Source organism: Punica granatum, chromosome 2, assembly GCF_007655135.1.
Source record: "Punica granatum isolate Tunisia-2019 chromosome 2, ASM765513v2, whole genome shotgun sequence".
Lineage (NCBI taxonomy): Eukaryota > Viridiplantae > Streptophyta > Magnoliopsida > Myrtales > Lythraceae > Punica > Punica granatum.
Window position 1 is genome coordinate 15,796,449 of NC_045128.1, and position 72,089 is coordinate 15,868,537.

General features: G+C 39.5%; 3 protein-coding genes and 1 long non-coding RNA gene across 4 annotated transcripts; all 4 read left to right on the top strand.

Moving 5' to 3' along the window:
* Positions 1–22,337: 22,337 nt before the first annotated feature.
* On the top strand, positions 22,338–24,782 carry LOC116194893. Its single transcript, XR_004154551.1, has 3 exons — positions 22,338–22,708; positions 23,439–23,781; positions 24,028–24,782. It is a non-coding gene; the product is annotated as an uncharacterized LOC116194893 (long non-coding RNA).
* A 3,455-nt stretch (positions 24,783–28,237) lies between these two features.
* Positions 28,238–29,114, top strand: LOC116194146 (ethylene-responsive transcription factor ERF017-like). Its single transcript, XM_031522881.1, has one exon. It carries the CDS (start codon positions 28,332–28,334, stop codon positions 29,022–29,024), a length of 693 nt encoding a protein of 230 aa, XP_031378741.1. The 5' UTR covers positions 28,238–28,331; the 3' UTR covers positions 29,025–29,114.
* Positions 29,115–43,491: 14,377 nt separating this feature from the next.
* LOC116198121 (20 kDa chaperonin, chloroplastic-like) lies at positions 43,492–45,322 on the top strand. Its single transcript, XM_031528465.1, has 5 exons — positions 43,492–43,849; positions 43,941–44,120; positions 44,203–44,358; positions 44,479–44,556; positions 44,916–45,322. Exons 1-5 carry the CDS (start codon positions 43,673–43,675, stop codon positions 45,087–45,089), a joined length of 765 nt encoding a protein of 254 aa, XP_031384325.1. The 5' UTR covers positions 43,492–43,672; the 3' UTR covers positions 45,090–45,322.
* A 12,706-nt stretch (positions 45,323–58,028) lies between these two features.
* On the top strand, positions 58,029–59,288 carry LOC116193722. The gene has a single exon (XM_031522467.1). It carries the CDS (start codon positions 58,029–58,031, stop codon positions 59,286–59,288), a length of 1,260 nt encoding a protein of 419 aa, XP_031378327.1.
* Positions 59,289–72,089: the final 12,801 nt, after the last annotated feature.

Here is a 72,089-nt window from a genome sequence, read left to right on the forward strand (position 1 = left end):
TAAAAAAAAATGAGGGGAAGAGATTTCGCACTCACAAACTAAAATTTGAAAAGAATATTATATATATATATATATATAGTAATTTGTATCTCTACTACCTCTATACAAAATTTCTTTTAATTTTTCTAGATAAAGAATTGGGGGTAAAAGTATTTTTTGGAAATAGTCCGACTATAATGATCGAATTATTTGACATAACGCGTCGACCGGATTACTTGGTGCTTTATTCAAGTCAAATTTGAAAACTCTAAAAAGGCATAACCTTTCGACCTAACAATTGGATCATTTGGCAAACACATCGACCAAATAACGTGGAACCTTATTGGAATAGCATTTGAAAACGCCAAAAAGGCGTAATGCGTCGACCTTAGGATGGGATCTTTTGGTATAATGGGTGATTGGATTACATGGTACCTTATTCGAATCAGATTTAAAAAAGCTAAAAGGGGGGAGAAACTTTTAAAAAAATTAGAAAACAAAAAAAAGGTTTTGATCGGATCATTTGGTATCACATGTCGACGGGGTTACGTGGTATTTTATTCTGGTTTGATTTAAAAACACTAAAAATACGTAACATTTTGACCTAACGATCAAATCATTTGGCGTAACACATCAACCGAATTACGTGAAACTTTATTGAAATCAGATATGAAATCACTAAAAAGCATAACGCTCCAATCATAGAATCAAATTGTTTGGTATAACACATTGATCGAATTACGTGATACAATTTTTGGATCAAATTTGAAAATGCAAAAGGAAAGAGGAAAATTTAAAAAATTAAAAATTACAAAATCTTTTTTTTAAAAAAAGGGAATGGTGGGGGCAATGAGTGGGACCCACTCAATTGCCCCACAAAAAGATGGACTTACGCTTTATTTGGTTTCACAAATCCACTTTAACTTTAATTTTAATTCTACTACTTCACTTAACTCCACTTATCTTCAATTCAACAACATAATCATTACTTTCTTTTAACTATTTATTATTTTTTCTAAAATTCAACAATACAATCATTACAGTTCAATTAAAATCAAAACTAAACTCTATTTAACTCTAAAACTAAACACACTATTATAATCATATCCTTATATAATCTAATATTATGGTTATGAAGAGCATTTTTATATTCTTGCAACTTTTTTTGTTTTATGTTATTTAATAACCTATTCTATTATAGTATATATTTTATCTAATCTTTATTAATAAAAAGAAAAATAAATTAGTTTCGTCTATATCTATTTTATTTTGGTAAGCAATTTAAACAAAAAATAAAGAATTTATTTACTATTCTTAAAAAAGAGAAAAATTAATTGCTCAAGTTACTTATGTTTTTGTATTCGAGCCACATCATAGCCTTTTTCATTAATATAAAAAAAAGCAAAAAATCGAAAAAATACATTGGCGTTTTTACAAATCCTTTTCCCCCCTAGATTTTATGCTTTGTGAAAATATTTGTCTCATGTTGATTAACTCTTTTAGATTGTAGCAACAAATTTTTAGGTGTATTTTTTCTTTTTCTAGGATGTACTCGTAAATAATAAAACAATCCATGCAGATTTAGAAGTTATTCCGAAGGGGTGAAATTCAAGGAAAAGAGAAGGCTATGGTGATGGATGAAGGAGGTTATGGATGGGCCAGAAAAGGCTATGAAAGGTGATGATGTGTGCTGGTGATGGATGAAAAATAGGGAAAGATGGAGATGAGGAGGGCGTGAAGGAGATGGAAGGTGATTGAGCAATGTGGTGGTTATGGAGGTGGCAGAGGATGATGGTAATGGATCCGTGAACAACAGTTGTAGGTTAGGGGGTGGCCGAGAGAGAAGGTGTATGGATGGTGCTAGTGATAAGCTCACGAACTAGAACTTGATAAGGAAGAAGGATGGATGGTAGAGCCAACAAAACTCACTCGATAAGATAACTCGCCACGAGTAAGAAAAGTCGGGTTGATTCGCCACGCTCAAGGATGAACGATAAGAATCGGGGTTTTCGCCACTAAACAAGGGACTTATTTAGATAAGAAAAATAGAGGAAACGCTCTAGGCAATTTCATTCAAATATTCATCAAAATCTGTGTTCTTCTCTTACAATAAGGTGCATATTTATATAGAGGGAAGACACCCCCCTTGACTCTAAAATAGAAAACTAATATCTGATATCCTCTAGATTACTTTTCTAAAATAGAGTAATGTAATAATCTGAAATATGAAACTTAAGATTGCTGACTCAAGCTAATATAGGAAATAATATCCAATTAAGGGAAACTATATTATAGAAATATTATTTTCTCGTAACAGCTGAAGTCTTTTAAAATATGGATCATCACTTCGGGCTAGATTCCTTGTCTCCTATTTCCAAGCACTTAAGTAAGGCAAAGGGCCAGGGGAGAGTTGCAACAAGCTTTTTGGCCATGGAACGAGTGATAGGACCCGAACTAGATCCGACCTCGTCCTGAACTGCATTCTTGGGCACATCATCCTCTCCCGGTTCGGAAGGATTTGCCCTCAAATCCATATCTTCTTCATCTTCAAAATACTGAGATAGGTCCCTCACATTGAAGGTTGCTGAAACATTATAATCATCGGGCAACTCAATCTTGTAAGCATTGTCGTTAACCTTCTCCTTGACAAGAAATGGACCCTCAGCCCGCGGCATCAGCTTACTCTTTTTCTTACTTGGAAACCTCTCCTTACGAAGGTGAATCCAAACAGGATCACCTGGATTGAAATGAATTGGCTTCCTTTCTTTGTTCGCGCCCTGAGCATATGCTACGTTCTTCTTCTCAATCTGTTTCTTCACTTGCTCATGCAAAGCTTTGACATGCTCGGCCCGTTTCTTGCCATCGAAACACAATCTTGAACTGGTTGGTAAGGGTGCCAAATCAAGGGGTGTAATAGGATTGAAGCCATAAACCACTTCGAAAGGAGTCTTCCTAGTAGTGCTATGGATGCTCCGATTATAAAAGAATTCAACCAGTGCAAGGCAAGTATCCCAACTCTTCAAGTTTTTATTCACAGCAGCTTGAATCAAAGAGGAGAGAATACGATTTACCACTTCTGTTTGACCATCAGTTTGCGGATGACATGCCGTACTGAATAGCAATTTAGTTCCTAGCTTCGCCCATAAGGTCTTCCAAAAGTAACTTAGGAACTTAGAGTCCCGATCAAACACAATGCTCATAGGAATACCAGGCATCCTCACCACTTCTTTGAAGAACAAATCAGCAACATGGGTAGTATCATCGGACTTGTGACATGGAATGAAATGAGCCATCTTAGAGAAGCGATCAACTACTACCAGAATCGAGTCTTTGCCCCTTTGAGTCCTTGGTAAGCCAAGTACGAAAATTCATACTCAGATCAATCCATGGCTGGTCCGGTACTGGCATATGCATATATAGGCCATGGGGAGCCTCCTTGCTTTTTGCCTTCTTGCAAGTAATACACAGTTCAATAATCCGGTGCACATCCCGAATCATTTTTGGCCAGTAGAAATGCTCCTTGACCATCTCAAGAGTCTTCTTCTCTCCGAAATGGCCGGCTAAACCCCCAACATGAGCCTCTTACACTAATAACTCACGAACGGATCCACTCGGAATACAAAGCTTGCCAAGCTTATACAAGTATCCATCATGCAGATAATACCCATCAACAGCGCCCTTATCACAAGCCAAACGAATTGGAGAAAAATAGGGATCTTCCACATACTGACTCTTAATCAGTTCAAACCCCAGCAGTTTAGCATTCATGATTGAAATCAATGCATACCTTCGAGATAGGGCATCAGCCACGACATTAATATTCTCTTGTTTGTACTTGATGACATAAGGAAATATCTCCAAGTATTCCACCCATTTGGCATGCCTTCGATTCAGCTTATTTTGTCCCTTCAAATACTTTAGGGACTCGTGATCGATGTGAATGACAAACTCCTTGGGGAGTAAGTAGTGTTCCCACGTCTCAAGAGCCCGGATTAGAGCATAAAACTCCTTATCGTACGTCGAGTAGTTCAGACTCGCACCACTTAGCTTCTCACTGAAATAAGCTATTAGGCGTTTGTCTTGCATAAGAACAGCTCCAATTCCAACTCCCGAAGCATCACAGTCGATCTCGAACGTCTTAGAGAAGTCGGGTAGGGCTAAGATAGGAGCTGCACATAACTCGTCCTTGATGCTCTCAAAACTTCTTTGGGTTGATTCACCCCACTTGAACTCGGTACCCTTCTTCGTACATTCAATTAATGGTGCAAGTATAGTACTGAAATTCTTCACGAATCTCCTATAAAAGGATGCCAAGCCATGGAAACTCCTCACCTCAAATGCAGTAGTGGGAGTGGGCCACTCCCGAATGGCCTTGACCTTTTCCTCATCAACCTCGACCCCTTGTTGAGAGATAACAAAGCCTAGAAAGACGACTTTTTCCTAGCAGAATCGACACTTCTTTATATTCCCATATAATTTCTCTCGTCTCAGAGTTTCGAAGACTCTCCCAAGATGCTCGGCATGCTCCTCAAGGGTCCTGCTGTAGACCAAAATGCCATCGAAGTAGACAACAACAAAATGGCCAATGAATTCCCGCAAGACATGGTTCATCAGTCTCATAAAGGTGCTCGGAGCATTGGACAATCTGAATGGCATGACCATCCACTCATATAGGCCATGCTTGGTCTTGAAGGCTGTCTTCCACTCATCTCCCTCTTTCATGCGGATTTGATGATATCCACTTTTCAGATCGATCTTTGAAAACACTTTCGAACCATTCAACTCATCAAGCATATCATCTAATCCAGGAATGGGGTAACGATATTTTACTGTAATCTTGGTAATGGCCCGACTATCGACGCACATTCTCATCGATCCATCCTTCTTGGGCACCAAAAGTGCTGGTACAGAACATAGGCTCATGGACTCTCGTACGTAACCCTTCTCAAGCAATTCATTCACTTGCCGTTGTAGCTCCTTGGCCTCATTCGGATTGTATCGATATGCCGGTCGATTAGGCAAAGCAGAACCAGGAACGAGATCAATTTGATGCTCAATCCCCCGAATCGGAGGCAACCCTTCAGGCAACTCCGTAGGAAATACGTCAACGAACTCCTTTAAGAGAGCCATGAACCGAGGCGGAAGAGAAATCTATGCTTCAAGCGTTGCTTCCTTCATGAAAAGAATGAGAACTAAGTTGAAGTTCAATAGAGTCCTTTCAAGCTCTCCCAATGTCATCACCAAGCTTTCTTTCTTCAAGCCATTCACACTCGCACTATGGTCCTTCTGCACTTGTTGTGGACTAAGTGGTGCTAGGACAATACTCTTCCCTTCTTTGGTGAATGAATAAGTATTCTTGTATCCATCGTGCAAAGCCCTCATATCGTATTGCCACGGTCTTCCCAATAGAAGATGACTTGCACTCATCGGAACCACGTCACATACTACTTCATCTTTATACATCTTCCCAATTGAGAATGAAATACGAACTTGCTGAGTAACTCGTGCCTCGCCTTGATCATTCAGCCATCTCAACTTATAGAGGCATGGATGATTTGTAGTAGCTAGATTCAGCTTCTCCACCAAGGTTGTAGAAGCAATATTGGTGCAACTCCCACTGTCAATGATAACTCCGCACACCTTATTTTGGATGGTGCACCGAGTTCAGAAAAGATTCTTCTGCTGTTCTTCTTCCAACTTTGCTTCGGAACTCAAGACTCGACGAATCATGAGCATCTCACCCTCATCAGCAAACTCTACATTCTCTCCCTGCGCACCTCCAGAAACCTCCTCATCCACCCCTTCATTTTCACTCTCGATCTCTTGAGTGCTCTGGATGGTCTTCACTCGCCGATTCGGACATTGGGAAGCTATGTGTCCTAATCCAAGACATTTGAAGCACTTGATGTCTCGGCTCCGAACATGACATTGCGGATCAGTGTGCTTCTCCTTTCCCTTTTTCGCCTCGGCTTGAGGCCTTTGAGAGCCTCCTACAACCTTCTGCTGCACATTTCAATTCGAAGAGGATCCTGAACTAGCAGCCACTGGTTTTGGGTAAAGCACCCGTGATGCATTGAGTTTGCTACGTTTTTGTTGCTTTCCCACTTTACTGGCCAGCATAATCACATCTTCCAAAAAGACATAGGGCTGCAACTCCACGACATCCGCAATTTCCTTGTTCAAGCCACCAATAAATCGAGCAATGGTCTTCTCCCGTGGCTCACTCAGTTCGCATCTCATCGACAACATTTCGAACTCCATGACATAATCTTCAACGGACATACCTCCCTGACGAATACTCTGTAGTTTGAGGAACAAGTCTTGCTTGTAGTACTCGAGCACGAATCTTCTATGCATGATGCGCTTCATCTCCCGCCAACTACGAATCCCATCTTCCCTATCTCTTCTTCGCTGCGCCTTTAAGTTTTCCCACCATAGATTCGCATAATCGGTGAACTCGAGGGCAGCAAGTTGGCACTTTTGGGCTTCAGAGTACTCATAACATTCGAACACCTTATCGACGCGCTGGACCCACTCAAGGTACTCTTCGGGGGAACTCGTGCCTTTGAATTGCGGAATCTTTAACTTGAGATTGTTACCGACTCCCCTTTGCTGCCTTCGTGGAACCGGCTGCTCTTTTTCTTCAGGAAGTTCATCCTCCAGGTCAGCTTCATCTTCCACTCGAACATTCCGTCTAGGAACTCGATGTGCACGTTGCGGAGGAACAGGCGCCACAACCATTCGATCAAGAGCTTGGATCACCAGATCGAGTCGTGCAGAGAGCTCCTCTTGCCCCCGCTGAAGCTCAAGGAACTGGGCTTGCTCGAGTGTGAGTCCCCTCGGAACCTGATGGACATTTTCCTCATCCATTATGTTTCCTATAATAATTCCTCACTAAACACTCGTGTATACACTCCTTCACGTGTTTCACTAGGCCAACAAGAACAGAACCTTAAGCTCTGATACCAAATGATAAGCTCACGAACTAGAACCTGATAAGGAAGAAGGGTGGATGGTATAACCAACAAAACTCACTCGATAAGATAACTCGCCACGAGTAAGAAAAGACGGGTTGATTCGCCACGCTCAAGAATGAACGATAAGAATCGGAGTTTTCGCCATTAAATAAGGGACTTGTTTAGATAAGAAAAATAGAGAAAACACTCTAGGCAATTTCATTCAAATATTCATCAAAATCTGTGTTCTTCTCTTACAATAAGGTGCATATTTATATAGAGGGAAGACACCCCCCTTGACTCTAAAATAGGAAACTGATATCTGATATCCTCTAGATTACTTTCCTAAAATAGAGTAATGTAATAATCTGAAATATGAAACTTAAGAGTCTCAAGCTAATATAGGAAATAATATCTAATTAAGGGAAACTATATCATAGAAATATTATCTTCTAGTAACAGCTGAAGTCTTTTAAAATATGGGCCATCACTTCGGGCTGGACTCCTTGTCTCCTATTTCCAAGCACTTAAGTAAGGTAAAGGGCCTGGGGAGAGTTGCAACAAACTTCTTGGCCATGAAACGAGTGATAGGACCCGAACTAGATCTGGCCTCGTCCTGGACTGCATTCTTGGGCACATCAGCTAGAGTCGAGAGTGAGAGTGAGAGAGAGAGAGGGGGATGGACAGGTAGAGACAAAGGAGGTGGCAGGTTGAAACAAAGGTGGATGGAGGAGGAAGAGGAAGAGAGAAAGAGAGATTTGGGATCAATTTGAATATATAAAAACATAGGGGCATTTTTAAATAGCGAGTGGGTCAAGGGAACATGTGTCATCGTTTTATTGGTTGGCATGGCGCCGTCACTCACTAAACGGTGACAATTCAGCATTTCCATCAAATATTGATGGAAGGGGTCACGGCGGGATAAATGAGGTAGTGAAATGAAAGTTTAGGGTGCGTGACAATTTTTTTTTTCTTTGGGATAGATTTGATAGAAATGAAATAGTTCAAGGTGCCTCATGTTATTTTTCCTATAATATAATATTACGGTGAAGAAGAGCAAGAAAAGTTTTCATATTCTTGCAACTCTTTTATGTTATTTAATAACCTATTTTACTATAGTACATATTTTATCTAATCTTTATTGATAAAAAGAAAAAAAAATAGTTACGCATGTATCTGTTTTATTTTAGCGAGCAATTTAAACTAAAAAAAAAATTATTGATTATTTATAAAAAAGAGAAAAACTAATAGCTCAAGTTACCTATGTTTATGTATTCGAGCCGCCTCATTGCCTTTTTCATTTATATACAAAAAAACAAAAATTGAAGAATACGTTGGTTTTTTGACTCGTTCTTTCTTTTCCCCTCAATTTTATGCCTCGTGAAAATATTTGTCCGATGTTGATCAATTCTTTCATATCGTAGCAACAAATTTTAGGGGCATTTTTTCTTTTACGAGGACGTACTCGTAAATACTAAAATAATCAATGCAGATTTAGAAATTTATTCCAATGGGGCGAAATTTTAAGAAAAAAGTAAAAGAAAAGTGAATCCGTAAAGTGAAGGGGGAGGATTGGCTATGATAATTATATTATAATAAACTCAACAAAATATATTATAAATTTTTCAGTTTTTCACTAATTCAAGGGAGGTGAGTACCCTACGCCCCTCTTTAAGAGTGGGTGTGTTTGTTTTGGCAACAATATTCAACTCAACTCAACTCAACTCGATTTATCTTCAATTCAACATCACAATCATTACTTTTTTTATTTTTTAAATATTTTTAACCATTCAATTCAATTTTTAATATTAAATTCTCTCAACTATTCATTACTTTTTCACAATTTAACAATACAATCATTACTTAATCATTATTTTCTCTCAATTATTTATTATTTTCACACTTTTTCTCATAATTCAACAATACAATCATTACAAACCAATTAAAATCAAAACTCAACTCAACTCAACTCAACTCAACTCAACTCAACTCTCAATTCAAACGGTGCACAGGTCATAGTTATAGGGTTGCATGGACAACGTGGGAACAAATATACCAGTGGGTTAGTAGTTTAGGGAATTATGTTTTCTTAGTACTTCCTACTATACTGTCTTATACAATTCGAGTCGAGTAGATCTCCTCATGAGGTAAAATTATCTCAGTATGAATTTTACCTATTCACAAAATTTGAACTCAAAATTTTACTTAACAGATAACATGCGTTGAATTATTTGAACTTACTTATATTGATTTTTTTTCTTCAACCAATATTTTCAACCTCCCCTCATTATTCACTCTCAAAAGTTTCCATATCCATATAATCAACAATGTGACTTCACTTTTTCAAAATCTATATCTATCTATCTATCATCTATAAATAAAACTAAATCTCTTGTTTGAAGTTGACACATGTCAAGCTATCAACTTTTGCCTTTTTTATTTTGTTTTTATATAAATGTTTAGGGTTTTTACCCCATATATCCCATGGTTTAACATTTTTCTAAAATCTATCATATGTTTTAAAAAGTATCAAATCAATCCCATGATTTACATTTTTCTTCAAATTTATTCCGCCGTTATATCTCCGTCAATGTTTAATGGTTTTGCCACTGTGACCATTTTATCCGGGATAGATTTGAGAAAAAAATTAGAACTATATTTGAGAAAAAATTTAAACTATAGGATAGATTTAAGAAAAAATTAGAATCATGGGATAGATTTGGAGTCTACTAACGTTTCACTAACGAAAGATATAACATCATGATAGATTTGAAGAAAAATGTAAACCATGGGATATATTTGACACTTTTTAAAGTATAGGATATATTTTAAAAAACGGTTAAACCATAAGATATATGGTGTAATTTCCCCATAAATGTTTTATAATTGTAAGCCATATATATATTTAATGATTTTTTAAGTATATATGTACATATTTTTTAATATATATACATGTTTTTTAAATATATATACATATTAATATATGTTCATTATTTATATATGCATATTTTTTTATATTTCTGATAATTTTTTTACCTATATATAACAATTTTATTTCAAGTTGCCACCAATTTAAGTTGTTTTTATCATGACATTTCAAACATCATAATTCTTTTTCTTGGTGAAATGCAAGCTTACACTAGCCTATTGACAATTCTTGCCACGGCATTGGTTTGGTCATGGTCACAACATGCTTTAAATGAATTTCGAAAACCACTTAAAATTAACAAAGTTCTCAATTATAGTCTTTAGACTGATTCAAATAAGATTTTTTCAAACTAAACTTTCTATTTATGCATTTATGTTTCTTTTTATATTTCCATATACTATTTAGATTTTGATCTTTCTCCCACATTAATGTATGTTTTTTGAGATAAGATTAATATTAGAATTTTCAATGATGTTTGTACTTTGTAAAATTACAATAATATTTCACATTTATAAGTTTATTGTACTATTATATATGGTGGATTTTTTCAACAATACAATGCACCCCATATATTTTTTACTCTTTGCTACTAAATAAAAGAATTCTCATAACATTTAAGTACATCCTAGCCTGATATTATATGTCAAAAAGTATATCAAATGAAATATATTATGGTAAGGACAAACTACAACAGTAACATATAAAAAATGTGAAATACTTAATGTAGAGGAATTAACTAGAATTATATGCTAATAAGTATGGTGGCAAATCTACATTTAATACAAATAGATATGGTGCAATTATATATCTATTAATATTTTCAATTTTATAAAATTAATTAAAACTCTAAGATATATATGATTCTCTCCTTTCTATATATAGATACTACACAATCGCTATTTTTAATATTTCATATAAACTTTTCTCTTTTTTATACTTGTCTTATCATATCATTTAATTAAGTTTGTCTTTTTTGTCTCTACTTCTACATGTTCATTAAACTAAGACAATTTCAAATTTAAAGTGTTACATCAATTTTAAAATCAGTCATGCGATATTAATTTGTTAATATTTTACAATTTCCAACATAACAAATATCATGTTTCACACTTCAATCAAATGAAAATATTGTTGATTGAGAATCTTTTTTTGGAAACCCGCGGCATCACGCGGGCTCCTTCCTAGTTTAACCTAAAACTCCTTACCAAAAAAAATTAACCTAAAACTGTAACTCTTCATGTATTTTTGCAAGTTTATCTTTGATAGATTTTCTAATTAAATATTATCAAATAAAATTATGGATAATAAATTTATCCTAACCTATTCGTCCCAAGACATTTGTATTGATCGAATTATTTTTTTAAAAAAAAATTACATTCTAATATAGTTAGTAAAGAAGAAAATAGCAATGGGATTGTTAATTTATTTAATTGATAAATTAGTTTTAAATTAAAATAATATGCCTTCAATGTATATTAGTATCAAGTGCCATATAAATTTTTTTAAAAAAATTGACGTGTGAAAATCTTTTTTCGGCAACCAAAAAATCATATTTCTTGTCTTCTACCTAGCAATGTCCGTTCTTCCTCTCTACTTTTCTCTTATTAAATTTTTTGTATATTTTAAGTTTCAATAGTTATAACTATAATAATATAATTTTTGGATTGAGAATGTGCTTTTTATGGAAAAATGGACGACTGTACTAAAGAGAAAAAAAACTGAAAGACTAAGAGTTCGTTTGGAAGTACAGTAAAAGGTTTCATAATCATATTTCCTTATAATTTTAAGCAGATTTGGTGTTTGGTGAGAGTTTTTGAAACCATAGTTTTGGTCAAAATTGTTGTTGCAAACGTGATTTTTTCAAGCAGTTTAATAGGTGTTTATGAAATTTGCTTATGCTTATTCTGTGTCAAGTATTAATAATTGCTTCTTTTTTTTTACTTACAACGGTTTTAAATTAGTTTTTTTTTTCCAAACGCTTTAACTTATTATGAAATCGGTACTTATTTTTCAGCAATTTTATTTCAGTACTTCTCCATCAGTAATAACACTCCTAAACCAAGCCTAAGAATGAGAATGACAGCAAAAAGTTTAGAACAAAACTAGCAAAAACGTTAAAAGTTAAGGAATAAAAGTTTTCCAAATAAAAACTTAACAAAGTTATGGCAATGTACAATCTAATCTAATCCAATGTTAAAATGAGTGTGATGGAGGATGGGGGCTGTGTGTAACCACACAAGTCACTAATTTGAAATCATAAGATGAGATTTGAGGCTCGAGTCTCATTGGTGGAATTTTTAGTGCTCTTTATTTTTTCGATTACAAGAAAGGTTCATATACCTAATATGATGATATAGACATCTTGATAGCTAATATAGAAGCACAAGTAATCCCAAAAAGAAAATCGAACCTGCAACCCCTTTTTCTTTATTAGGAGTGTTTGAGCTTAGCCCAACTAATCTCCGAGGTTCCATGAACTCTCGGTTGCTCATGGAGAGAGTAATCACATCAAAGGTGCCTAGGTGGTTCCAAGGGATTTCGAACTCGGGATCATGTAGATACATGAGCTCTTCCTTAACCACTAGGCTAAACATAACCATTACTTAACAGGTGAGTCTGTGCGCTACAGCTAACACCCATTTTTCTTTATTCCTCTTTATTTGGCTTTTGCTATTCTTGTACTAGACGTTGCTTATAACTGGAAAAAAATGTGTTCCATTTATAAATTTTTATCAAATTAACCCAGAGCAATGCACCAGCTCTTTTGATCTGGATTAATTCCCAGTTAAAGAAGTGACCAGTACCCCAGTAGATGTAGTGCAACAAGTATATGCATTGAACTTGATCTAGTTGAGGACCACATAGTCTGAGGTCACTTCCCTAGGCAGGCTTTATTACAATTGCGATCTAATTAAAAGTTGAATGGAGTTAGAAAAGAAGGTTCAATACAGTAATATATTCGTTTCTTACTTGAAATCCCATAATTAAGTTCTTTTCAGTTCAATTTTATGGGTGAGATTTGTCATATCTCTTTATTTTTCATCCAGTTATCCTTTACTACAAGTTTATTGTCTCTCTTATACGAAATAAAAATATTGCATCCCGTTTTAATGTAAAAGTTTGGAACTTGGCGGAACGTCCTATATATGAAACAATACATTTGGTTTTGGAGTAGGATACTACTCCACTCTACTCCATTCATATAAAACAAAATAGGTAATAATATATGGAAAATTTTTTATTAAAATATTATTTATAGCAATATTTAAGAAAAATAGATGTAAAAATTTATTATTAAATGGAAAAAAATATGTATATTTATGGATGTAAAAGTAAATGGGAATTTATTAGTAAAAAATTGGTTGTAATAATGATTTGAAAAAAAATATGTGTGGGAATTCATTATTAAATGAGAAAAAAGATTTAAAAAATAATAATAATTATATTTTTGAATTAGGGAAGAATGGAATCGAGTGGAGTGTAATGGAGTACGGTGGAGTATAATTTTACTTTGAAATCAAACGCAAAGTAATTTTTTGATATAACAATGCCAATGTGTTGACAATTAGATAGGAGAGAAAACATTGAAATTATGGAGTTCCCTCGTGATCGAAAAACTAAGAATTTATTCTAATTTGTTTAGTCAGAGTCGAGGACCGGAACTCAGCGTTACGACTTTGAACAACTGAATTGATGATGAGTTGAGGAGGAGATGGATCTGATGGATGACGCATTGATTCATGCACAGAGAGAGTAAAACCCAGACCGTGTTGGCTGGACTTTGCTTGCTGACGCATACGGTGGATGCTGACTCTCGAGATTTCATCATCAACAGAGTTCTCTCGACAAGGGGAAATTGATTAACACTCAATGGAAGCTTCTTGGGGTGCTTCTAGTTTAGCTTTCCCAGTTTAATTAATGGAGATAGCTGCCTTTATAATATGCATACTATAATCATTATTCTAAGGAAAAACTATATAGTTTGGTCCTCTAAATTTGGTTGCTCTCTGTGTTAGTCCTTTTAAATTTTTTTATTGTTAATATCTTATAACTTTGTCTCATATTCATCTCAAGTCATTTGGATCGTAGCAACTACTTATGTGTGTTGTTTTTCAATCTCAAGAGAAATTTTCTTTTACTTCTAATATTACTTTCCATCATGAATTTAGTTATTATTATTCTCAAGGATTTTGTGTTTTATTTTGTTACATAGGAAATGTCAAGTTAAATATATTGAATATTTTAAAATAGAAAAACCGGTATACAAACATAGTAGCACGACAACGTGTACATGAATAATAAGGGAACCCGTGCATGCACAGACAACTTACTTAGTTTACATACATGATCGAGGACGTAAATAAACAGACATACAAACATAGCAGCACGACAATAAATTTGTAAATAATAAGGGAACCCGGGCATGCACGGACAACGCCTACTATAGTTTACATACATGCTGTGCTTTAGCATAATTATAGTGTTTTCTAATATTTTGTAGACTGAGTCTTATATGCTATGAGAATGACTGAATATCACCCTACTATAGCCTGAATTCTGCATGCAATGGAGAGTTACAAAATCAAGGCAACTCTTTCTTTTTGTATAGTTTTTAATTAATATTTTCAACTCTCCCCTCCAAAGTTTCCATATTCATATACCCCTGTGACTTCACTTTTTTGAAAATTTGAATCCTAAAACTCCAATGATATATATGTATGTATAATAACTCTTCATACATTTTGTAATATATATATATATAGATATTTTGTAAGTTTGTCTTTGATATATTATCTGATTAAGTGGTATGACAAAAAGTTATAGATAATAAATTTATGTTAATCAAACTTATTCTTCCTAAAACATTTGTACAGATATTTTTTAATTTTACATTTATTTGCGCAATAGTTTTAAAATATCAACAATAATATTCCTTCTATGTAATTAGTATCAATTACCGTATATTTTTTTTAAAAAAAATTGACGTGTGAGAAGATAATATGCTGTAACCGAAGCATCATACTTCTACCTTGCATTTTCCGTTCTTCCCCTTTCCTCCTCTCTCTTTCTTATTCTAAATTTTTTGTATTCCTTAAAATTTCACAAATGATGATTATCATAGATAAATTTTTGGACGGAAAGTGTGCTTTTTGACAGAAAATGGGCAGCCCGGCAAGTGAAAAAAAAAAGTTGACAGATTAAGGACGAGAATGACAACAAATAGATTTAGAATAAAAATGGCAAAAACCCTAAAGCTAAAGTTGAGGACCAAAAGTTTTTCCAATAAAAAATTATCAAAGTTAGAGAAATGTCCAATCTAATCCAATTTAAACATGAGTGTTCAATAGACGAGGGGTGTTTGGTATAGTGTATGAGTTGCCGAGTCGAAATCATAATGTCACGGGATCAATACTCATTAGAGGAGACTTTCATACTCATAATTTAGCTTTCACTATTTTTGTACGAGGTCATAGGCCCCTCTTATACTAAAAACAAAGGGTTGATATATAGATTTTATTGAAATTAATTTGGAGCAATTTACGGGCTGTTTTATCTTGATCGATTTGCAGTTGAAGTAGTAACCAGCACACTAGTAGATGCTATACAACAAATAAACTCATGGAACATGATCTGGTTGAAGACCCCATGATCTGATCACTGTCATCACATAATTAACTAGGTAGGTTTGTTTACAATTGCGATCCAAAATTGGGTTCGGTGAAATTATAGCTAGTGTGCCAAGGGCAATTTATTTAGAGGGGAAAAAAAACATTAAGCTGGACGGAAGGGAGATCTAAGAGTTGCACGAGCATAGAAACTAGGTTCAATACAGCAATACTCGTTTTTGACCTGATATTCCATAGTTGACTTCCTGTCGGTTCAATATTATGGTGGGATTATATTTCTTTATGTGCCATCCATCATTTGCTACAAGTTAATGTTTCTCTCTCATAAAAAGTTTTATTTTTTATTTTTATATATATCAAGGAGTTTCAGATTTCGCCCGAATAATTTTCATAATCCGTATAAATATTCTGCAAGTTCATGGAACAAATTAGTCTAGCCAAACTAGTCACACTAGTGGCTTATTATGGACTATTTTGTTGTATAGTTTTTGATGTGATTTGAATTCGAAACTTCCTTAAAAAAGTTGTTCTCTTAATTACCATAAGGACAACTCTCTTGAATCTATTATGACAAAAAATTTGCCTGCCATTTTTAATAAAAAAAAAGTTTTGAAAACTTGGAGGAACATCTTGTATATGAAACGGTAATTTTTTAAGAAGATACTATCAACATGTTCACGACTAAATAAAAGTAGGAATTTTGAAAAGTACTATATATTGACTTAAAATCAAGAAATCTCATATTCAATTATCATTGATAAAACTTATTAGTACCATGTTATTCTCTTCCTCTACTTCTATCAAATCCATAAATCTCCCTTCTAATTGAACAAATTGAATCTCCCTTCTAATTGAACAAATTGAAGGCTGAATTGATCTGATTCTATTAATCAAGCGGAGTATGTTTCTCGTTAGGTCTTTGTATATCCTCCTATGGCTGTAATTCTGAATTTATTAATAAAATTTGCCATTCTCATAAAAAAAAGACCGGAACTCAGTGTTTGACTCTGAACAACCAGTTAGTTCATGAGTTAAGGAGATGGATCTCATGCATGACGCATTCATCCATGCAGAGAGAGAGAGAGAGAGAGAGAGAGAGAGAGAGAGAGAGAGAGAGAGAGAGAGAGAGAGAGAGAGAGAGAGAGAGAACAAGTAAAAACTAAAAGCCAGTCCATGTTGGCTGGACTTTGTTTGCTGACACATACAGCGTATGCTGACTCGAGAGATTTCATCATCCATCAACACAAATTAATGGTGTATTTGATTTTAGAATTGAATTGAATTGAATTTTGATTTTAATTGGGTTATAATAATTATTTAATTGAATTATGAGAAAAAATGTAAAAAAAGTAATGAATAATTGAGAAAATTTACTATTAAAAATTGAATTGAGTATAATGAAAATGTATGTAAATTTATGTATGGATCTCACCTTTTTTACTTTAAAAAATTAATTTTTATTGTGTAGTAAAATTTGTCATTCTCATAATAAAAAAAAAGACCGGAACTCAGTGTTTGACTCTGAACAACCAGTTAGCTCATGAGTTAAGGAGATGGATCTCATGCATGACGCATTCATCCATGCAGAGAGAGAGAGAGAGAGAGAGAGAGAGAGAGAACAAGTAAAAACTAAAAGTCAGTCCGTGTTGGCTGGACTTTGTTTGCTGACACATACAGCGGATGCTGACTCGAGAGATTTCATCATCCATCAACACAAATTAATAGTGTATTTGGTTTTAGAGTTGAATTAAATTGAATTTTGATTTTAATTGGATTATAATGATTATTTTGTCGAATTATGAAAAAAAGTGTAAAAAAGTAATGAATAGTTGAGATAAATTACTATTAAAAATTGAATTGAGTATAATGGAGATGTATGTGGATTTACGAAAGATCCCACCTTTTTTACTTTGAAAAGTTGATTTTTGTTGTGTAGTAAATAGAGGTAAAATTAGAGTTAAAATTTTAAAATTCGATTGCGAAATCCAACGAAGTATAATTAATAATGCGGGATGGAAGCTTCTTGGTGTACTTCTAATTTACCTTTCCATGTTTGATTGATGGAGATGGCTGCCTTTATAATGTTGCATATTGTTATCATAATCTTAATGAACCAAATACTTCACATGTGCTTATCTCATCAGCCGCTGCTCTCTTTTGACATTTATTTATTTTTTATTTTCCTAAACGGGTCAGAATACACTGTGGTAAAACACGGTCTCATGCATGTTACCGCCAGCCGGCGGTTCCATTTATAAAATTGACTCATATAATGTAAATCTTGTTTTCTTGAAAATTAAATGATAAATGAGGTGGCATGAGGTAAGAATGGAAAAGAGATGTATCTGCGCGACAGAGAGACGCTTGAAAGAGCAGAGCAAAATAGGAGAAGGAAAAAAAAATTATGATCCAAGTACGTACTGAAATTTTTTTCATTATTTCTTTAATTGATTGGTTTCAGCCAGGGGGGACCGCCTCGTATGGGTTTTTTCAAATGGCATAATTCTATAATTCTATAATATTTATTTATTATATAAAAGTAGGGTTGTCTTTATTCGTTATGACAAAGGTAAGATAAGAATTTGCGCCCACGCTACGTACGATGTTGTACGAATAATATTTTTCTGTGCCAGCGCCTCCTCTAGGGTAGTTCTTTGTTATTGCTCGACTCACGATTGGTAAAAGTCGTGATGAGACTCACCAACTTTAATCAGTCTCAATAGCTCAAATTCTCAGTATCTATATTTGAATATCACAGTTGATTTTATGAAAATACACATGATCCGTATTAATGCATTCCAAAAATTATCAATATAACGATAATAAGGTTCTAATTTAATAATAGATTACTCATATTGAGAAGAGTCTAATTTTTTTCAGTGTGAACCTTGATATTTGAAAGTCTAATTGGATTTCGATTAATCCAATTGACTCAGGTCGGTTCATTTTTTAATGTAAAGTTTTTCCAACATGAATTTTTCGTGTTCACAAGGTACTAAAATCCAAGACTTTATTTAAACGGAATAAACGCCGAACCGCTTGAATCAACGTGCTATTATAAGAGTCTAAATTTTAAAAAATCGCATCTAACATCTTATTCCTCTCACTTACTCTTCTCAGTTTGTTCCACTACCACCGGTTTCGACTGAAAGAATGAAAAGAAAATGCAAATATATAAGGGAGGCTGAACGTAAGGCGGTAAAGGTGAAGAAAATCAGTGGCCGGGGAGGAGGGGATGGATTGAAGGAGAATATGACACAAGCCAATTTGACACAAGGAAAGCAAACTTGAAACTCATATATATATCTATTTAAAATCCAAAAAGAAGTTATATTAATTAATCAATTTTCAAATCTAGTGAAAAATGTAAAAAAAAAGTGAAAACACTCGTGTATAAACATGTAAAAATTTGGGATGTTACAAGAATAGCATAATTAAGTTGATGAAAAATTCACTAAAGGTAAAAAAAAATTTAAAGTAAAAATAAAACTAAATGACATGAAAAGAATTATTGGTTAAAAAATAGAAATAAGAAAAAAAAATGCAGAATTTTAAGATAAATAAAATAAAAATGATGAGTAAACTGCACAAGGCACAAAAAATCTTAAATTTTTTTCGGTTACTAAGGAGATCCAAGATCTGGTACAATGAAAGAGAAATCTTAAATAACTAACAAAGGAGGCCCAAGACCTAGTACAATAAAAGAGAAATCATAAATAACTAATAAATGGGCATGAATAGTCCAACTATGTATCGAACCTGTTATTTCTAAGTCAACAGGTTAGGGCATGCGTCACTACACTACATCCTCGTTAATTAATTTATTAAAGTTCCGAAATCTTTGAAGTTGGGTGCAAAGCAGATTGATTATTATCTAAAAGATGTATAAATCGAAAATTAATTCTACCAATTAATGGATAAAAAAGACCTTTACAGCTTTGATGTTAAGATTAAAAATCTTGTCGTAAGTTGATTGATGTAATTTTATTCATCTGACTTAACTAATTTTATTTAGAAAATATATAAATTTAGTGCTCCAATGTAGATAAAACAATGCCTTTTATGTAAATAAAGTAGTAGGTGTTTACGTAATATATACTCTAATAATGTTAATTCAATGCGATGAATTCGATATTTTAAATTTCATATTTTTTTTCACGCCCTGATATTTAGAAGTTCAATGGTCTTGACAAATCCAGTTCGAGCCTGTTGGCTCATTAAGACTTAAAATATTTCTTAATTTTGAATTTTCTCTATTTATAAGACTTGTCCAAGACTTTGTATGAGGAAAATAAGCGTCAAATTACTTGAATCGATCCCTATTGATTTTCAATGCCTAGTTAACTCGAACATTATCATAAAATAAATTTTAAGACTATTTAGTACTTTTTAAGACTAAATCTAACTATAATATATAATGATTGAAACTTTAACTAGATTCCTCTATTTGTCCTAAAAGCTAAAATCGCAGCTCCTAATTCACGTACCTTTCAACTGTAATAAACTTAACCCAGTTACTTTAGAAGCAACTTTAATAATAAAATTATAATAATTCGCCATGTATGCCAAAATTAAATAACGAGTTTGGCTCAATTGAAATGATTCTTCATATATGCCTCAATTAAGATAGATAAAAATTCAGACTACTCTATTATTTTGGGTGGAATAAAATACTCTATTTAGAGTCTTCCATTCGCGTGACGAAAAATTTCTCCATAAATGATTTGGACAGTTTCTCAACTCGTGATTGACCAACTCTTCAAGTTTCTAGCTAACATTCAAATATTTACATAAATTGTTACAAAATCAATCAGTAAGTTATTCATATACGTGGTTTATTTTTGTGCATGCATTCCATTTATTCATGACGAGATTTGAGATTTCCTAAGCAGACTAACAAGCATGTCTTCAAGTCATTAGGTGAAAGCTATCTGCTGACTATTTCTTTTTTTATAGAAATGTGCTGACTATTTAATTTATGTTATATTTACACTTTATATAGGGACAACTTGGTGTCCTATACAGTTACCAATATAGTATAAGGTCTAATATATTCCTACTTTTACTCTGCAAATATAGTAATTCAATAAAATTATTCAAATAATAAGGATAAATTTGTCTATTAACCCATCTCTCTCCTCTCTCACCCTTCCCCCCGCCACGTTCTACTTCTATCCTCTCTCCTTGCAGTTGCACACAAAGCAATTAAACGACTTCTTCAGTTTTTATTGTTTTTGTTTTTTTTTCCTCACTCCTTTCCCATGCTTTAAATTTTTAATTTTTTTTAAAACAGTCAAATAAGAGAAAATTTAAAATTTTGAAAAAAGGTGTCAATAGAGCCGTGTGTCCGCCTGGATGGACGATCTAGTAGTAATTTTGATGTCACTAACTCCCAATTGTTACCTTATATGAGTATTTAAGTCAAATAGATATCTAAAAATTACGGGTGGGTGGACGCTCTAGTAATAATAATAAGGGCACTCCCTCAAATTTTTTTTACTTTATATAATTATTTAAGTACTCAAATAGATATCTAAAAATTATATGAATAATATCAAGAGAGAGGATAGTACAGTGTCGCACCTCTCGCTTTGTGACTAAAATGTCATAGGTTCGATACTCAGTGTGACTACATATACCCATTTATTAGATATTTAAAATTTCTATTTCAATGTACTACGCCAATGGACCCCCTTGTAATCGAAAAAAATTATATGAACAATTTATTTAATTATCTAATAATATTTATGAGTGTACTCCCTTATAAGTATTTAATTATTTTCAGCTTTTAATTTAATTATATGTGATTTACTATTCTCTCTTATATATATATTGAAAATTATAAGAGTGATGCTTAAAAAAAGAATACCATAAGGCAAATTATTAAAGTGACAAATATAATTTGTTTTGTAAGAATACGTTAAAAATATGAAAGTAAGAATATTAGATTTGATAATGTTATATATTTAGCATTCCTTACTTCACATTATCTTTCGAGTTCCATTTTGAAATATTCCCCCATCCCTTACATATTTTTATATTTGATTGTACAATATTTCATTCTATATTAACCAGGGCATTCCGACTGTTAATAACCTATTTGGTATATAGAAAGTATAAAAATGATTATGAATTATTATTGTATATTTCACGCCATCTATAATTATTAAAATCTGTAAATTTAATTTACAAAATATTAACTAAATTCATAAAATGCAAAATACGTAAGTAATAAATTCATCAATTAATTTAAGAAATATCAACCACGTAAATTACAATTATTCATTGAATTTCTATAAGTATTCTAAAATATAAGAAAGAAGAGGTCCATCCAATGCTCAAGCAAAAAAGCTAATTAAACAATAAAATATCGGTTTCGAGTAAACTGATCGGTTTATTTGGATCTCTAATCCATTGCTTTATTTGGATCTTCAATCCATATATCCTAATGAAATATAACAACTCTTTTCCACGTATCATCGTATCATTTCTCAAATTTTAACACAATTTGCAAGCGAATGGGTAACATGTCTAATTAAAAGCTTTAAAAATTGATGTTTAATGGAACCCAATCCTCTTATATATCTATCAAGATTGATTTTTTAAAGAGGTGGACGTACCACAATAAGACCGAATTTGTGCTCAGGCTTCGAGATCAATGCTCAGACTTCGAGATCAAGGGACTCAATCCAATTTATTTCCATCGTACTAAGTCCACGGATCTCCCTTATAATTGGAGAAAAAAAACTTAACCCAATTAGACACTATAACACGCTGCTTTGATTTTTTTTTTCCCTCTCCTTGACTAATTATGACCATTGGGTAGAGGCCATCTTCTTATAGTGCACAAATAAATCCATCCCCTTCTCCCTTCTTCAACCTTTCCTATGTTTTAGGGCACAGTTCAATCAATCCCATTTTCCTCCCAAATCGAGCAAGTGAACTAGCTGATCGAGCTCACAAACTGCCAATTAGTGACAAGTAAGACGCCATTTCATAGATTAGTGGAGGTCCGGTAGTGATTTGCGGAGTCTACAGGCGTGAGGAAGACGGGCTTGCCTTTGTCAGGAGAGATTCGCAGAATTATTGAGGTCTGTCGCCAAAAGAAAAAGATTCTCGACTGAGGGCTTTGTCGAGGGCCCCATCTCCATAGCGAAGCTCATCTTTGTCTTTAAGATCGGGTCGACCTTTGCCTCCAAGACTCATTGCAAGTCAAGGTACTGCTCCTCTACCCTCTCTCTAAATTTCTGATTCACAGGTTGTCCTTTTTGGTTGCATAATGCTACGAGAATGCTTTTGTTTGTCTAGCGACTCTGTCTGTCTGAAGTGCCTCAGTTAACTGAGCTTGTGGTTATTGCCACTAAGAGTTGAATGAGCTCGTTTGAACTTTGTGGATTGAAGTTCTAATTATCCTTGTTGCATATGCCATGCAATGAGTTCGTCTAATTGAATGGCCATCAGGAAGCTTGCATTAACTTGTATGTCTAAAGTGCCTCAGTTAACTGAGCTTGTGGTTACTGTCAGTGAGAGTTGAATGAGCTAGTTCAATCTTTGTGGGAAGTTGTACTTATCCTTGTTGTTGCATATGCCTTGCAATGAGTTCGTCTGGTTGAATCATCTAATAGATGGAATCACTTTTACATTTGACTAGTTAGTTATACTGATTGTGATCCTTCAAAAAAATGAGCTTCGTAGAATTCAATTTGAAGATGTGAGTAGTTAGTTAAACTGATTATACATTTCTGAGTTGGTTTATGAGCTTTCCATAAAAAATTGAAATTGATATGGTTGCTTTGTGAATTGAAATTGATATGGTTGCGGGTACTTGCAAATAGGATACTTTTATGAGCTTTCCATGTATTCATTTTGCACTTGTGAAAGCTCTTTCCGTTTTGTTGCAACTTGGTTGTGTTGTGTTATTCATGTTTTTTGCCTGCTTACTTGTAGAGGTTCTGCTTAGACAAGTGCATCCACCATGGCTCCTAAGGGTGAGAATATCATCGAGTGGATTGATCAGATATAGTTGGCTTTGATTCATATCATGCTTGACAAGTTGAAAAGGAGCCAGACCACTTCTTGAAAACAAAGGGATTGTGATGAAATGACGGTGGAGATGAAAAAATAATTTCCCGACGAGCAACTGTGCTCCCAGAAGATAAAGGACAAGGCGACGAGACTGAAGACCATGTACAAGCAATTCATTGAACTGCTTAACCATACTGGAGTCGGATGGGATGAAGACACTAACACTATCAAGACAAGTCCCGATATATGAGATATGTTTATCAAGGTACAATATTCGTTTGACAACTTCGCATAACATCATATCAATATTTTTCTGGTCTTTTGAGCGTGAACTTGAATGTGTAATAATATCAGTTGACAAATACGACAAGTCTTTCTAGGTAAAATGCCGACTATATTACGGCTTCATTTTAATATATATGTGCATGTTCTTTGTTTATACGTTCTCTTTGTATGGTTGCTTCGTATTTAATAAAGTATCTCGTTCAATGATCTTCTTTTCATCGTGCAGAAGACCAAGGCCTTCAATACATTCCAAACTAGAAGCTGCAAGCACTAATACCTGCTGAATGAGCTTTTCAGTACGTCGACTGCTACCGGTGCTCTCCGCATCTCCTCGACCGATCGGCCAAGGACTTTAAAGGAGGAACGACAGGTGCTTGAGGAATTCCTGTCAACATCCAAGAAAAAATAGAAATAACCTATCAATCTCGAAGAAGGCTCCGACGAGAATGACGACTCCGTCTAGGTTCAAGAGCCTATTATATCTTAGTCCAAACACCAAGTGCGCAAAAGGCCTTCATCGACAAGGTTACAACTGCAGGAGCGCATGAACTTGTTCAAGGCCAGTTTCAAACACAAGCCAAAGAGCACCCTACCGTCGTCAACGAGAAGCAAGTTCGTTTTAAGCCCTAATAAGCCTGAGAGGAATAACATCAAGGAAGCCATGGTAGAGTTTGGATAAATTGAAACCAACCACTTAAACCATATATAGCAGGCAGCTTAGCTCTCCTTGATGACAAAATGAGGAGGCTTTTCATGTACTACGCGAAAGACGCACGAAGGGAATAGATACAACATCTTTTTGACTCTTGAATGAGCTCAGGATCCGGCTTTATGTTTAGTTGAACTTTTCGATAATCTCATTACATTGCTTGTAATGCTATGTTTGTTATGTTTGTTTGGATATCTTGACTTGATTCTGTTTTATGTGTGCTTGGAATTTTTTATTTTGTATGGTTATGAATTATTGTGTTTTACCGTTAATGACATATTCATGAACTTCCTTCCACTGTTATAGGCGTACAATTGAAAGACAATATGCCAAGGAATAGCACTTATTCGCGATATGACGATAGCTCTAGTGACGAAGAGATGGAAATTAGGCAACAGTGGTTCTTCTTTTTGATAATGCAAGTTACATCGGCCGAAGACCAGGTTAGAAGGAACATCCCTTGTAGAACTTCTCGACTCCAAGGAAGAGAGTACACGCTTGAAGTTTTGGGGAATAATGTTAAATGCTACGATAATTTTAGAATGGAACCATACGTATTTAGCAACCTCTGTGACACACTTCGACGGCAATGTGATATCAATGATACTAGGAATGGTATCACTATCGAACAGATACTCGGAATGTTCTTATTGGTTATTTCACAAAGTACGCGATATGCAGTAGTGGTGGAAAGGCACCAACATTCCAATGAGACGGTGTCGCGATCATTCAAAAAAATTCTCCGAGGAATACAAGCCTTAGCACCGGTTTATATAAGACAGTGGAATGTTGTTATGCAGCTCGAAATTGAAAATTGTCAACAATGACATTTCTTTAAAGTATGTTTTGATAAGTCAATACTATAATAATTCATTTCGTAAGATTATATAAATTACATAATTTTGCATGCCCTGCAGGATTGCATTAGAGCTATGGATGGAACCCATGTGGCTGCATGTGTCCCTAAGGAAAAAAGAGTAGCTTATCGCGATCGAAATACAAAGATATCACAAAAGGTATTTGCCGCTTGTTCCCACGATATAATGTTTACATATGTCATAAGGGTGTTCGGCATACGATTCAAGAATTTTTTCCGAAACTATCACATTGGAATTATTTCCAGCGCCGCGTGGTGGTTAGTGTTTGCTGATAAATTTTCTATTTCCCAAAAAAATTCAGCCCTAATGTATTTACCTGTAATTTTCTTTTTGTTATTTCCATAACAATATTATGTTGTTCATGCAGAGTTTCTAAATATTTGGGGAATTTTGGCTTCATACAAGGGGAAACGGTATCACCCAAGTGATTTTGGTGAGGACAATTTGTCGACAATAAAAAAGAAGCTGTTCAATCAGCGCTACGCATCAGTTCATAATGTCATCGAACGCTGTTTTGGTGCAGGGTGGTGAACTGCAACCTTGAGAACATGCAGATTACAGGTAAAACCTACAGAATCTGCTTTGTCAATGCTTGTTCTTTCCTCGACAAGAAGTCTGCTAGCGTGTTGTGTTTTGCCTTGATGTGTTTGACTTCAAAGTCAAACTTGGAGAACCATTCTGCCCACCAGAATAGTTGAGGGTGAGGTGGTTGCTTTTGTTTGAACAGCAACATCTTGGGAAAGCTAGACATATTCATTTCCACTAGGAATTTGTATCCAACTAGGTGGAACTTGAACTTCTTTATCCCATTCATAACCGCCAAGATCTCCTTGAAAGTGGAGTGGTAGTGTTGTTCTGACAGTTTGAATTTTCCACCCCTGTAACCACAGATGTAGCGTTTGCCATTCAACTCTTCAAGTAGGACCGCTCCCTAGTATTTGTCACTTGCATCTGTCTGAAGGATTCTTTTCCCTGTAGAGGGAATCTGGAGTGGAGGCAGGGACTGCAGTTGAGCCTTAAGCTCCTTGATCGCCTTTGTCTGATTTGGACCCTAGGCAATGGCGTCCTTTTTCAGCATCTTTTCCAATGGGCGAGTGAGCTTAGCTATCTTTGGAATGAAGTCTCTGAGGTAGTTGACCGTGCCAAGAAACTGTTGGATTTGCTTCTTGGTAAGAAGAGGAGATTCGCCATAAAGAAATTGATGCCAAACTTCAAACCGCAAAGGCAAGGACAAATTGCCCTTACTTGTTTTGTGTTGCATAATTTTATTCACCGCAATCATTACCACAACAGCTTATTTGAGGAGTACGGCGATACTTGGGCGGATTACGATGAATTTTGAAATCCATCAGAACAACCAGGAATTCGAATTGAAGTGGACATGAGTAGTCACGAAATGAATGCTGTACGTGACCGTATCGCTAATCGGTTATGTCGCGCAAAGAGAAAAGGGTGATGACATACACCAAGATCTTTGTATTTAAAATTAGTAACAATACTTTATGTGTTTGGAAATTGATTTTGCCAAATTTTTGTTAAATCCATGCAATTAGTGTAGACGTCTATTTATGTAAATGCCTTATACACGGGCGATTTATTTGATAAAGTGTGATGAACAAATGTTTGATCGTCAGCGCATTCGTTATACGAATCTCATCGTGTGGTGCTCTGAGTAAAAATAGTAAAATAGGGAAGGCATGGAGAAAAAAAAAATTCCACCATATGGAAGCGCATGGGTTAGCAAATAAAAGGATGCCCCGTGGTTTTTCAAGACATGTTGTCAAGAAATACAAATTGCACAATGTAAGAAGGCATCGAAAACGGAGAAAAAAAAATTCGGCCATAAGGAAACTTGTTCACCCGTGGCTTATGTTCAAAAGGGCCCCTAAAAAATAAAAACCAACACAAACTGTCTATAGCAAGTTCAAATCAAGTGGAGTAAAAAAATGTTTTGAAACCAAATATGACCTAAGATACCTATTGATTTTCCATTGAGGAATTCACAGTCTCAGTTCTTAGTACTTTCTCTCTCCCACGTGGTAGGATGAATTTTTTGTCCACTCGTCCTCAAAAGATACATGACGTCATGACATATCATTGATCGGTATTGGTGCAGTACTCTTTTTTCGAATCCATGAACTCAAAAAATAAAAGAAAGAAAAAAGAAATATGAAGGATTGCGAATAATTTTACTGGCATAAACAAGGTCGTGTCTTTTTATAGTCCCTTTAAGTTTAATATAATAAAATAAAATTTTTAATAATTAATAAGGAATATAAGTAATTTCATAATAAATATCAAGCATAAAATCTCTTATAAATACGTATATTACTGTATTTCACGTCTTTTTTTATAATTAGAATCGTACTTTGATAAGCGGTTGAGTTGATAATCACCCGAGAAAATATTCCGAGGGTCGCAGTGTAGTAAACGGATAGCTGAGTCCCCCACAACCGAGAAGCACCCTGAGATTTGTCGCGTTTCGCATCATTTAATCCGTGCAGAAAATTCCCCAGTGCCTCCAGCACGTGGAACTTAAGTCATCTTATCCCCACACCTCTGATATATCCAAACCAGGTGCACGAAAGCCCACATCCTTAGACCAAGTGAAAGGGCCCACCTCCTCGCCTTTGAACATATGCGCCCGTTGCACCTAAACACACCTTCAGTCCCCCGCGTTAAAGGTATCAGCAACACCGTCAGCACTTTCCACCTGTCACTCACCTGGGTCTTCTCTGCCCTCAACGACGACACCATCCCAAACGCGCCTCTTTGACGTTTGACCCGACCGTACCCTTTCGCTTTGATCCCCCCCCACACATATATAAACCTCAGAGCCGCAAATTCCCTCTCCACTTCACAACTCAAAACAACAAGACATCCTCAGCTCAATCGAACCCACCAGTGGACGTTTACTCAAAACTCAACTGTCGTTAAAATCAAATGGTCAAACAGTCCCCTGACCCAAAACCTGCTGGCACCACTGAGTCGACCGGCTCGGCGTCGTCCTCGCCCTCGTCGTGCAAGTACAAGGGGGTGAGGAAGCGCAAGTGGGGGAAGTGGGTGTCCGAGATCCGCCTCCCCAACAGCAGGGAACGCATCTGGCTCGGGTCCTACGACTCTGCTGAGAAGGCCGCCCGGGCATTCGACGCCGCCCTCTTCTGCCTCCGTGGCCGCTCTGCTCGCTTCAACTTCCCCGACAACCCCCCGGACATCGCCGGCGCCCGCTCCCTCTCGCACGCCGAGATCCAGGCCGCCGCCGCCCGTTTCGCCAACTCCACCATGCATTCCTCCTCCTCGTCAAATGCTCTAACGCAGACACACTCCGAGGACTCCGACCGGTCCACATCCCCCTCGCCCTCCGTGTCGGACGGGACCATGCAGATGGACAGCGACTTGAGCTTGGATGCGCTAAACGGTTCATGTTGGGACCTACAAACCAATAATAACAACAGCAACAATAATACTACTAACTCCATGGAACTGGATAATTATTACCCATCCGAATATGGGATTTTTCAGGGATTCGATGACCTCTCCAATGATTTCTACGTGCCAACTATGGATCCGTCAGATCATGGGGAGGAGAATTATGACGGGGTCGTAGCACAAGAGCCATTTCTATGGAATTTCTAAGCAAGTAAAATACGCAAATTACTTGTTCTTTTAATTGTTAACTAATTTTAATCGGGGTCAAAAATCAGGATTCTGGGCAAAATTTTTTTTTATTAGGCCCTGGAGTTTTGAGGGAACCCGACTCAATTCGTTCTCTATGGGGGGGGGGGGGGGGGGGGGGGTGGACCCATCTTTTTGGCACGGTCATCCTACAGATCCAAAAGTTGTAGTTTTTTTTTTTTTGGGAATTATAGTATACTGAAGCCAAAAGTTATATCTTCATATTGTAATTTTTTTTTTCAACATTCTTCTGAATGTGATCATCACATGAGAAATATAGTGGAAGATATTTTTTTCTTTTTTGTTGAAAGGGTTTGGTGAAAACATTAATTAGTCGATGATTGAACAGAGGAAATAGCTACTTCTAGACCATGACATGTGGAAAGTTCTGGGAGTCTTCATACTGGATATGGTGTCTAATAGATTAGTGCCATATGTTTATCCTCATTAACTGCGAGCATGGCCAAGGTAGTTTAAACGCCGCTATCCAGTGAACAGTCGATGAATCACATCATCCAGCATTAAATTTAACACTGTACGTCCTCCGAGCCGCGTTTCTCTTATGAGCACAAACACATGGACTCACGATTGACTTGTGGGCCAGAATGACAGTTCGAGGTTGGTTCCCTTACTCTTAATTTGAATGATATTCCTTTTTTGGTGTCTATTTTAATATTTAAATTTCAACGGATCGACTAATTCAAGAAAACTATTCAAAGGACTTTTTGTATCTTGTAATATTCCATACTTGTGGCAAACTAGGGATTTGTATATATCTCTCAAGATAATCATGTTTTTCTTAGGAATTTGCGAAGTCGGCCTACGAAAAGGTAAACTCTCTCAATCAATGATTTTCTCAATTTAAATATCTGGATTCGTAATCATGTTTAAGGAAAATAAGTGATGAACTGCTTAAATAAACTCTTATTGGTAAAATGATAGTGTAATTTAATGAACATTATTGCCGTGGAGCCTACATAAGGGAATTTTCTAAAACAAAAGGTAAAGATAATTACGGGAATTGAAATTGAGATTGACTCAAGTTCTTTGTTTAGTTGGACATTCGAAGAAGTCTAGAATAAGATGATGATAAAAAGATTCTAAAAAGATAAATTACCCTTGATTTAAAATAAGATATTATAATACTAAATATTAAATGTCACGAAAAACAACCTCCGATGATCGTTGCCACTCAGGTGACCGTCGCCTCCACCACTATTGTTAGGCAACACCTCTAAGCCTTCGAGTGACCCCTCCCGGCGGTCATGGGACTAGAGGTGTCCACTATTCTAATTGACGCCCAAAACCGAACCGAACCGAACCTAACGGAAGACAAAATTCAGCTCGGTTTCATCGGGGCACAGTAAGTTTTTGCCTTCCTAAGAAAATTCAAATATTTAACTTGGTTTATTTCAGGTTTTTCCTCTTTCAATTTGGTTCACGTTAGTGAAATTTAAAACCAAATAAATTCACCCACCGAGAAAAAAAAAACAGATAAATTCGAGTTGGTTGAGTCGATTCGATTAGGTTCGGATTCACCCGGTTGGGCGCCTCCACTTGGCATGGGAAGGCCCCTGAGAGTGGAGGTTGGCTGGCACCAGTGGCGGAGGCCACGGGGGGTAGAGTTGGCTGAGTTTTGAGGGTGTTTTAGGTATTTCATTACTCGGCCTACTCCCCACGAGATTAGAATCCCAAAAGTTGACTTCGGGGTTGGGCCCGGGGGAGACGGGGTTGGAGAGAAAGGTATGAAGGAAGAGATGGGTTGGGGGTTGGCGTGGGGCCGATCTGACGTGGAATGGAATGGCGATTAACCCCTAAGCTCAACCAAATTAGGGAACAGCAGGGGACTAGCTTTTATGGCCAGTGCATATAATTCTTCAAGTCTCCATTATTAATTTAGACACAAATTTTCACAACTATTAAATTAATTTTAGTTTTGTATTTTTCTGTAACAAATGGTAGAATTAAACCTCAGAGAACTCGAAATATCTTCTCATTTCGGCTCACTCCAACTCCTGGAGGACGCTATTATCGGTATAACACCGACTTAACATTAACTTTATTTTCTTTATCAAAGGAAAAAAGAAAAAAAACATTTCAAATAAGAAATAGGAAAACTTAAATTGGCAAAATTAAAATAACAAAACAATTTTAAAATATTGATTCATGTACATATATTCGCACATTCATAAATAAAATTAACGCAATAAAGTAGAAGATCTCATGACTATAGACATATTTATATATTCATAAATGGATATACGTATATGAGTATTTATCAATCATATATTATTAATGTATATATAGCACATTCAACCAATATATATGAGAATTATTTATCAAACCAAATTTTCTTAAAGTAGACTGATATATTTAAGATATCATGTGAAAAATATATTGCAGATAATAACAACATGTATTGGTTCAAGTGATTCGACACTTGTTACCGTTACGGAAAGTCTCGAGTTCGAGTATTGTGGAAGGGAAATTCATACTGTAAGAGCTTTACTTCTCTTAGTGGACCGACCCGCCTCGAACTTGATTAATCAGGGCCCATTGGGCTTTTAATTACTAGAGCTCACACCCAAAAAATATATCGCAGATAATAAGAGTAGAAAACTCTATGTTGATAGGAAACTGTATATTGAAATTATATCATTAAAAATTCTTAAAATTTTTAAAAAATACAATATGTTAATATGGTGGCGTGCGAGGACTTAGAATTCCGATGACGTGATAGCATAAAAGAATGCAATTTTAATTTTGATGAGGCAGAAACATAAAATGTCGGCTCGAGGGTTTGTTGTATAAAGGCGACGTACCCACGCTACGCGCGACAACAATATATTAAAAATATTTAAAAAATCAGGTTCATATACGGATAACTTGCCTTATTAGAAGAAGAGAACTATTGTAAAGAGAAAAATAAAAGTTAAGGTGAAGATGGTGGGAGGAAGAGAAAATGGGGGAGAACAAATAGGGAATTGAGAGTGAATGGGGAATAGAGTGAGCGGGAGGTTATTACCATCATAACCTCAACCCAATGATCGTCATTGATTAAATTATAAGTGACATGGGCAATTTTGGTAATTGAAAGTGAGACGATCGTCATTGATTAAATTATAAGTGACATGGTCAATTTCGATAATTGAAAGTGAGATGAAAGGGATGTTTGACCTTTACAATGGTAGAGATATTGATACATTAATTAATATGTATTTTTAACTTCTTATTTACAACTCCTCCCACAATTCTTTATCCTCTCTTCGTCTCTCTCTCCTCACTTTCCAAAATTTCCACCTTTCTTTCTTTATCCCCAGGCACAGACTAGTATACCATTATTACCATAATAACTAGCAATTAACCCGCACGTTACGTGGCATCACTGACTCTAATTATTGTGTTATTTAAGTTAGGGCATAGATCTATCTATTGATTTTGTTTGCAAATAAGCATGTGTATGGCATTCATCCAAAACTATTTTCTTGGCAATTGTAATATTGAATATTTTGCTTAACAAAAATAATTTATTTCTAATTCTAACAAAAACAATTTTTAGTTTCAACTTTCATATACAAATTTTAACAAAAATAATTATTTCTCAAGATTGATGTTTTTCCATTTATAGATTAGAAATAATTATAGCAATATCATGAATTTCTTAAATTCATACTTTCTATATATCTAATGTTTTTAGCAATAATTTAATTGAAAAAGTAAACATGATTAAAAAAAGGTTATTGAAAAGGTTAATGATAAAAGCTAACGTTAATTTAATGGTCAAATCGGCTTATTGGATGGTCAAAGTGACTTATTGAATTTTTTTCCTTTTCACGACAAATTTAATGAATTTTTGTCATTGGAAGTTGGTATATGAGAACATTTATGTTTACGGCATTTATTGAAAACTATCGTCTCGGCATTTTAATATAAGATATTAAGATAATAATTTTTAGTTTCATGTAGAAATTATGATGAAAATAATTATTTCTCAAGATGAATATTTTTCATTTATAAATTATAAATAATTCTAACATCATCATGCATTTCATATTTCATATCTTCCATATATCTAATGTTCTCAGTAGTAACTTAATAAAAAAATATGATAAATTATGAATTTTTTCGAATTTTTTGTGTAGTTGTCTATATGAATTTTTTATTAATAAATAACATTATTTTAATTTTTAGATTTTTTAAGTATATTTTAAAACTTTCAAATATCATACGCATGAAACAAACCGTTCTCGGATGTGACATTTGGTAAAATGGCACTCACCTCACTTTATGTCTCGACATTATATATATAATTAATATCCATATTATAAAGTTTGAAGATAATAAAGATTGAAATGGAGAAATAGAGGGTCGATCATGGTGGAGGCAAAGATAACCAGAGGGACAAATATATAAAGAGACAATAAGGACACTTAATAGATATAAAGCACGATGATCTTGTTGGGTAGAGCTTCATGTATGAGAATGGATGAATACATTAATTAAAGGAGCCTCCTGATGATTTTATTTGAGGTTACATTAATAATATAATTCAACATAATTTTCCTAAAATTAAAAATAATTGAAAAATCATAAAAATTTAGTGTGCTAAGGGTTAGTAGGAAAATCGAGAAAATTTAGAGAGCCGAGTGTCAACACCCCATTTTGGCTCACCTTTCCAAACAATGATATCAGCAATGATCCAAGCCACAACTTGAGCAGAATACAGAAAAACGACTTAACAGAGCAGAAAATCACTATTCATCCTCAAGTCGGCGAAATCGGGCAAATGACACATGCATATGACAGAAGGACTCCAGGGGTCATCAAGGAGCAACAGAGTGACTAGAGAGCTCAACAATGTCCAAAACCGGCATTTCAGTATATCACACGGATGGTTCTATTTTCCGATAGTTCGCTCGATCATCGGAAGATAGCCAATATTGGACTCCAAAAATCCACTCCAATGCCAAACAAATGAAAAGTGTCCCCAAAGGCATTTTGCAAATCATCTGCTCTTTATAGAACAACTTTCTGTATACAGACAACTTTTCAGTAGAAGTCCAAAAATGCCGGTTTCTGGGAGAAAAGTTAATTCCAAATATCAGATGCGGCCATGCCCCACAGTCATACAGAGCATGAGCAGTGCTTCAGATTGTCTTTTGGAAGCCATACAGACACCCTGAATGACTTCCGAGCGACAAAACGGGCATACCTCTCTTCGGAAGAACGTAACCGGAGACTGGTCTGATGGAATTACGGCAAACGAAGTTCACACTACATTGTCCTGAAAACTCCAGCGGACATTCGCAATTGGACAAAACAGACAGCAAAACCCTTCACGGTTTCCCGAGTAACCTCCGAGGAGCACAAAATGTCATTTTCAGTGAAAATCCATATTCGGAGGTCCTCTTTGGGGAAACTTGACGCCGGATGCTTACCTTACACAATGCTAGCATTCTCAAGGCTCAATGTGGAATCGTCGGAATGAATCCACATTCGGGTCCGTACACCGAGGATTAGTAGATGGAATTCCTATGTCTCGCGCTTTGACTTTTATATATATTGATATATATTGATTGTTTTCTTAAATATATTTTTACTACAAAACAAAGTCGATAAATATTACATTATAGAATAAAGTAATATCTTTAAAATTTTAAATAAATTTTAAATATATCAAATTAGCATTGATGTAATTTTTAAATTGAGATTTGTGTAATTATGTACATAACGCAGGTCACATTCTAGTTTTCACAAAATGCTTAATAACAATGAGACAAAAAATCACATTGGAGGAGCAAAGTGCCTCCATTAGCTTTATTTATCTTTAACAAAATTCGGCCATAGCTTAATTGCCTTATAAAAGTATTTAAAAATAAGAGGATGGTTAATTTTATACTCTCTAGCGTCACTAGAAGACTCAATTTTGAACATATGATCAATGGGATATGATTCGGGAAAATTATTACCTATAATCTCTTGTTGTTGCTGCTTGTATTCATATAGTCCTTTTATGGCAGGAACTTCTATTCATAAAGTCAATTTTAATTGATGCATGATAAGTAAATTACCTATTTTCTCGTAGCAATAAGTTAATTTTTAGAGATGCGATATTGGTGAATGCGTTGAAACGAAGTTGATTACATTAAAGCATTGTCAACATCATCCATCCTGCTGAAGTATCAATCAATATATGATATATAATGTCTAGAACAATTAATCAGGCTGCGCCACGTGCAATCGTTGGCCTCGAACTTCTACCATGTGTCGCCAACACGTTGCCATGTCTCCATGTACCCATGTGGGTTTCGTCACGTCGCCATGTGTTGAGCTATCTTAATTACATATTTATTATTTTACAAAAATAATTGTTACATGTAATTCTTTTTCTACAAAATAAAAGGCACAAGCCAAAATAATTTATGAGTAATTATTTTTTGTGATTATTATTTTATTAATATATAAAATATATGCCCGAAACTCCTTCAAAAATTGATAAGTATTTTTAAAAAGTTATTTACTTAGTTACATAAGCTTAACACTCGAATCAACATATAATATATAATGCTTAGAATAGTTAACTAAGCTGTGTCAGGTATAATTTTTAGCCTCTCGAAGTTTTGCCATGTGTTGCCAACACGTCACCATGTCTCCTTGTGCCCATGTGGGTTTCGTTGCTCGCCATGTGTTGAGCTATCCTAATTACAGATTTATTATTTTACTAAACCATCAATATATAATATATGATGACTGAAATAATTAACCAAGCTGTGTGCACGTGTAATCGTTAGCCTCTCCAACTTCTGCCACATGTCGCCAACACGTTGCCATGTGTCCATGTGGGTTTTGCCACGTCAACTCCTTAATAGAAAATTAATAAATATTCTAAAAAAATTATTTACATTAGTTACATAAACTTTACACTAGAGTCAACATATAATATATATAATGCCTAGAACAGTTAACTAGGCTGCGCCACGTGTAGTCATTAGCCTCTCCAAGTTCTGCCATGTGTCGCCAATACGTTGCCATGTCTCCATATGCTCATGTGGATTTCGCCACGTCGCCATGTGTTGAGCTATCTTAATTACATATTTATTATTTTACAAAAGCATACTACACAATATATAATGACTGAAACAGTTAACTAAGCTGAGCTACGTGTAATTGTTGACCTCTCCAACTTCTGCCATATGTCGCCAACAGGTTGCCAGGTGTCGATATGCCTATGTGGGTATTGCCACGTCGCCATGTATTGAGCTATCTTAATTACATGTTTATTATTTTAAAAAAATAATTGTTACATGCACAAGTCAATGAGTAATTATTTTTTGTTATTATTATTTTATCAATATATAAAATATAATGCCTTATGGAACTCCTCAACAGAAAATTAATAAGTATTCTTAAAAAATTATTTACCTGAGTTACATAAACTTAACACTCGAATCAATATATAATATGTAATAAACAATTAACTAGGCTGCGCCATGTGTAATTGTTGGTCTCTCCCACTTCTGCCATGTGTCGCCAACACGTTGCCATATGTCCATATGCCAATGTGGGTTTCGCCACGTCACCATGTGTTAAGCTATCTTAATTACATATTTATTATTTTACAAAAACAATTGTTACATGTAAATCTTTTTCTAAGGAAAAAGCGCAAGCCAAAATAATTAATGAGTAATTATTTTTTTGTGATTATTAATGACGAGGAGTCCAACCCAAAGTGACGACTCATATTCTAGAAGACTCCGGCTGCTACGAGAAGAGAGTTAGGAGTCTGAAGTTTCATATTTCAGATTATTTCCTCGTTTCATTTTAGGAAAGTCATCTAAAGGAGTTTAGATGTCAGTTTCTTATTTTAGAGTCAAGTGAGGTGTCTCCCCTCTATATATATGTTATTCACCTCATTGTAAGAGGATAGCTCAGAAACTCTTATTGCTTAAAAATACATTGAGTTTGCCATAACTCTTGGTTTTCAGCATATCGTTAGGGTTTAAACTTGTGTTATTCCCTTCGAGTCTAAATTCGAATTTATACGAGAGAAACCGTGATCCACACTGCATCAGTTGGTATCAGAGTAGGAGTTGCCTAAATCTGATCATGGCAGACAAAGCAATTCACGACCACCCTAATGCCGAAGAGCAAGAGGTGGACGCGTTTCAAGCACTGGAGCAGAGGATCGAAAGGATGGAGCGAAGGTTTGAGCAAAGACTAGACCAGAGGTTTGAGGAGCTACGTACCATGCTTGACGCTCTAAACTTGCGTGCTGATCAGAATGCGGAAGACGGTGGTCAGGCACAATGAGTTCTTCCTCATGAGCCACCCGTTGTTCAACTTGTTCCTCGTAGGATCCAATATTATGAAGATTCAGATGAGGAGAGTGGAGTTGCGTACAATCGATTTGCTCATCAACGAATGAATTAGGGAAATCGCCAGGACGTTGGAGACTTTCATTTGAAGGCCAATATTCCCGTTTTCAATGGATGCTTGAACATCGAGGAATTCTTGGATTGGCTATCAGAAGTCGACCATTCTTCGAATACTCCGAGGTTCCCGAGGAGAAGTGCGTGATGTTGGTGGCATACCGATTGAATGGAGGAGCATATGCTTGGTAGGATCGTGTGCAGGAGAACCGATGACGTGTAGGGAAGCAGCCCATCCAAACTTAGGAACGCATGAGGCGAATGTTGAGAGCTAGATTTCTTCCTCTAGATTATGAGCAATATTTGTTCATGAAGTACCAGAGATGCGTGCAAGGGCTGAGGTCTGTCCATGAATACACGGCCGAATTCTTGAGGTTGGCGAAATTTAATGCATTAAACGAGTCAAAGAGCTAACAAGTTGCCAGGTATATGGAAGATTTAAAGCCAACTATTCGGGACAAGATTGGAGTGCAGATGGTAGCAATAGTGGATGATGCTCGAAGCTTAGTTCTCAAGGCTGAGATGATGATGCAAGACAAGGGAATCCATGCCGCAGGAGTTATGTAGAATCATCATAAACCTATGCAGAAAGAAGCCGAGTTACTAAACAGCCCGGATTAAACAAGCAAGGTCAAGGAAATTCTAATAAATCAGTTGGCAAGAAGCTGGTGATAGAGGCTGGAGTTTCAAGGAACCAAAATTCTCTTGCTTAGCAATTCACAGCAAAGTGCTTCAAGTGCAACCAGCCGGGTCATCGATCGAGTGATTGTTCTCGGCGAAAGGCTATTGCTTTGGTGGAGCATGAGGAAAATGTTAAAGATGTGTTTTGCGATCCCGAGGAAGAGGAAGAATACAGTGGTGATGATGACTATGAGCAAACGTACATGGTTCGGAAGTTGATGCTCGCACCTAAACAAGAAGACCAATCCTAGCGAAACAAGCTATTTCGTACTAGGTGCAACATTCATTCTCGCACTTTATTATTGATAGCGGAAGTCAAGAGAATATCCTTGGAAAAACTATGGTCAAGAAGCTAGGGTTGCCAGTTGAGAAACACCCAAATCCTTATTCGATTGGTTGGATAAAGTCAGTGGGTGATATCCGAGTGACCAAACAACGCAAGGTCCTTTTCTCCATTGGCAAATATCGAGATGAGGTGTACTGCGACGTTGTGGATATAGAACCTTACCACCTATTGTTTGGGAGACCTTGGCAGTATTACACTGATGCAAAACACCTCAACAAAGAGAATGTGTATCAGCTCGTAAAGGAAGGGGTACGCTACACGCCAATGCCCTCATCAGAAAAACCTAAGCCCAAAGTTGTCCCGAAAGTTGAGGGTAAAGCATTTTTTATAGAGACACATTCGGAGCGAGAGATTGAAGTTGATTTTAAAGAGTCAAAGGAATTGCATGTGTTGATTGTAAATGAGTTACCATTGGAGAAGCAAATTGTGGAGGTGTCAGAGGAAGTGAAGCCCCTACTTGCTGAATTTGAAGAGATTACCCTCGAGGAGTTGCTAGATAGGTTGCTCCAACGAGGGATATTCAACACCAAATCGACTTGATACCGGGAGCAAGCTTGCCTAATCTTCCCCATTATCGCATGAGTCCACAAGAGAGTGTTGTACTACAAGAGAAAGTGGAGGAGCTGCTACGAAAGGGTCATATTCGGGAGAGTTTGAGTCCTTGTGCCGTGCCCTGCATTATTGACACCGAAGAAAGATGGGACCTGGCGTATGTGTGTCAATAGCAAAGCAATCAACAAAATTACGGTGGGATACAAATTTCCCACTCCAAGACTCGATGATATACTAGATCAATTATACGGAGCGATGGTGTTCTCCAAGATTGACCTTCGGAGCATGTACTGCCAGATTCAAATTCGTCCAGGGGATGAGTGGAAGACCGCATTTAAAACTAGAGATGGGCTTTATGAGTGGTTGGTGATGCCATTCGGGTTGTCGAATGCCTCAAGTACCTTTATATAGATAATATTTATTTATTTATTGATGGTACCTACTACTAAATAAATCTCAACAGCATCTTAGTTTGTATTCAGAGCATAAAAGGAGAAGAGATCTTAGGCTGCACGAACTGCTGTGGAGTCTCTTCGTCTCACACTAAACAAAATATGATTTAGAGCGTTTTCAAGGAATATAAAGGTGGGAGGAAAATATACTTTTGATTTAAAGACACACAGTATAAAAGTTCTGTCGTCTGATGTATTTTTTCCTAGTAATAATAGGGCATCAGATGAAAGAGTGGCGATGCTATGCAGCTTCTGTGCTCGATTTACAGAAGATAAAACAAAAAAATGATCTTTTTTTACTACTTTAGCAATCTACACAAAAAGAGTAGAGATTCGTTCTCTGTGTTTTATTTTTGGGGCCCCTCAAAGCCTATTGTTGATGTAAGTCACATATAGCATTATGCTGACAGAAAATCAGAATATTGCTAAATTCAGTTTTTTTAGTCACCTTCAGGTTTTGGTCATAGCAGCATTTTAGTATCAGAAATTGATCGCCTTCCACATAACTTTGTATTACCCAGCATTTCCATGCTCCATGACTACATATATATATATATATATATATATACACTAATAATGGAGTTCGTGTATTGTACATGATAGAACGGGATCCATTGTTCCTTCTTGTGAGTTTTATTAAGTATAGCATGTGTATTTTAAATTGTTACAATCAATCAACAATCCTCAAAACTATATTACATTATATATATGACTAATGTTAATTCACTTTCACAAATAAGATAATAAAAAATGATACTGCAGTATATATGACTAATATTAACTGATTTTCACCAATAAAATAATAAAAAATGATATTACAAATCGCCCATACAATCATATATTATCAGAAGAAATATATATTTATTTAAATATATTTATATTGTATGTATAAATATATATATGTAATATTGACATATATTTTTAAAATTAATATTGATATAATTAGATATTCTTTTAAGATATCGATATATTAGAATATTTACTCAAATATATATTTATATCGTATGTATAAATATATATCTAATATTAATATATGTTTTAAATTTAAATATTGATATAATTAGATATTTTTAAGATATCGATATAATAGAATATTTACGTAGATAATAAAATTTTGAGGTATTTACCTAAAATGGCCTATGGTTTGTCCGTTTTGTCAAATCTATCATATGTTTTTTTGTCAAATCTATCCCATGGTTTACTTTTTGCATCAAATCTATCCCGACGTTATCTTTTTCGTCAACATCTAACGGTCGTGCTGACGTGGCATGTGGAGAGATAGTGGGCCACACTTGCCACGTAGGCGCCACGTCAGCACGGCCGTTAGATGTCAACGGAAAAGATAACGCCGGGATAGATTTGATGTAAAAAGTAAACCATGAGATATATTTACAAAAAAAAAGAGTATATGATAGATTTGACAAAATGGGCAAACCATGGATCATTTTAGGTAAATACCCCTAAAATTTTTCCAAAATGTTTCAAAAATCTTCTATTATATTGATATATTAAAAAAAATATTCACTAAAGTTTTTTAAAAATTCAAAAATAGTAAAAGAAAAACTACATTACAAATTGCCCCCAAAACCATATGTTATCAGAAAAATATAAATACTAGTATATCTATACTAATATATATTTATTTTAATATTTATTAATTGTAAAATTTCACTAGGCCTATAAGTATATTGGACTCATTTTCAACCTAAAAACTTAAGCTGGTAGATTGTGTAACTCAATTTCATATGTGTATAAACTTAGTTTAAAAAAAATAATGTTTGGAACAGTTAACCGGGCTGAATCACGTGTAATCGTTGGCCTTTTCAACTTCTGCCATGTGTCCATGTGCCCATGTGGGTTTCGCCATGTTGCCATGTGTTAAGCTATCTTAGTTACATATTTATTATTTTACAAAAACAATTCTTACATGTAATTCTTTTTCTACAAAAGAAAAGCACAAGCCAAAATTATACATGAGTAATTATTTCTTTATGATTATTATTTTATCAATATATAAAATATAATGCTAGAAACTCCTTAATAGAAAATTAATAAATATTTTTAAAAAATTATTTACCTTAGTTACATAAATTTAACACTCGAATGGGTAGAATTACAATGTTGTGCATTGAGAAAAACATATATTATTTTGACTGAATTTAACCTTCGAATTGGTAAAATTACACCGTTATACATTGAATACCAATTTTAATGCAAATCCATATATAGTCTTTCATTCAAAGGCATAACTTGTATCCATGCGCTTCATATTCGCATGGAGTTTGCTCCCATAAATATAGCCATACCTAACCCCTCACATCAATCCCACGAGCCTCTTAACCATTCTAATTCGATCACGACAAGGGAGTAAGTCAAAATAGCGAACTTATTGCAATATAAAAATAACAATTGAATATGAGAAATAAGGATGTCATAAAACTTTATATTTAAAAAATATGCATTCAAATTTGTGTTAAGCATGTAATATACAACGATTAAATAAATACACAATACACAATAATTGAGTTTCGTTACTTGAAATTATTTATTGAACCATTCAAAATTAGTCTAACTTTATTGATTGGTTATCGTATGAAACATAAAATCAGCATTGGAAATATTTTGCCATGTTAAGCAGTAAATATATTTTCAAAAATCAAATTAATTATTATAAGAAATGATATATATATATATATATATATGTATGTATGTGTATTAAAACAAGCATATATATACAATGCAAACGATATAAAACTTCACAGAAATAAATTAATTATATGTAGAACTTATAAAAAAATTATGATCCTATAGAAGTGAAATCTATAACACCGCGTTATGAGCTTAAGCTCATAAATAAAATAAAAATAAAATTTTAACATACAAATCTCTTAAACAAAGTTTTAAAAGGACCAAACAATTTTTTTTATCCTAATTACAAAATATAATATATGCGATAGATATATATTAATAATTAATTTTAAAAACGACACATATAACTAAAATAATTAATTTCAAATTATTATTATATTAATGAACTTACTCTAATTTTTTTACCGAAAACAGCTATTGAAGATTATTATTCGAAAATTAAAATTAATAATTAATAATAATAATTATTTTTTATAAGAGAATTGATTTTTCAAAATGTAAATAATTACAATAATAATTTTTTTAGAAATAAATGAAATGAATCCATGCAATGCACGGAACAAAAAGAATAATATATATATATATATATATATATATACTTAGTTCATAAAAAATTTTAATGACTTTGCGCAACGCACGTACCAATGTCTAGTTGGACTAACTGCTGGCGGAACCATGCACATCAATATTGGCATTGATAGTGCTCAGGAGTGGACCAAATGGGGTTGAGGGGCACTCACTCCCCCAACCTTACGTATTGTTCTTTCATCTTCTATGAAATTCCCTGATCGGAATTAAATTACATGTATAGTCCAAAAGATGATTAATCACGAGTTAAGAGTTTTAAAAGAACGACCTCACATAATCACGTGTTGGCTTTTATGCATTATAATATATTCGTCTATCCTAAGTCAGAAATTTTACAATCTTATTTGCTTCCTATAAGGTCCCCTTGATCCAAATCCTACGTCATATCCTGGCCGTACTGGTTAGGGTTAATTGTACTATGTAGCCTAATATTTGAATGAATTTTTAGTCTTAAGCCCAACGTCGTTTTTTTATTTGAGATATCCTAGCGTTGTTAGTTTGATGTCACCATATATCCCCAATGGCTAGATGGTAAAACAAAAATAACAACGTTGGGATACTTCAGGAAAACAAATGACGTTGAGATAAATCTAAGAATATTTGTCAACGTTAAGTTATATGGTGTAATAAACCCTATTAGATATTAGTAGGTCAATATTAGTTGACCCGACCCGACAAAGCAATGCCTCAACTCAAGTCGTGGTGGAGGCGCGTGACCAACACTTTCCTGGTTCCAGTATCGCCCTCTTTCTCTCCCCGTCTCATCCCTCCGGTTCGATTCCAGATGGAAGCAAGAGGGTTCTAGAAGCGTCTGCTCATCCGATATGAACCTCTTCCGGAGTCCCCGAGGGTCTCCATCTTCTCCAGAGATAACCTAATCCTCTGCTCCGCCGAACAACTCCCCCGCGAGAAATGGCGACCTCTCACCTCACGGCACCCTCCATCTCGGCTCCAATTGTCCCGTCCTATGAAGGCCTGAAGCCCTCCAACGTGAAGTTCGCCGCAGTGGCTCCATTCAGAGCCGTCTCTTTGAACCAGAGCGCTTACCGGGGCCTCGCGGTCAGAGCAGGCACCACCGTCGCCCCGAAGGTAGCTTCCGCTCTGATTTCCGTGGCCCTCCGTTGCCGCTGCTTATGGTTTAGCGTTTTGATTTCATAGTTCGGTGTTGTGTGTTTTCCAGTACACCTCGATTAAGCCGTTGGGGGACAGAGTCCTGCTGAAGCTCAAGCCTGCTGAGGAGAAGACGGAAGGCGGTATACTGCTCCCTACCACGGCTCAGACTAAGCCTCAGGGGGGAGAGGTTGTTGCTGTTGGGGAGGGCAAGGCAATAGGGAAAACGAAGGTCGAAATCGGCTTGCAGGTAATTAACTTGATCTGAATCGGCCGTCGCCCTGGGCTGATATAATCAGTCTGCTGACAGTTGGTTCTGGTTAATTGTATAGACTGGCGCTCAGGTCGTGTACTCGAAGTATGCCGGGACAGAAGTGGAGTTCAACGGATCGAAGCACCTTATATTGAAGGAGGATGACATCGTTGGCATTCTTGAGACTAACGATGTCAAGGATATGAAGCCCCTGAATGATAGAGTTCTGATCAAGGTATGAATTCCAGGATGCTGGAGCTCCATGAAACCGTGGCCTTAAACAGAGTAGATTGCTGCGATCCTGTACTATAGTCGTTTCAAGATTTGATTTTGACACTGGAAACTTTGGCTGTAGGTGGCGGAAGCGGAGGAGAAGACTGCGGGAGGCTTGCTGTTGACGGAAGCGACCAAGGAGAAACCTTCCATCGGAACGGTATACATTTGCGATTTTCTTTCATACCATTTATATTATATCATCGAGAAATTGTTTGTATAATTGGATTGACCATCTTATTGGCAACCTGCGGTTTCCAAAAGTATCTGTAGAAGTCTTGATGTAGTTCAACTTCACACAAAATCATTTGATCACTCGCTTTTAGTCTTAAGAGTAGTTTCTAGCTAGAGGACGAAGGATGATTTGACAGGGCAAATTCTGTACACGACATATGAAATTATAAGTCAGTAGAAGATACGACTTCGACAATCCAATAACTGGTGGTTATAGGTCATGTTTGCAGAGGTTTCATGTGTTCTCATTGATGGGATGGTAACACATTTGCATGTTTTGAGCAGGTGATTGCAGTCGGGCCAGGCCCCCTTGATGAGGAGGGGAAGAGGAAGCCGCTGTCCATCTCTCCAGGGAACACTGTGATGTATTCTAAGTATGCTGGAAATGAGTTCAAGGGAACCGATGGTTCTGACTACATCGTGCTGAGAGCTTCTGATGTAATGGCTGTGCTCTCGTAGCATGGCGTGCTCGCTCCTAGTTTAGTCTCTTTGTTGTTGAGATGTGCTGGCAGTGAATTATCTGTGGGCAAGGCCAAAAGGTAGCTTTGCATTTTGATGGTGTGTGTGTGTTAACGAAGGAACAGAACTACTGTTGGGTGTTCTTGGTAACCGAAGTCGGACGAAGGTCCTTGATTTTCCATAAGAATGGAAACAATGGTCTAGTAATGCAAGTTTATCTGGATCTAGTTTTATTGGCACTCTTCAACAACGTATGCGCTAGTATGGGCTAGCTGGGGAAGGGGTGTTGGAACAATGAATTACTCGACAATAAGCTTCCTTTACTAGTAATGCACAATTGAGATAGTAATTACACAAATAACTAACAAACAATAAAAGATATACAGAAAATGTTTTGCGTGGAAAATATGAAGGAAAAAGTCGCGAGATTGAGATCAGTTTAACTTTTTACTGACATTACGCACTGTTTTTCATCAGGCATGCCCTTAAATTAGTCCAGATTAGTCCAACTGGAAAAAAAAAATCTATTGGGTCACTCAAAAATCAAAATTTGCGGTCTTGAAAAAACGGGTTATAAATGTAATCAAAACAATATCTACAGAGATCAAATAAAAATTCAGGCCGTTTAGAAATTAGTTTTACGAGTTTTGAACTCACTGTCGATTGAGGGCTATAAATTTAGTCAAAACAGTACTTACTGAGATCAAGTAAATATTCTAGGCCCTTATAATTTAGTTTCACGTGTGTTTTGAAACACACTGTCGATTGAGATTTGACGTCCTCTTTGCTTGGGTTGCACAAAAATTTTGCTCTGTTTCTCAGTGTTCTGCCGCTGGCTGCTTCTGGTGGTTGATGCTGTTGACGCCACCCCTTCCTCAGCTCCTTTGGGCCGAGAAATAACCCCCTTAAAGGTAGGTTTTGGGCTTACTAAAGCCTAATAAAATAAGCCCAACTCTTCTTTCAAATTGGAGGGAATAATCCAACAAATTCCTCCTCCCAATTATTTGGAGACTTCGAATACACCGACGAACTTCGAGTTTCTCCCTAGCCAAAGGTATTGTCCTCATATCGATGCACTTTGTCCGAACTCGCTATCTCATACTCCAGTATATCTCTAATCCAGTGGAACTTTATATCGACATGCTTTGATCTCGAATGGAAAGTGAGATTCTCGCAAAGATGAATAGCGCTTTAACTATTAGAATGACTTACCTCTCTTGTTTCAAGTTCAATTCTTGCAAAAACTTCTGCAACCATAACATTCTTTACAACCATTGGTTATCACAACGTATTTGGCTTCCGTGGTAGATAAAGTAATGCGCTTTTGAAACCTCAACAACCATGAGATAAGCCCCCTGCAAAAGTCATCAAGTATCCCCTTAGTATTCAGCGAAAAAAAAGTATCCCCTTAGTGAATTTTCGGGAATCGATATCTCCTGTCAAATACTCATCTGTGTAGCCCACTAACTTCGGTTTACCTACACCAAAGCATAAGCATACCTTGGAAGTTTCTTTGAGATGCCTTAGGATCCATTTGACTGCATTCTAATGCTTATTCCCTGGATTGGATAAAAAAACGACTTAACCACATCAACAAAGGGAGTTGTATCCATTGTGCAGATCATGGCATACATCAGACTCCCTATAGCTAATGAGTAGGGAACTTCTTATTCTCTTATTTCTCTTTCTCTCATGTAGAGCATTGCTTCGAGCTAAGTTTGAAGTGAGAAGCAATTAGTGATGAAACTAGTTTTGCAATACCCATATTGAATCGATCTAGAATTAGCCTAATTTTATCTATACTTTGGCCTCTAAACCACTCATCTTCGTTAATTAAATATATAAGAAAATATTGTATTTATATCTTATCATATGTAGCTTCTTAGGAGAAAATCCTCATGTTGTGACTACCACTCTTTTCTAAAGTTTAACTTTATTATGAACACAATTTTTTATTATTTTATATTTTAAGGAATAGTTAGAACTATAAAAAAAATAAAGAGAAAAAAACACATGTTCGCATCCTCTTATTTACGTTATTTTATTATTCATCTTCTTTCAATTGTAAAAATTAATCTTAAATTCTACTAATGGCATAATAAACAATCACATGACCAAACACATTTCCTATGTTCTATTCCCCTGTAATGTGGTTCACATCTGCGCTATGCTACGCATAGGTAACTTTCTAGTCTATATATAATATATAATTACAGAGGTGATCATCATTGTATGTCATTTGTCTAAAAATTCAAAATGAAGGTTTCTCATTTACCGACTATTCATATGCCTAATGTTTCACTAACTTTCACAAAAAAGTATTTATTTCTACAATTATTATTATTATTATCATCATCATCATCTCTATCATCAAGTTTACATAACTTCCACCAAATCCATCTTTATATAATATATATAATTGTTGGGGCCTTCACCAACGTATCATTTGTCCAAAATTCAAAATGGAGATTTCTCATTCACCAACTTTTCGTACACCTAATGTTTCCCTAACTTTCACTAAAATCATTATTATTTCTATCACTATTATTATTATTATTGTTAGCATCATCATCATCATCATCAAGTTTACATAACTTTAATCAAATATATATATATATATATATATATATTATATAATTGCTAGGACATTTTTTAAAAAATTCGAAATGGATGCTTCTCATTCACTATTAGGAGCACGAAATTCAGGTCCAAATTACGAGTGATTCACCCGCGTCTCATTGACGAAGAAACTGGATGTACAGCCCACGTTCAACCTCGAACACCTGCACAAGGGGAGATCGGGGATGTGCCCGATTTCATTCTCCGATGCTCAAGTCAGTGTGAGACGTGAATATGAGAAAAAGTAATGAATTGTTGATCAAATCAAAAAACATGTAAAGTGCATGTATTTATAAAGGTTTTAGAGATGTATTACGTTACCACCATGACAAAATATTCGGCAAATTTCCATATCTCATACCTTGGTATACTAGGGAGTGTATCTTGTCATTATAGGAAATTCTCTCTATAACTCTCGTAAACAGGCCCTCGCTTGTGGGCCTTGTGAGTAGGCCTCGCTAGGAGGACTGGAATTGTCTTTGAATGATCGAATTGGGTGTCTCGTTGGGCTTTGCGGGTCGCTGGGCCTCACGGGTCGTGTCAGTTCGGAGCTTGAAAATCCTGTCTCCCATTAGTACCCCCTATTCGAGCACATGCGACACACGTGGGTGAGGAAGTTACTAACACATGTGGCTCAATGGCTCGTAGAACATATCCCACCAGAAGCATACTTTAAGCGTATGCGCCCCATTGGATTAGCCTTGATCTAACAGCGGATAAGGGGTTAACACGCGTCAGTTCTCCACGTGCCTCCTAGCAGTCGGCTCGTTTTAACCTTGCTGTGCGGACGCGAATTTAGTCTCGTCAGGGCCTGCATGCGTTCTCAAGATTGCATGGCTTGGGACTAAACGCAAATGGACACATGTGTGAGAAAGACTCGAGGATCGAGGGCCGGTGAGTTGCTCGGGTCTAGGGGTAAGGAATACACTTAGTTTGTTAAGGCATATGGTTTGCGGAACTAGGAGTTTCAAGTTAGGGGGTTCTGTTACGCGCGGGCCTATATCTTGCACGCCTTGTCAGTCCTCTAGTTTGTCTAAGATTTGCCAATTTTAGTTTGTTTATCGCTTAAATTAGGTTTCACTCATCTCGCTCGATTTGACACTGTAAATTCATTAAGAAACGATCAATTCGAATTAAGAGCCGGAGAGGAGTAAGCCCACGAATTGAGGGTTCGGCTCGTCATCCTCGCACTACTGTTCATCGGACCATGATGGTCGATTCCCTACGCGAGCCGAAATCTCGAAATATCGAGCTTACTTATCCGTGGGGATGTAGACCGACTCAGTCGATTCGATACTTGGATCTCTCACTTGTTATTATCGTGCTCCATAATTGTTGCATGCGAAAAACAGTTAAAATTGGGGTGAGAAGACCACGCGAGACCCGAGTCGAGTCAAGTGGCTAAGAGCCCTTGACCCATCTCGGGTCAAGTGTCGGCCTCCATTTCCTAATTTAACTCCGTTTCTCAAATTTTTTGTAATCATGTTCTCCGCACCGACACTAGTTTTACGATTAGTCACACCTTTAACGCGTTAATACAAGGTAACTTGCATGGATTTGTGTATCGAGAACCATCTTGGGCCCATGAGGGACCAAGGGAGCCTAGGCCATCTTTGATCGGGCCCTCTTGATTTTCATGGACCCATCTCGGTCCTCATGTCACAAGTCGTTTCTATTAATTAAAACGATTGGGAATTATGATTCTATTCAGGCAGTCCAATCATGGTCAATCTAACAGTCCAAAACCCATAAATCCAAAGCATTCGGCAAACTCACCCAATTTAATTGATTTCACACGTAGTAATTGGGACGTTTCACTTGGCTAATTAATCCCCTTGACTTTCTAATAAATTGCACGAATTGGCCAATAATTCATAATCACGTCGACGGTTCATGAACTGGTGATAATGCCCTTTTAAAACTCACATTTTAATAAAAACACCGAGATACGTAACACGCATAGCATGGATATCTAGGGAGCGCTCGCGTGTCTTGACTCAAGTCTGGGCTCGATTCGAGGCGGCTTGAGTCAAGATGCGCGAGTTCTTCTTAGACCACTTTCGAGCGAAGCTATTGGTTTCTCGACTCCTTCGGGGTCCACACGACCCCGATGGGTCCATGAGATTGGTCGATATCGGCTATAGACTTTCGACTGTTCATGTTGTGTAGTCTCGACCTTTTATTCACACAATCACATTTTTCCGGTTTAAGGGCATGGTCAGTGGTTCATGATTTGCCGACACCATAGGCGTTAGGAGGATCGAAACATGCAGAATAAGGAAAATGGGGGCGCTTGTCTAGGTGTGGCTGTCACCCATCTTACCTTCCATTTCCCGTCTACATGTTTTTGTCATCTCAGCGTAGATTCGGACGCCTGGGGAATCAGACTAGAGGCACGACCAAGGATGGCTAGTAAAAGGTTGTCCGGTCTCCCACGGGACATGTGCAAAGACCTTGGCACTCTTGTGGTGTTTCGTGCCCCCACTTCCCTAAGTTCGTGCTTAGATTGTGTTAAAACACGAAAAACAAATTAGTTTCAAACCCAGCATAATCCATACATTGGGGAAAGCAGATGGGACAAAACATCTGATTTTAGGTTTTTGATAAAACATATTCTCTGTCATAATTTGTTAAGCCCTCAGTGTCGCAAAATAGAATAACATAAATTCAATCCACACATTTGAGGCTTGACTACAGACATCATTTCTGTCAAGTCCTTTTAAGCAATGTCAAATGCTACATGCCCTCCCAGGACGGCCCTTGGCCGATTTTCACCATACACGCTTACTCTGCTTTTGTTTGTTTAGAATGGAGATATGTCTACCAAGCAACTCCGGTTCATAATCTGATAATCATGTAAACATGATAATTAATTTACAACACTTTTTTGTTTTATTTATTTTTGTATGTTTTCATTTGTTCTTGTCTGTTTTATGGCGGGTGGAGCCCGAACCCATAGGACACGAGCAACATGGGGTCCAACGCCTCAACCATCGATCACGGTATCTAATGCCCCCACACACTGAGCGCGCGAGACCCGAGTGTGAAATGAGGTCTAGCCACGAGTCACCACTTCGGCCCTAGTAGAATCCACATGGAGGATGACTCGGGCTAGGGTGTGCTAAATGAGGTCAAACAATTATCGAAGAGCTCGACCAATTCCGCGAACGTCTCGAGGACTTCGGTCTTCTTGGGGCCCATCGGCTTGGTCGGACCTGACCCCTAGTTCTCACGAGCCCACGTCGCTTTAATTTTGGTTTCGGTCTTTCCAAATACAAGGTGAGCACGAGTGAAATATTGACCAAACCCGAACCGACTGTGGTCCATGTGTTGTAATTTGTATTTATTTGAGAGTACGGTATAAGGACATTTATCTGTATATTAGTTCATGTAAGGATCCCGGTCGGCGAGTGCAAGGTCTAAGAGTCGGAACCAGTCGAGTCGGTTTACGGGGCCTTGAGACGAGCGGGACCACACGAGTCATCGGCCCGATCCACACGGAACCGGCTATCATGGTCCGGTCAACTGAGACGCGAGGACAGTGGACTGATCCCCTGAACCAAGGATCCGCTCCTCTTTCAGTCTTTTAGACCGAATCGATTGTTTCCACGAATTTAAGGTATCAAACCGGGCGAGTCAAGCGAAACTTAATCGACGCAGTAAATAATCTCAGATGGTAAACCTTAGACAAACAAGAGTATCGATAGGGCGTGCAGGATATTGGCCTGCACGTAACATAATCCCCGAATTCAGAACCCTCTATTTCGATTATCGAATGTTTTAGCATACTAGGTGTATCCTTACCACTAGACCTGAGCAACTCCTATCTACGCGTGTCTGTCAAGCGTCCCCCGAGAAGGTGGACAATCCCAAGCCGTGCGATCAGTGCGCACGTATGCGAGTCCCGACGAGATGAAATTCGGGTCCGCATAGTCGTGCTGGACACAAGGAGTAAGCAGCTGTTGTGCTAGGCTCGAACTGTGCTCTGGTTGCCGAGGAAGGGCAAATGGTAGAGCAGTCGTGAATGGTGCGCATAAGAGATGAGGTTGCTGTGGGTTAGCTGCGTTGGGGGAGGTAGGTCGACCCTCGGACCGCAACTCGCCTTGTCGTAGAGGAAGGTGAAAACGATGGTGGTTTGTCGCGGAGGAAGGTGAAAATTGCGGTTGTCGTGCTAGGTTTGTGGCCGGGATGGATAGCCTCGGGTCACAGCGTGCCTCGCTGTAGAGAGGAGAAGATCGCGAATGGTCTACCCGCGAAGGTGGGCATGACTCGCTTGTCATGCTGGTTGTGTGGCCGGGATGGACGGTCTCAGGTCAAAGCGCGCCTTGATGTAGGGAGGTGAAGATCGCGGGTGGTCTACCCGCTGTCAGCACCCAATTTCGGTCCATCGGCTCCAGGGGGGCAAAATTGTCATTTTTCTATTTATCGCCTTTTTAAAAAAAAAAAATTATTACTGTTCCGGGCAGTCCGGGCAGGCCGGGCAGCGGCAACCGGCTGCCCGTGATCTGGCCGGCCGCCCAGAATAGGAAATCGCGGATTCCGCGATTTCCTCCCCAAATCGGCTGAAATCTCGACCGAAAATTGCAATTAAAGGGGGGAAAACCTAATTCGGCGGGGACACAACAGAACCCACGGAAAGAAATCGCGAAATTCCTCTCGAATTGGGAGAATTTTGCAAATCGTTGCCCGATCGACCTTGATTCCGACCGTCCCGGCCATCAGTGAAGCCCAGATCGGAGCCGGCGTGACCCAGGCGGTGCTCAGACCCCTCACCCGATCCTTTTCGCGTCGTCGTCGCGGCGTCCAACAGCCGGAACCGCCGCTCGCAGCCGATCGGCGCCGCCAGCACCACCCTCCTCCGGAGCTCCTCACTGACGGGCTTCGGCCCATTATTTCTCTGTTGCAGGACCAGCCCAGTCGGCCTAGTCCGCCAACCTCGGCCCAGCTATCCTTCCGCAGCCCAAGCCTTCGTCCGGCCCGAGTTGCTCTAGACCAGCCCATTCCTTTCGGGCGGTTTCTCCTTCGGACCGGCCGACCGATCCGATCCGATCCGATCCGTTCGTCCGGCAGCTTTCGTATATTACAGAAACGCCCCCAAACTTTTGGGTTAGGTAAAATCTCAACTTAGCGGCATGTTTAGGGCTTTATATTAAATATCATGCTTGCTTGAATGATGATGACATGAAATAATTGCTTGTTGGTTGCATAGATTATCAAAATTATGCCGAATCCGATTATTCTAACTTTCTAATTTGTTCCATTCTAGTCCTGCAACGAATTTTCATATTTTTCAATCCTGCCCAAATTTTCAAATCAATTTTAAACCAGTCCCATGATATTTTCGATATTTTCATCACGTCCCTAATTTTTTTCAGAATCAAATACTGCTCCAGCAAACTTTTGCATTTGTTTCAATTCAGTCCCTGGAGCATTTATTAATTTTTTAAAATCAGCCCTAAATTTCAAAATTCATTTCAAACATACTCTGGGCTATTTCATTATTTCTAGCACATCCTCCGAATTTTTCAGAATTTAAAATCACCCCGGTAAACTTTTCAATTTGTTTCAATTTTGTCCCTGCAACATTTATTCATTTTAAAACCAGCCCTGAATTTCAAAAATTAATTTTAAATAAACCCTAGCCCATTTTATACTTTCCCGAACATTCTCCAAATTTTATAGAATTTAGAAAAATCATTCTCCAAATTTTTTGATTTGTTTCAGTTTAGTCCTTGAGACATTTTTCCGTTACTTTATCAGTCTTTATTATTCTACATTATGTTGTTCGATCTTTATGCAAATTTTTCGAGATGACTGGAAATTAGAGTTTATCGGGCGATCTATTATTGATCGTTTCGACGGCTTGAAACCCAAAAAAATAAAATAAAGCATTCAGCAGATTTTAATTAAACTTAATGATTTCACCCATCGGGTAAACGGGACGTTCATTTGACTAATTAATTCACTCGACTTTAATAATTTTGCACGAATTGGTAATTAATCGGAAATACGCGTCGATAAATTGCAAATAAGTGTTGATGCCTTCTTTTCAAAATTCGCAAATTTCATACTAAAATTTGAGACTTGTGATCCGATGTGACATGCACGTCTGGGAAGAACTTGCATGTTTTGACTCGAGACCTCCTAATTTTAGGTAACTCAAGTCGGGGTGTGGAAGTTCTTTTTAGATCACTTCCGGATAGATTGACCGTTTCTTTGACTTTTTGGGGTTCTCGAATAACCCTAGAAGAATCAGGGAATCAGTCAACGCCGGTCACAGGCCGAGGTGGCCCGTATTGCGCAGTCTCTTTCTTTTCAAAAATAAATTTTCTATACAAAGGCAAAAAAAGGCGTATTTACAATTTATTGTTATCTATGCATGATCTTGGGTAGTTAGATCGGGAATAATGGTTTAAGATACCAACATTTGACTTAATCGCATACTCGGCCTAATAGAAAACAGAATGGGGATAGCAGGCTAGGCACTAGACTGTAGGATTCTCGTGTCAAAATCCACATTCTATAATAACCTATCATAATCAAAGTGTCACGATACATAACATTTTAAAATCAACCCACACATTCGAGACTTGATCACGGACACACACAGTCTGTCAGGTCCGGTAAATGATGCTGAATGCTACATGCCGTTCCCCTCTTGTTTTTTGCTTGTTTTAGGGTAGGATTTGTATGCCAAGATACCTCGGTTAATAATCAATTAATCCACGTAAATTTGGTGATAACAAAACCCCATTGATTGTTTATTTGAGCTTGCTTATTACATCTTTTGCACTTGATTGTTATGCGGATCGAGCCCGATCCTTTAGGACTCGATTCACATTGGGTCCAACGCCCATAACCATCGATCACGGGGTCCAATGCCCTTATACACCGAGTGCGCACTTTAATTTCAATTTCAGTCTTTTCAAACCACACGGTGAGCATGAGTGGAATAATAACCGAATGCGAACTAACCGGGATCCAATTGTTATAATTTGTATTTCATTTATTTGAGAGAACAATGTGAGGATTTATGTTGTATGTTTATTCATGTAAGAATCTCGGTCGGAGAGTAGACGGTCGGAGTGTTTCTTCGAATTTACGGTGTCAAAACGCGTAAGATGAGCGGAACTTAATTAAGCGGTAATTAAATAAAATGGCAAGCCTAGACAAGCTAGAGTACCGATAGAGCATGCGAGATATAGGCTCGCATGTAACAGAACCCCCGAATTCGGAACCTTGGGTTTCGCAGACCATATGCCTTAGCAATTAGGTGTACTCCGTACCCCTAGACTTGGGTAACTTGCCGGCCCTCGACCTTCGGGTCATAAAATGGCAAGTGGCGACTCCTTCTCACGTGCGTCCGTCGCGCGTCCCCGGGAAGGTGGATACTCCCAAGCCGCGTTGCATTTAGGCGCGCGCATGCGTGCCCCGACGAGATGAAATTCGGGTGCGCACAGCTTGGCGACTCCACTGGGGAAACTTAGAGGGTTCGGGCTCGTTTCCGCTTGCTTTGTTTGCTTGTATATTTATCGCTTTTCGCAATTTTTCGCTTATCTACTTTATGCATTTTTATTTCCCGCACACGCATTGCATATCATACTAGCTTCTAGGTACCAATGGGTCGCGTCCCACGACCGGTAATAGGAGCATAGGTTAGATAGGGGTTCGAAGTAGGGATACGGCGCGCAGTTCGACTGTCGTTTAGGCCTTGAAAAGAATCCCGCTCGATTTCAAGGAATTGACACCCTTGAGTCGGGGGCCCCCATCCCTAGGTAGCACGGTCCTTGTAGTGCCAAAAACCATGCATACTGCAGGAGCTTCACGCCATATTCCAACCCGACTTCAGTAACAGTCCATCGAGTCGGCCTGCGCGCCATTTGAGTCCTTTTCTGTTTTTGAGAGAGATGTACGTTGTATACATTAAGTCGTGGGCATTTATTTTCTGTACCCATGCATCATCTAATTTCAAAATTAGGCGTCATTTATATTAACTAGTCCTAAATCGGTTTTCCTTTCATCTTGGTAAGAGATGGCGCGCTCGGTCTCCTTCCCACACCTCGACAGGGTCACGCCACCACTTGAGGAAATCAGTCACATCTGGGCTCATCTACATCAGGTCAACCGCGACTACATCAGTACCTTTGTTGGGGATATAAAAATGCTAGCTATGTGCTGAGTGGATTGGAACTTCTTGGGAGCAGCGGTGACATTTTAGGACCCAGTCCACGCCGTTTTCAACATCCAAGGTACTGAGCTCACACCTACCATCGAGGAATATCGCACTCTCGTCGGAAGAGTTGCAGCCACCCGCGACATTGTGGAACCTAACTTCCACACCACCCGACTTGTTTTGGTATCGCGTCTACTCGGGGTGCATAGGTCTCAGCTACAAGCCCAACTTGCATATTCCGGTGGCACAGAGATAGTCACCGCGAAACTACTCCGTTTTATTGAAATACGAACGCGCGAGGTTCAAGGGGATCTTTTACAAAAGAATTTTTGTCATGTAATCTTATTTTTAATTTTCGGGACTCTATTATTCCCTCGCTTGGCCGGTCACATTGACGCAGCCTTAGCTAGCGTTGTCCTCCAAGTGGTGGGAGGCCGCGAATACGAGGTGGCCTTGTTGGTCGAGACCATACGGTCCCTTGATCGCGTTACAAGAAAGACCGATCGAAGGTTGAGAGGGTCCCCAATTCTTTTGCAAATTTGGCTCCAAAGCCATGCAAACCCCTTCGGCCTTGTTCGTCCGGTTATGTTTTTCACACGTCCGGAGTCTATCATTTCGCGGTTACTACCTCTGTTGCGTGTGGAAGAACGCAAGGTCTCCGAGTGGATCAAAATTTTTCGCGAAATAGCACCAAAGGGCTTTAAATGGCGCGCCGCGTGGATGCCACCCGGACCCATGACCATTAAATGTCCTGATTTTAACGGAGTACCACTCGTGAGCCATGCGGGGTCCACCACCTATTTTCCGGCGCGAGTAGTGAGGCAGTTAGGTGGCTTACAGACAGTTCCCAAAGGTACGGCGCAAACCGAATTCGAACATACTTGGCGGGAGGACCAGACGTCCATAGATCGCCTAAGTGAAATCGAACGGGTTATGACCGCGTGGCGGACTACGGTCATCGAACATCTTTACTTCCCCGAGCACCCGACCCAAGATGAACGGGACTTTCAAGCCACGGAGGAATATATCCTCCGCTTTTATCGATGGGGTCCATCAGAGAATGACGATTTCACATATTCCCCTCCAGTAGAAAGTAGCGCATCATCCGGGGCACCGGTACCGGACATGACCATCCAAGCCGAGCTCGCCAATCTCAGGGCTGAAAGGGATCGCCTTCGCCGAGAGATCGCCGAGAAGAATGAGCAGCTGGGCGATCAGCACCAACTACAGAACGAACTTGCACAGACCCGCGCCCAACTCCAGAAGCGTGACCAGGAGTTGGCGCAAGCGAACGCTGCCTTGGAAAGGGTCAGGAAGAGGGCCTGTGTAGGTCCACGCACATCCTAGGATAGACACCTCAACCAGGCCCTCACCGGTGCTTTCCATGGTGACGGTCGCTTGCACCTCGAGCACGTTGGAAGACCAACTTAGGACTATCTTTTCAAAATTTGTATTGCACTTTGAACCATTCAGAGTTAATATGAATGACAGCATTAGTTTTTGAAAATTCATGCATCTCATGCATTTCTGCTTTTATTCACTGCTTTGCATGTTATTTTAGAGATAATTTCTTACATTAAACTCACACACTTATGGAATCTAGGTGTTAACAACTGGCGGCACCTCATCGATATCCTACTCGTTTCCAGCAAAGAATGGCAGAAGAAAATCAATTAGCTGTCTTTGAGGAAGATACGCCTATCACCCCAATTCATTCTCAAGCGCCGACTATGCATGCGCCACCACCACACGTGTCTCCTATAGGCGTGCCACCAGCACATCGGGGAGCTTCCCCGACTCATCTTCAGCCACCTGTATCTTCGGGCCCACACCCGGCATATTCAGGAGGACAGCCATCTTCCGCAGCTGATGATCGTGCACGTATTGCAGTACTTGAGAGCACGGTCAATCAACTGGCTGCCACCATGGCCACCAATATGGCCGAGCTCATGGCCCTACTCAAAGGCCCAAATCGTGCTTCTTCGAGCTTCACCCCACCTCCTGGGTACGGGCCAGCGGTCGATCCAAGCCCATGGGCCCAGCCGACCTTGATCCCTGATAATGGAGATACGTCTGCCCCAACGATAGTGAATGTGCCGGCAGCCCATCCGGTTAACAATCTTCCAGCACCACCGGCTTCAGCGACAATGTTGGAACCACCTACGCTCGTACCTCCTCCGATCTCCACATCAGTCCCGGTTTCGGTCCCTGCGTCGGTCCCAGCTCCGACTTCCGCTATCCCACCGCCGATCATATTCCTGCTTACAACTGCCCAGGCTCCTGCTCACACTGCTGAACCTCCCCCGTACCAAGCTCCACAATCCCATATCGGCCTTTCTTACCAAGCTCCACCTTCCATAAATATAGCCTACTCTGAACCGGGCACGCCGAACCACGCGGCCCCTAGAGCTCCACCCACAAATTTTCTCCCGGAAACGGGGACTGAACAGGAACAAAGATTGAAGAAGTTGGAAGAGAATATCCGAGCCCTACAATCAGGCGGCTCCCGCCTCGATGCCAGCGATGGCGATTGGAGTCTTTTCCCAAGCATGCAGCTACCCCCAAAGATTAAGGTGCCTGAATTCCAGAGGTACTACGGCACGACCGACCCTCGTCACCATCTCCGTCACTACAGGGGAAAAATGTTGCAGTACTGGGACTACAAAGAGTTTGTCATCCATACGTTCCAGGATAGTTTGGCAGGAGCGGTTCTGGATTGGTACATGTCACTGAAAGCTGCGGATATCCCCACGTGGACAGACCTCTCGAGCAAATTCATCGACCAATACAAGTACTGTGCGGAGGCGCCCCCGACTCTGCTGGAGCTCAGCACGATGGAGATGACCGGTGACCAGGGCTTCGAGGCCTATGTAGTGAAGTGGCGGGCTAGAGCGGCGAAGCATATCCCTCCGATCAGTGAGGCACAGCAGATCCAATTATTCCACTCCACTCTTAAAGGTGCCTACTACTTGCACTTGTTGGCCCATACGTCGTCATTCTCCAACCTTATCGATGCCGGAAAGAAGCTCGACATCGGCATTAAGCTCGGCAAGATAGAAGGTCCGGCCGAGAAAAAGGAAGGAGAGTCCTCGAAGAGGGCCGCCACTGGGACAGCGGGAAGCAGGAGAGGGAAAGACACGTCCGTCAATGCTGTCAACTCAGGGCGCCAGGCCCCCCAGCAATATTCCATAAGCTACACGCCCGCACCACCAGCTACTCAAGCATATGCTCCACCTTCGATACATTATCAACAACAACCCCCAGCGCAGCAAGCTTACTATTCCGCCCCACCGGCTTCCTTTCCATTGCCGGTCCCGCAGCAATACGCCCATAATTATGCCTCTGCTCCTCCTCAGACCCCGCAATACAGGCCTCCGGCTTCGAGAACTCCTCAGCCGACACAATAGGCCCCAGCCCCACAAGGTCAGCAAGGTGGCGCAACGCAAAATCGGCAGCGTAAACAGTTCACACCTCTGCCGGCTCCGCTCCCCTACATATACCGGCAACTCCTCGCGGGTAACAAGATCCGATCGATAGCACCTAACCCTGATTTTGACCCAACCATCCAAGATCAGAGTCGGCGCTGCGAGTATCATCAGGGCGCACCCGGTCACACCACTGACAATTGTTGGAAACTACGGGAGAGGATCCAACAGTTGATTGATGACAAGCAACTCACGTTCAACGCCGTCAAACCCCCGAACGTGCAATCAAATCCTCTTCCCGATCACGGGTCGAGCTCGGGACCCAGCATTAACATGATCGGTGTTTGCGCTATAGGGGAGTACGAGACCGGACAGGAGGTACCGGCCCCGTTTGTGATCGAATATGTTCCTGCAGAAGCTGGTGTAGGGTACGCAGGGTTTGATGCCACGCCCGCCCCATTCGTGATAGAAGTCCCCGCACGTGAGCCATATCAAGACAGCAAGGTCCCGTGGACCTACGAAGGAAGTGTTGGGAACCTCGAGAGTCAATTTAGCGTCATGGGCGTAACACGCTCGGGTCGAGTCTATGAAAATCCGAAGGTCGCAAACAAAGGGAAAGCCCTGGCAATGCCCGAAGTCGCCCCGGAAGCCTCGTCCATTCCCCAGAAGAAGGTGACTGAAGAAGAAGCTGAGGCCTTCATGAAGATTATCAAGGCAAGCGAGTACAAGGTCGTTGAACAAATGGACAAATCTCCAGCCCACATTTCACTACTCGCCTTCCTCTTGGGTTCAGAGCCACATCGTGAAGCGCTTCTGAGGGTCCTAACAGCAGCGCAGATCCCCAAAGAGACGGCTCCGGAGCGGATTGAGGAGACTATCAGTTCGATCTTCTCCAACAACATTTCATTCTCAGATGATGAACTTCCCTCAGAAGGGTGGGCACACTCGCGGGCACTACACATTGTCTGCAAGTGTAATAACTTTATCATCGGTCGGGTCATGATCGACAATGGCTCGGCACTCAATGTTTGCCCTGTTTCCACGTTGAATCAGATGAACGTGGACTTTAACCGTATCCGTCCGAGCAAGACTGCGGTTTGAGCCTTCGACGGCTCTCGGAGGGAAGTAAATGGATAGATCGACCTGGTGATCGAGGTGGGTCCCTGCTCATTCGCTGTTACGTTCCAAGTCCTAGACATCTCGAATGCTTTCAGCTTGTTGCTCGGGAGACCGTGGATCCATGCGGCTGGCGCCGTTCCTTCGTCCCTACACCAAAGGATTAAATTCATCGCAGAAGATCGATTATCACGGTCAAGGGTGAGGAGGATTACGCCATTTACAAGGAGACAGCTGTTCCCTACATCAGTATCGGGGACGATCAAAATCTTCCCTTCCATTCATTTGAAACCATCTCCGTCATTCGAGACTACGGAGAGATCGGTCCAACCCGCGCTGACCGCATGATGGGGAAGATTTTGCTGCGCCATAATTACATCCCGGGTTCCGGGCTTGGAGCACATGGGCAAGGGATCAACCGCCCCATCGAGGTTGAAGAATACAAGAACAGGAGGGGACTTGGTTTTCGCCATTCCTGTACGAGATTATTGAGGCCCGCAGGGGCAAGCACCTTCACCGTCTCGCTGCACGCTATGGGAAGATCAACAGGGGCATCCCAGTTCAGCCGCTCTCCTACTTTTTTCCTGGGCCTCCACACATCGTCGGAGGTACACTTGACGGTCTCTCCTCGGATTCAGACAGCAAGCCTGTTGACCTGCCAAACATATGCGCCGTCACCGAGGAGACAACTCTAGGGGCTTACATCCGCCTCGCGCAGGAAATGAAGAACTCAACAACTGGACCTCAGTCCCGCGTTACTCGGCTGTAATCGCCGATGTGTAAGGCCATCTATGTTTTGATATTCCCCGCGTGTCGGCATAGCCATAAGCCACACGACGGAAGAGGGATTCTTGTTATGGCATTCCGCCCTCATCATTAATAAAATTCCTACATGCATTTTTCAGAATTCTCTTATCTTCTTTCTTTCTTTCTCACTTATTCGCAGCACTTCAAATTTTCTAAGACAATTTATTTAAATCGCCAGGCTCCACTCGAATCTGAGTCTTCGACCTGTCGATTCGAATTCATCCGAGGAACTCCTTGAAGAGTCCCGACCCATATACTTCGGGGAAGGACTCGACGAGGATGGTCGAGTGCCCGAGATAGAAGAGAGTTTGCGCCGCCTTGAGAACCGCCAACTCACTCCCGTAGAGCCGACAGAGGAGATCAATGTGGGTACCGAAGAAGAACCTCGCATCCTAAAGATTGGGACGGGTCTCGACCCTACACAACGAGCCAGGATGATAGAATTTTTAACCGACTACCAAGAGGTCTTTGCTTGGTCCTACGCCGACATGCCGGGCTTAGATCCATCGATAGTCAAGCATTTCCTACCGCTTGATACAGAGAGGTTTCCACCCAAGCGACAGCACTTGCGGCGGCAACGTGCCGGCCTTCTCCTCCGCATCAAAGAGGAGATCATTAAACAGATCAATGCAGGGTTTCTGGAAGTTTGCAATTACTCTGAGTGGGTGGCGAATATCGTGCCCGTGGAGAAGAAGGATGGAAGAGTTAGAGTCTGCGTCGACTACCGAGATCTCAACAAAGCCAGCCCCAAAGATAACTTCCCCCTACCTCACATTGACGTTTTAGTTGACAACACAGCACGCCACACGTTGTTCTCCTTCATGGATGGCTTCTCCGGATATAACCAGATTCGGATGGCCGAAGAGGACAAGATCAAGACGACGTTCATCACAATGTGGGGCACTTTCTGTTACCGAGTCATACCCTTCGGCCTCAAAAATGCCGGGGCAACATATCAGAGGGCGATGGTCACGCTATTCCACGACATGATGTACAAAGAGATCGAGGTCTACGTTGACGACATGATTGCCAAATCCAAAGAATGAGAGGACCACCTGGTTAATTTAAAACGCCTTTTTGACCGCCTCAAGAAGTACAAGCTCAGACTCAACCCGACGAAGTGCACATTCGGCGCTAAGTCAGGGAAACTGTTAGGATTTGTGGTCAGTGAGCGAGGCATTGAGGTTGACCCGGACAAGGTGAAGGCAATCAGGGAGCTACGTCCGCCATCGACGGCCCGCGAAGTACGAGGTTTCTTGGGACGGCTGAATTACATTGCAAGATTTATCTCAAACCTGACAGACAAATGTCAACCACTCTTTCGTCTGCTTCGTAAAAATGCGGCAATTGAGTGGGATGAGGAATGTCAGAAGGCCTTCGATACTATCAAGGCATATTTGGCTCAGCCACCAGTGCTAGTTCCGCCGACACCAGATCGTCCGTTGATCCTTTACTTGACAATGCGTCGGCAATCCCTAGGATGCATGTTAGGGCAGAAAGACGAGTCCACGCGTACAGAACACGCCATTTATTATTTGAGCAAGAAGTTTACCGAAGGGGAGTCTAACTACCCGGAGATTGAGAAGATATGTTGCGCGCTAGTGTGGGTTATGCAGAGACTTCGACAATACACGCTCTACCACACTATCCGCTTATTATCAAAGGCGGATCCCCTGAAGTACTTGCTCGATAGTCCATCTTCCATGAAGAACATTTCAAAGTGGCGATGTCAGCTGACAGAATATGACATTGAATATGTGCCCCGTACATCGGTTTAGGGGCAGGCAATTGCAGATCACTTAGCGGGGTTCCCAATCGAAGACGATACGCCAATCAACTCTAATTTTCCGGACGAAGGGATTCTCCAAGTGGATAGTGAGGAGAACAAATTCACATGGAAGATGTATTTCGACGGCGCAGTGAATTCCACCGGTTCTGGTATCGGCGCAGTGCTGATATCCCCTGACGGACGTTATTATCCGATTGCAGCAAAAGTCGATTTTCCTTGCACCAACAATGTGGCCGAATACGAGGCATGCATCCTCGGCCTGCAGGCGGCGATCGACTTCAAGGTGAAGGAATTGGAAGTGTTCGGAGATTCTATGCTTACAATCTTCCAGACTCTGGGGCAATGGAAGACGAAGGACGAAAAGCTAGTGCCATATCACTAGTATCTTGAGGAGTTAGCGGAGAACTTCGAGAAAGTCTCATTCACATACACGCCGCGCATCAAGAACCAATTTGCAGATGCACTCGCGACGCTCGCATCCATGGTGAGCATCACGAAAGAAAACCTCATTGAGCCACTCGAGATCGAGATCGCCAAAGGCCCTGCTCACTGCGACCCAATCGAGGCGACCGATGAGCAGCCATGGTACGAAGACATTAAACATTTCTTGCAAACTGGTCAATACCCTACATTCGCTAACCGTCGTGATCGAAAAACACTTCGGCGACTCGCAGCACATTATTTCCTGAGTGGAGAAACTCTCTATCGCCGTTCTTTCGACGCCACACTACTCCGGTGTGTTGACGAAGTCGAGGCACAACGTCTCATGGGAGAGATACACGAAAGGAGCTGCGGACCCCATGAGCGGGCTTATGCTTGCCAAGAAACTCATGCGTTTAGGTTACTTTTGGTCCACCATGGAAGCCGATTGCGTCAAGCACGTCAAGCACTGCCACTTGTGCCAAGTGTATGCCGACCAGATCAAAGCACCGCCTAACGAATTGCGCCCGATGGCAGCCCCATGGCCCTTTTCAATGTGGGGTATCGACGTGATCGATCCTATCAACCCCAAAGCATCCAACGGACACCAATTCATTTTTGTGGCGATAGACTATTTTACCAAGTGGATCGAGGCCGTAACGCTTGCTTCAGTCACAGCAAATGCCGTGGCACGTTTTCTCAAGCGTGACATCATCGCCCGATACGGAGTTCCCGAGACGATCATCACCGACAATGCCAAGAACCTGAACAACAGGGTCATTGACGAGCTTTGTGAGCGATTCAAAGTGCATCACCGCAACTCCACTCCATACCGTCCCCGAATGAACGGTGCAGTGGAGGCTGCAAACAAAAATATCAAGAAGATCATCGAGAAAATGACGGTGACTTACAAAGATTGGCACGAGATGCTTCCTTTCGCGCTCTTGGCATACCGAACATCTATCCGCTCTTCAACCGGGGCAACCCCGTATTCTTTGGTCTACGGCATGGAGGCCATCCTCCCGATCGAAGTGGAGATTCCATCCATGAGGGTCCTCGCCGAGACCGAACTTGAAGAAGCAGAATGGGCGAAGCAACGTTGGGAACAGCTCAATCTCATTGACGAGAAGCGGCTAACGGCACTCTGTCACGGTCAATGCTACCAACAGAGAATGGCCCGAGCGTTCAATGCGAGAGTCCGCCATCGCGAGTTCAAACCCGGTGACCTCGTCCTGCGGAAAGTCTTACATATTACACCTGATTTTCGGGGCAAGTTCGCATACAAGTACGACGGGCCTTTTGTCGTCAAGGAAGTCTTCTCCGGAGGGGCAATCATTTTAAGCGACATGGACGGGACCGAAAATGCACTCCCAGTCAACGCCGATGCCCTCAAGAAGTACTATCCCTAATTGGGTGCTTCGTCATTCTACAGCTGTTACATGTCCCCGCAGCTACAACTCACACTTCCAACACTTGCCTTCTTCCGTATTCTTCAGGCTTGCGCCCGTTTTACTTCAGCGCATCTTCTGTTATCAGCATTTATGCCATCTCCATCCAATTCTTCCATATAAGAACATCTATGAGAGAAAAAGAATAATTTTCCCGCTAGGTTGAAAACCTCCCGAGGCGACCTAGGCAAAAATTAGGGAATGAGGAGCACGACTTAAAATCCCGCAAAGGGGAGCCGTGGCAAAAGGAGAGCATGAGTTATATCCTTGCTAGGCTGAAAACCCACAAAGGGCGGTCTAGGCAAAGGTTAAAGGAACCGAGAGGTGCGATCGGACCCTATCTTGGGCAGTCGTAGCAAAAGGAGAGCATTCATGAGAGAAAAGTCAAAATAAAATACCCCGTCAAGTCGTTGCGCGTTTTGCGGCCTGGGAAAAAATTAGGGGAAATTGTCAGTTCAACCACGAAAGAGCTGCGACACCACATGTGGAGCTATGACAAGTAGTGGTTTAGCGGTTTTCAGCGCAAGCAAACTCTCTTCGACTCTACGGGTTCAAGACATGCCTCGAAATGAGTTCGAATCGTCGTATCCTTGATTTAGAGGATTCCTAAAGATCTTTCCTTTTACCTTCATGCAAAAACTCTGCGGGTCATGCCCGTCTTGCAAAGGCCATTCCTTCAAGTCAAATACATGTCATACTCGGGGACGCGGTCACCCCTCAAACGGCCACTGAATCTAAATTCCCGGAATATCATTACATAGATTTCTTTACATATCGCAATTTCAGCAAGTTTTGCCCGACTGACAACGATCGTTGGTTATCGTTTTCCTGCATACAGGTCTGAGTGTACAGATCCCGGGAGGTGTCCCCCGAGCGGGCGTATGTCTGTCTCGTTCGACAAGCCGCAGTCCCTATTCGGGTGAAGGACCCAAAAAAGGAGCACACGTCAACTCCGCCAGACAAACCCATGGGTGCACGACCAGCGACAGGGCGCAGTTATGACTGCATTATTTCAGCACAATACCGGCTTAACACCGAACAGATAGCCCTACGCGACCTCATAACAGTGATTCTTACTCTCGCATTCACCGTTCTTTGGACTTCGTGTCCTTATTTACTGTTTTCCAGACTTCGTGTCCGCATCTACTGCATTCTGGACTTCGTGTCCACATTTACTGCTTTTCAGACTTCGCGTCCAGGACTTCGTGTCCATCTTTAACGCTTTTCGGACTTCGTGTCCATCTTTATCGCTTTTCGGACTTCGCGTCCAGGACTTCGTGTCCACCTTTACTGCTTTTCGGACTTCGCGTCCAGGACTTCGTGTCCATCTTTACCGCTTTTCGGACTTCGCGTCCAGGACTTCGTGTCCACATTTACTGCTTTTCGGACTTCGCGTCCAGGACTTCGTGTCCATCTTTACCGCTTTTCGGACTTCGCGTCCAGGACTTAGTGTCCATCTTTATTGCTTTTCGGACTTCGCGTCCAGGACTTCGTGTCCATCTTTATTGCTTTTCGGACTTCGCATCTAGGACTTCGTGTCCACATTTACTGCTTTTCGGATTCCGCGTCCAGGACTTCGTGTCCATCTTTACTGCTTTTCGGACTTCGCGTCCAGGACTTCGTGTCCATCTTTACTGTTTTTCGGACTCCGCGTCCAGGACTTCGCGTCCGCCTCTTACTGCATTTTGGACTTCGTGTCTAGGACTTCGCGTCCGCCTCTTACTGCATTTTGGACTTCGTGTCCACATTCATTGCATTCCGGACTTCGTGTCCGTGTCTACTGCATTCCGGACTTCGTGTCCTCATTTACTGCTTTTTGGGCTTTGTGTCCACATTCATTGCATTCCGGACTTCGTGTCCGTGTCCACTGCATTCCGGACTTCGTGTCCTCATTTACTGCTTTCCGGACTTCGTGTCCGCATTCACTGCATTTTGGACTTCGCGTCCGCATATATTGCATTTTGGACTTCGTATCCACATTCATTGCAATCCGGACTTCGTGTCCGTGTCCACTGCATTCCGGACTTTGTGTCCTCATTTACTGCTTTTCGGACATCGTGTTCTCATTTACTGCTTTCCGGATTTCGTGTCCGCATATACTGTTTTTCAGACTTCGTGTCCGCATTTAATGTCCTTCAAGTATGCGTCTACATTTATTAATTTATGGTTTGTACTATTTTGCAACAGACCAGGCGATCGCTAGGATCAAACGAGGTGTTTCTCATAGTCTTTGGCTGCATCCTCTATTCGAGCACGCAACCAAAGAGGGGCAAGTTGTCAGCACCCAATTTCGGTCCATCGGCTCCAGGGGGGGCAAAATTGTCATTTTTCTATTTATCGCCTTTTTAAAAAAAAAATTATTACTGTTCCGGGCAGTCCAGGCAGCAGCAACCGGCTGCCCGGGATCTGGCCGGCCGCCCAGAATAGGAAATCGCGGATTCCGCGATTTCCTCCCCAAATCGGCTGAAAATTGCAATTAAAGGGGGGAAAACCTAATTCGGCGGGGACACAACAGAACCCACGGAAAGAAATCGCGAAATTCCTCTCGAATTGGGAGAATTTTGCAAATCGTTGCCCGATCGGAACAACGCCGGAAAACTGTGAAATCGCCTTGATTCCGACCGTCCCGGCCATCAGTAAAGCCCAGATCGGAGCCGGCGTGACCCAGGCGGTGCTCAGACCCCTCACCCGATCCTTTTCGCGTCGTCGTCGCGGCGTCCAACAGCCGGAACCGCCGCTCGCAGCCGATCGGCGCCGCCAGCACCACCCTCCTCCGGAGCTCCTCACTGACGGGCTTCGGCCCATTATTTCTCTGTTGCAGGACCAGCCCAGTCGGCCCAGTCCGCCAACCTCGGCCCAGCTATCCTTCCGCAGCCCAAGCCTTCGTCCGGCCCGAGTTGCTCCAGACCAGCCCACTCCTTTCGGGCGGTTTCTCCTTCGGACCGGCCGACCGATCCGATCCGATCCGACCCGTTCGTCCGGCAGCTTTCGTATATTACAGAAACGCCCCCAAACTTTTGGGTTAGGTAAAATCTCAACTTAGCGGCATGTTTAGGGCTTTATATTAAATATCATGCTTGCTTGAATGATGATGACATGAAATAATTGCTTGTTGGTTGCATAGATTATCAAAATTATGTCGAATCCGATTATTCTAACTTTCTAATTTGTTCCATTCTAGTCCTGCAACGAATTTTCATATTTTTCAATCCTGCCCAAATTCCCAAATCAATTTTAAACCAGTCCCATGATATTTTCGATATTTTCATCACGTCCCTAATTTTTTTCAGAATTAAATACTGCTCCAGCAAACTTTTGTATTTGTTTCAATTCAGTCCCTGGAGAATTTATTAATTTTTTAAAATCAGCCCTAAATTTCAAAATTCATTTCAAACATACTCTGGGCTATTTCATTATTTCTAGCACATCCTCCGAATTTTTCAGAATTTAAAATCACCCCGGTAAACTTTTCAATTTGTTTCAATTTTGTCCCTGCAACATTTATTCATTTTAAAACCAGCCCTGAATTTCAAAAAATTAATTTTAAATAAACCCTAGCCCATTTTATACTTTCCCGAACATTCTCCAAATTTTATAGAATTTAGAAAAATCATTCTCCAAATTTTTTGATTTGTTTCAGTTTAGTCCTTGAGACATTTTTCCGTTACTTTATCAGTCTTTATTATTCTACATTATGTTGTTCGATCTTTATGCAAATTTTTCGAGATGACTGGAAATTAGAGTTTATCGGGCGATCTATTATTGATCGTTTCGACGGCTTGAAACCCAAAAAAATAAAATAAAGCATTCAGCAGATTTTAATTAAACTTAATGATTTCACCCATCGGGTAAACGGGACGTTCATTTGACTAATTAATTCACTCGACTTTAATAATTTTGCACGAATTGGTAATTAATCGAAAATACGCGTCGATAAATTGCAAATACGTGTTGATGCATTCTTTTCAAAATTCGCAAATTTCATACTAAAATCTGAGACTTGTGATCCGATGTGTCATGGACGTCTGGGAAGAACTTGCATGTTTTGACTCGAGGCCTCCTAATTTTAGGTAACTCAAGTCGGGGTGTGGAAGTTCTTTTTAAATCACTTCCGGATAGATTGACCATTTCTTTGACTTTTTGGGGTTCTCGCATAACCCTAGAAGAATCAGGGAATCAGTCAACGCCGGTCACAGGCCGAGGTGGCCCGCATTGCGCAGTCTCTTTCTTTTCAAAAATAAATTTTCTATACAAAGGCAAAAAAAGGCGTATTTACAATTTATTGTTTGTTATCTATGCATGATCTTGGGTAGTTAGATCGGGAATAATGGTTTAAGATACCAACATTTGACTTAATCGCATACTCGGCCTAATAGAAAACAGAATGGGGATAGCGGGCTAGGCACTAGGCTGTAGGATTCTCGTGTCAAAATCCACATTCTATAATAACCTATCATAATCAAAGTGTCACGATATATAACATTTTAAAATCAACCCACACATTCGAGACTTGATCACGGACACACACAGTCTGTCAGGTCCGGTAAATGATGCTGAATGCTACATGCCGTTCCCCTCTTGCTTTTTGCTTGTTTTAGGGTAGGATTTGTATGCCAAGATACCTCGGTTAATAATCAATTAATCCACGTAAATTTGATGATAACAAAACCCCATTGATTGTTTATTTGAGCTTGCTTATTACATCTTTTGCACTTGATTGTTATGCGGATCGAGCCCGATCCTTTAGGACTCGATTCACATTGGGTCCAACGCCCATAACCATCGATCACGGGGTCCAATGCCCTTATACACCGAGTGCGCACTTTAATTTCAATTTCAGTCTTTTCAAACCACACGGTGAGCACGAGTGGAATAATAACCGAATGCGAACCAACCGGGATCCAATTGTTATAATTTGTATTTCATTTATTTGAGAGAACAATGTGAGGATTTATGTTGTATGTTTATTCATGTAAGAATCCCGGTCGAAGAGCAGACGGTCGGAGTGTTTCTTCGAATTTACGGTGTCAAAACGCGTAAGATGAGCGGAACTTAATTAAGCGGTAATTAAATAAAATAGCAAGCCTAGACAAACTAGAGTACCGATAGGGCATGCGAGATATAGGCTCGCATGTAACAGAACTCCCGAATTTGGAACCTTGGGTTTCGCAGACCATATGCCTTAGCAATTAGGTGTACTCCGTACCCCTAGACCTGGGTAACTTGCCGGCCCTCGACCTTCGGGTCATAAAATGGCAAGTGGCGACTCCTTCTCACGTGCGTCCGTCGCGCGTCCCCGGGAAGGTGGATACTCCCGAGCCGCGTTGCATTTAGGCGCGCGCATGCGTGCCCCGACGAGATGAAATTCGGGTGCGCACACCTGCCAAGGTACATGTACAGAAAAAATAATGAAGCAAAAATAATGCCCACATCTTAAAAAAAATATACATGTACATCTTTCGAAATAGAAAAGACTCAAAAGCCCATTGGCCGACTTAATGGACGATTGATGAAGCTAGTTTGGTACTACTGGAAAAATCTGACTGGGGGTGGGTGCTCTCGATCAAGGGGTAGTGACGTCCTTAAAACCGAGCGAAGATCTTTAGGGGTCGGAGCGGTGGCTTAGCCACTCGATCCGTTTCCCTACTTTGAACCTCTTTCTAATCTTAGTTCTTATTAGCGCCCGTTGGATTTTAAGCATGGTGCATAATTACAACTAGGATAATGTGCAATGCATGCAGGTATGCAAATGGAAGAATCATAAAAATGCGAAATTTAAATGAAAGCGGTAAATAAACAACAAAAATAGCAAATGACAAACAAATGGATCGAACCCAAATCCTCTAATATCTTCAGTGGAGTCGCCAAGTTGTGCAGACCCGAATATCGTCTCGTCGGGGTCCGCATATGTACGAGTCAATATTTGGGTTCGCACATGGCTGTCAATGCTACTACTAATTTTTTGCCCGACTGTCTATGCTATTGGAAATGGAGGGGACTTTACTATTCACTAATGCAAAATGGACTGACAGGATGTCCTGGCAATGCTGCATGCATCAAACATTGTTATCAGAACCAGACCGGACTGGCCGATTCAACCGATCGGACTAGGAATTGGCACCATGTCTAGTCCGATCTGCCTAAAGACCCAAGTTGCAGAGTAATGCCATCAAACCCATTGAACTGGTCGATTTTTGAGCAAAATTCCATTGAACCGGCTGGTTCTATGGGTTTCCTATTTAGTTTTTTTAATGAGAAAATTACTAGGTTGTGTAAGGATTTGAACCCATGACCCCTTGCTTTTCATACTAGCATGCTATCAAACACCCCACCACTACCTTCTTGTTCTTTTAATTATACTTTTAAGTAATTTGTAAAATCCAATATTTATTTTGAAGTAAAAAATATTAAATATAAACATTTTCTCATACTATCTTTATATTTATTTGAAATCACCATACTTCTATCTTAATTATCATAATTTTTTTGATAATATGAATACTTATTTTATTTAAACGTGGGGTCCGACCCATTGAGCCACCAGTTGGACCCATAAACCTACGAACTTATACCCTTTCTGGTCCATTTTCCGGTCCGGTTTTTAGTAGGGTGCATACTTTTCCAACGGAGGGGAATCTCCTAAATACTGATGGTGTCGACACTTGAAAATTAGCACTCATTGTAAGAACATGACTTACCAGCTGATTGCAGAATGGTACAGTCTGCTATAGCAGGTACAGTCAACCCTGCAGCTGACTAAGGAATTGCACCGCACATATTGCCTACATATTTCCCCAAGAAATTGCCATGAGGTAAAGCACTACACTCGTTGTTTGGAGATTGCAGTAAAGCACTCTTTTGACGTAAGGAGGTATCATGTAACCATGAATTCACCGTCAGAGCCACCTAGTTCGTGCAGTCTTGACCTCTTCGATCAACCGAAGAATGAAATGGAAGTCGTAGGTCAACAACTTAACGCATTGCTTGTTTTAGAGCTAACTGTCATTTTGGTCCCGCAAAATTGCTGAGCCCTCATCTTGGTCCTAATTTATTTGCCATCAATTCGACGTGACTTGTCTTAATTTGTTACTCAAAACGGTCTGATCGTCAAATCTATGATGCCCTCTAACGTGAAATCCTACATAGCTAACGACGGAGTTTTTTTATAGAAAAAACCAAAATACCATCCTCGAATGGGTGTCA

Bases quoted from the DNA above. Each gene is read 5' to 3' on its own strand.
- LOC116194146 (XM_031522881.1), top strand. From the start codon at position 28,332: ATGGTCAAACAGTCCCCTGACCCAAAACCTGCTGGCACCACTGAGTCG.
- LOC116193722 (XM_031522467.1), top strand. From the start codon at position 58,029: ATGTTGGAACCACCTACGCTCGTACCTCCTCCGATCTCCACATCAGTC.
- LOC116198121 (XM_031528465.1), top strand. From the start codon at position 43,673: ATGGCGACCTCTCACCTCACGGCACCCTCCATCTCGGCTCCAATTGTC. The intron at 43,850-43,940 runs GTAGCTTCCGCT...TGTGTTTTCCAG, and splicing joins GCACCACCGTCGCCCCGAAG to TACACCTCGATTAAGCCGTT. The intron at 44,557-44,915 runs GTATACATTTGC...TGTTTTGAGCAG, and splicing joins AGAAACCTTCCATCGGAACG to GTGATTGCAGTCGGGCCAGG.